Source organism: Mercenaria mercenaria, chromosome 3 (genome assembly GCF_021730395.1).
Source record: "Mercenaria mercenaria strain notata chromosome 3, MADL_Memer_1, whole genome shotgun sequence".
NCBI lineage: Eukaryota > Metazoa > Mollusca > Bivalvia > Venerida > Veneridae > Mercenaria > Mercenaria mercenaria.
This window is the reverse complement of record NC_069363.1, coordinates 57,387,118-57,459,206: the sequence shown is the minus strand read 5'-3', so window position 1 is coordinate 57,459,206 and position 72,089 is coordinate 57,387,118. Positions and strand designations below refer to the sequence as shown.

The 72,089-nt window shown below is 34.5% G+C and overlaps 2 protein-coding genes across 3 annotated transcripts; both read left to right on the top strand.

The window, feature by feature from the left end:
* Positions 1–20,878: 20,878 nt before the first annotated feature.
* Positions 20,879–22,768, top strand: LOC128555906 (uncharacterized). The gene has a single exon (XM_053539720.1). It carries the CDS (start codon positions 20,879–20,881, stop codon positions 22,766–22,768), a length of 1,890 nt encoding a protein of 629 aa, XP_053395695.1.
* A 13,046-nt stretch (positions 22,769–35,814) lies between these two features.
* LOC123524653 (uncharacterized) lies at positions 35,815–56,726 on the top strand. 2 transcript variants are annotated; one of them, XM_045302996.2, is made up of 3 exons: positions 35,815–36,140; positions 52,453–53,086; positions 55,178–56,726. In XM_045302996.2, exons 2-3 carry the CDS (start codon positions 52,961–52,963, stop codon positions 56,060–56,062), a joined length of 1,011 nt encoding a protein of 336 aa, XP_045158931.1. In that variant the 5' UTR covers positions 35,815–36,140; positions 52,453–52,960; the 3' UTR covers positions 56,063–56,726. The 2 variants fall into 2 exon arrangements, with proteins under 2 accessions (XP_045158931.1, XP_045158930.1); XM_045302995.2 differs by lacking the exon at positions 35,815–36,140 and adding an exon at positions 39,704–40,178.
* Positions 56,727–72,089: the final 15,363 nt, after the last annotated feature.

Genomic DNA, 72,089 nt, shown 5'->3' with positions numbered 1-72,089 from the left:
GTTCAGACATGAAAGTAGATATATATCTTGAAACAGGCCGATTTTAACTAAGTGCATATTCTTTATTTTCTCGGCTCTTTTCCCGACTTTGGACCGTCGAGTAACACACCGTATAAAATGAAAAGTAAACTGACTTCATCTAAACTAGAGATTTTTCACTTATTATAAACAAACATTGAAACGGAGCCGACAGATTCTGGCCATGATTAAATTCTTTTCATAACCTGTCCAAAATTTGTCAACTCATGTTGGGTGCTGGAGGGCAAGATTAAATAGCTTCTGTATCAACCACATTGACAGCCTTGTTTGAGTGTCATCTCTGATCATATTTCACGGGTAATTTCACCCGTGACCTTGTAAACACGATGGTAAGGACCATATTTTGATGGTTTATATTTTGTATAAAGAGTTGCATCAGAAAGCATCTAATGTTCGAAAAATAAACTCTTAATTTGACATAATGTTTCATGCATATTATTACATTATTACATTAAAAAGACATTGCAGATAATTGCAGTAAAATTTGCTTAATTATGTAACAGAAAAAAATTGATATCATTTTATTTCTATACTTTTTTTTCCTTTTTCATAATCACTAAAATAATTATGTATAAAATGTGTCCCACTAAATATTGTGTAAACTAGTACTTGTTTTCTATATTTACATTTTGTAGTTACTTTATGATTAAAATTAATGGTTTATGTCTATTCCCACTTCCTATCGCATTAACGCTCAAAATTAAGGCAAGAATCATGTTTTGCTTAGGATTACATCATGCATCACGACTATAAATTATCGATTAAATCAATATTTCATGCCTACAAACATTGTTTACGAGATATGTAAAATAGTCATTTTCTTGCATACGCCCTTCTCATTTAGATCATTACGATTGCAACGGTTTTTTTTTTCGGTGGATTAAGGGCGGAGAGCGGGCTTCAATGTCAAACCCCCACGGACAAAATAATGATGAAGCAGTAAATCATTCACCTAAACTAGGCTTGCACAAAGCAGTGGTTTTCTTTACAAAGATAGGCAAGGAATGTCAAAATTTCAGACACAAGGCTATCATGTTACAACACTTCTAGTGTGAACCAATGAATCTCTGTCAGAATTAAACAACTTCTCAATAAAGCGAGTATCTATGAATTTTGATATCGAAAAAAATATCAGTGTCCAAAAATAGTTTTGATTTTCATACGTCTTTTGAAAAAAAAAAAGACACTGCCCCTCTGTGTAAACAAACATTTTTAGTCGCTAGGTGGTACTGACTGATGAGTCGTTCTGGCCAACCCGAGGTAAACTTTAAGTTTGTAACGCAACTAGCATCTTTCCTGTAAAATATATCTGTTTGAAAATGTGTATTCAGTTTCCCCTCTTATGGATAAATCGTGAATCATTTTGTACACTTTGATGAAAAAAGACTCTAACGGCTATCTTTTTTCTTTTTCCATAAAGGGTTTACTGTAAATCTATACTAATGGAAATATAAATTGCATTTATCAATATTATTGCCCGAGGCCTCCAAGTAGTTGAGCAAATATGCCCTATACTGCCTACGATAGAAAAGATAAATATCTAAAAATTCTATTTTGTGTGAACTAAATAAAGCAATGACAAATGAGACTTGTTTCTATACTGCATTTTATCACATCCGTGAACTAAACCATAATATGAATAATTTATCAAAATTGAAATAAACCACAAATATGACAAATCATGTCAAAATTACACTTATAAATTCACAACCTTTATTAAATACATATGACCGCGAGCCGTTCGTGGCGTGACTGTCATCTGAAAAAAAAATAAAGCCGTAACCCGTAGGTGGAACCACATTTTAATTAATTCTAGCGAATCTTTTAAAAGACACATGACCCAAACTAACGTGATGTGTCTATGAGACAATTGACTATTTCTAAACATAAAATAAAGAATAATCGCCAAACTTTTTTTTCGCAATTTTTCTTTTGTATCATTTCATAAAAACAGCACTACTGTCTATTTAAGAGATTTTCTAGAGGAAAACGACTACACTCTCTGCGATTGTAATCGGTTATTTAACATCGTTCTGTACAATACGACGATACATTTGGACAGAAACATAGTGGACGAGCTAATAGGCGGTTCCAGTATGTTTTTTTTCAGATTGGTACGAGTAGAAATATATCCCGTATTGCATAGGTCAGGATAAAATACTCCCTTATTTTTCTCAGTGAAAAGTAAAGCAGTAGAACTAAAATCGTTTACAGAAGCATCGCGTCAAGCGTTTATTGATACAGAATTTCATACGGATACTTTTTATTGGTCAAAGGCTTTTATCGTGTAGTTTGGGGATGGGGACTCGGACGAAAAATATTTCACTGTACGGAATGTATTGTATCTTTTACAAAAATGTAATAGACGGTTACGTGGTAGAAATGCGAATTGTTGTTTGGAAGAGAAGAATAGGTATGGAGTAAAATAGATATAAATAACAGTAAAAAAACTTTTTTTCCGAAAGATAATGGAAGACTCATTATATCGTTGTTTTTCTTCTTCTTCCTCTGTATAGTCCGTAAATCAGCTCGTGCCAAAGCGTCCAGAAGTAAATAGTATTTTGCATTATGATTTTTATTTTAGACAAGCTGACAATACATAAGAATTGTCTATTCAGATTTTATTCCAGTTCCGTGCTCGTAAATTGGCAAAAAGTAAGGTTTATTCAGAACACAAATTATACATTTTACGGCACTTAATACAACAAGTGTCAAAATAAATTTTATGTAAATTGGTTAGAAATTTTGAATGCCAAGTCATAAAATCGACATAAGATAAAAATTTCATAAAACATACATTTTTATGCATTTGATTGCATCTGATAACAGTAGAAATCTCCATTTCATGTTTGTATCTAGATCAGATATATCATTAATATTACATCCCCTTAACAGGTAGAAATTCTTATTTGAATAGTAGCGGAATGTCCTACTTTTTCAGCCATTTATACGGCAGATATTTTCAAAATTTTCCATTATTTATTCTTGTAAAGGTATGTAGCATGTAGATATCTATCTCTCATATAGGCATAATAGGGCGGTTAAGGTCTTTGACTTCGAATCACCTGTACTAAGCCTATGCGGGTTCGAGTTTCACTTGCGGCGTTGAATTCTTCATGTAAGGAAGCCATCAAGCTGGCTTATGGAAGTTCCATGGTTCTACCAAGGTGCCCGCCCGTGACGAAATGATGCACGTACGGGCACATGCGGTCTTTCTCCTCCGTCAGAAACAGGAAATTAACCATAATGGCCTATAATTGTGCCGGTGACGTTAAACCCAACAAAAGAAACCCCATAATATGTGATATATGAACGGTATTGAGAGAACTGAAAAGGATGGCAGCTAAAATGCTGAAGATTTACACTATAAAACATCTATCCAATACAACCTGCTGAGACATGATATAGACTTTTCGTAATCAGATATGGTCAAATGTACTTTTAAAGCTAAGCCAAATGTGTTCAAGTAGAAAGTATCTTCATCATGACACTTGTGCAAATTAAACAAACATAAATATGCCTACTGAGTTAAGTGGCCGATTAGATGCTGCGCGAGAGATCATGTCTGACCTGATTAAGGATTCCCACACACGTCCGTATACAAATTAGAATTTAAAGATATTTGAAAAATTTGGAAAACATTTTGAAGGCATGCAAAAATGTTGCTGTTATAACACTAAGAGGATTATGTGCTACCTACGCCAACATGATGTTTCAGGCAAAAGTATCTATTCAGACCGCAGGCAATAACCTTTGCTCTGGACCTCTGCCTCATTAAATTTAGAAAATAGATCCACACAGCAATTTGTTTAAAAGGTGGAACGCAAAAACTTAAACGCAAACGTAACTATGCATCGCAACTAAATGTTATTTGTTCTATTTGACAGGTATAAAGATGTTTGGTTGAAAGTAAATGTAAAACTCGTATGTCAATAAGAACGGGGAACCCGCGCGTATAACGACAAGAACGGTGCGGACATACTGAAACTGTTACACTGTAGACAAATGGAACGGCCTTAAAGCTCAACATCTTCAGTTTACACGGGCATGCTGCTTATCAACCTCATTCGAACCCTAATTACTTACAAGGTTAGCTTTGCCTAAAAGATAGCCAGTGGCCCCGTTTATCATGCAAATGTTCAACATTAACTGAGACTGAAATACCTGCGAAGTAAATATTCTGGTATACCATCGACCGATTACGCGAAAAGGAAAATAACTTTCATTTAGGAAGAGTCCAATTAGGTTTATATATTGTCTCACCTGGTTCTCAGCTTGCCAATGCACAGAAAGGAAGGTAAAAATGCCTCAGTGGGCTTCAGAATGTTCGTTTTTTTAATGTTTTTAGAGAAAAATCCTACCGTGATAATCTGCTTCTACGCAAAACTTGTTGACATACACTACAAACTATCCAAATGCCGACGATTAAGCATAGATTTGTCATACAAGTACCTTTGATCGAAGGACAATGCATACCAGAAAGGCATAAGTGTTACGTCGAGTTTGCTTAATAATGTCGTTTGTTTGTTTTATGAAAAATAGTTACGTTAGAAATACCTGCGCGAGTAAGCTACCGTTATTTACGTAATACTCAAGTGCAAAACAAACACTTTCCTAGAATACAGAAAGGATTTCCTATCTAATCGCTTGTTTCTGAACTCAATCTCGATGTTGGCGATGAACAAACAAACAATAATTATTTTGACGCTGATATTGATTATATACGCTATTAAACGTATAGATTCATAAACAAAAAACCTGTGCAAAAATAAACATTGAAAGATTTTAACTTAGATAACCTTTCTACCGTTTCCGTTTCGTCATTTTGTTTTCTGTTTTCCACATCTCACGTAAATCAGTGGATAAATGATGCATATTGATGAAGCTATTTTAGGCAATTTACATCTTAAATAGGCAATTAAACAAAACAATGAGGTAATAATTGTTCCAGCAGCATTCACGATAAACCTAGAAAGCTACATTTCATGCCCTATCAAAATAGATCTCCAGGGACAGAGCTATCACATTCACAATTTCCGTAACCGAGTTTTTCAGGAATTTCCTATTCATATCAGAAGAGACAAATAGGAGTCCAATAAGGCTGAAAAGTTTCATGAGGTAATGTTAGGAACATGTTTATATTCGTAGTTTAACCGATTTAACGTTCAAACCATAGGTGTATTTTGTATCCACTTTTGCAATAACCATTTATAATAAGCAGTTTTGAACATATTTTATACTTGTAGGTTACTCAGTTTGTTATATGAGTAACATCATTCATCAAAATTGCATAATGAAGCTGGAATTTAATTCTAGTCTTATTTCTGTTACGTTTTATTTTACATTTTTTCAGCGCAGGAATACCATTTAACATGTCGAGTGCTGTCTTTTATTTAAATCGTGCCTGGCGGATATCTTTAGAATAGCATTTCTAGTGTATGTTACAATAAAATAAACCTTAAGACATATTGTCAGTACCGCTAGCACCAATCCATACACAAATTTTTAATCAGATACAATTTCAATGGTGGCTTGCAAGCATGCATATTTGACTATAATCTATCGTATCTAGGACAGATGGTGTCAACCCTCACTGTCAATCAATCTCAAATACAGGTTTTCTAATCAGGACCACATCGCTATGCTAATTACAGTCAGGGTATACCCTATCAGTAACACTATCTGAGCTACCGCTTAAAGTCGTTCTTTAACAATATGCTATCATAAATAATACCCTTTTTAAAAAGTATCAACGTTTTGGTGAAGCTTTATGGAGATGTAAAAAGACCACCTCAGCTTAATTTCTATCCTATCTGAACGATCTTTGGAAATAAATTCTAATGTTATACACTTCTTTATAGCGAGGACGCAATTAGAACAAAATATACACTACATTACAGGAATACAATTAATAGTGGGTCTCATTTTGCAGTATGAAAATCATCAACGGTTGCTCAATGGTTGGTAAGTGCACAAGCTGGAAAAGTAAAGAAAATAAAGACAAAAATGAAATACCACACGCAACATTGTGTGCAGACAGAAAAAAAATGAATGGACCCAATCAGACAAATGAACTCAAATATTTATATTTGTTCTTTTTTTTATTTTCGGGCAATAAAAGGTAAGTTATGATGGATTGGGGGACTTTTTATCACGAAGAACTTATTGCGTGACTTCACTTTGCATGCCAATACTCATTTGAACAAAAGTACCTCATAATGCATTCGTCTTAATATCGTGTAATATGTTTCTTTTTATCAAATCGTCACTGAAAACATACGCCTCGCCGCGGATCGAACTTGCGACCCCGCGATGCGTAGATCTGCACTCTCCCTATTGAGCTTAACGGCGGATTTTTTCTAAATTAAAGTTAATCCTAAATATTCAATGCAATGTTGTGTTTAGGAAGTCTTTGCAACGTTACAAACTTTCCTATGCTTTAATGTTGGTATAATTTATGCATGAGCATGTGTAAAACGCCATAAACCTGTAAAAGAGATTATGCAATTTTTATGTACGTATTGGAAAATCCTTAAACATCACACAATTTCGACTTCACATATGCATTTTAGTAGTGCAGACCTGAATACATTTTAATGTGATATTAAAGATACTAGTGTATTTCAGAAGGGCCTCCGTGGCCGAGTGGTTAAGGTCGCTAACTTGACTTCGAATCACTTGCACCTCACCGATGTGTATTCGGAACCTCACTTGGTGGTAGAATTTTTCATGTGAGGAAGCCATCCAGCGGGCTTACGGAAAATCGGTCGTTCTACCAAGGTGCCCCTGCCCATGTTTGAAATGATGTCTGGAGGGGCTCCTGAGATCCTACTTCACCATCAAAAGCCATATGACGCACACTGCTTCGGTGTCACTTTAAATCTAACAATAACAAAGAAGAGTAAAGTGATAAAAAGCATAGAGCAAAACCGAAACAGACACAACTTGACTTTGTCATCCACAAACATACAAAAAGCTGTCATTATTTCCGTAAGAAGGTATAGCAGACGACGCAGGAAAATTCATGTGCGTCATCATTATTACTAACGACAATCTAATAGTCCGCGTCGATTCCTTTATTATCTATAATGTGTTTGAAAATACATTTGGAATATTTAGATGCTTTATGTTTTGGATGATCTTCAAGACTCATTTTGAAACCTATGTCCGATTTATCTCGCTTTTGGACCATAAGTTCTGGCATTATCTACAGTTATGGTATTTTCTGAGCGGATCAACAGTTATGCCATTTATAAGCTGATGTAGATCAGTAATTATGGCATTTTCTGAAAGCTTGAGTGGTTCAACGGCTGTAGTATTGTTTACAAGCTGGTGCTATTGGAGCGGTACCTGGCGTCTTCATTCGGCCTTCAGGTTTGAAGCCGCAATATGACTAGCCTTGTTCCCGGCGTGTACTGATATCATATTACTGTGTAGCAGTTAGGGGGCAGGTAATCCAGACTGCTATATTACTTCCTTTGTGTCGGTGTGACTAAAACAAAGACACAATCAAAAGTCTAAAGTCCATGGTATACTTCTTGAATACGTTACCTTTCTTTAAAGTGCAAGTTATGAAATGAGTATACCGTTTAGCTGTCACTATTTTTTACATCTACATAAGCTTATTTAACTATCATACCAATCCGAGAATGCAAGTTAGAGTGTGAACAAAAAATGTTCCCCACTGACAAATGGTAATCGTACATTCGATGATCAAAGTTCATAAAAGTTGATCTCATTCCGTGTCTAACATACGCTAGATTAACTTCTCATAAGATATACATAAATTAAAAACAGCACTCAAAACTATTTAAGATCTTTTCATTGGAACTCAACCTTTGCAAAAAGATTGTCATATATATAGATAATTTGAATTTCTTCAAAGATATCGTTGGGGCGCATAACAAAGGTGATGGGAAATAGATAAACCATATCACTAATTGAATTTGATGTAGCGATAACATTGGCCTGGTTTGAGTTTATTCTGGACAGATAATTTCACTTATTTTGCGGTTTCTTTGGTCCACAGGTGTTAAAAGTAAATAGATATGATATTTATATTCATATACCTGGTTTAAACTTCCTTTTAAGTCACATAAAGTATGTTTATATAATGCCAATACAATCAATCATCTGATATAATTTGCATTTTAAACATTCGTAACTCGTGTATATTTTGGAGTACAGATACACAAGTAAAAGAAAAAAATACAACAAATGCAAAGACCTTGAGCACACTGCATTTATACATAAGGAAGACAAAAAGCGCGAAAATGACTTAAAACTAAAATGTTGTCACAACCCTCTTACCCTTCGCCTCGCACTGATGTAGGTCAGTATTGCGAACATTATCTATTGCCCGTCTGGATTTTTATAAAGGATTCATGAGCCACCAAGATGGGTATGATAAGAGGAACAAATTGCTTACTTGCAAAATATTTGAGCCGCACCATGGGAAAACCAACATAGTGCGTTTGCGACCAGCATGGATCAAGACCAGCCTTCGCATCCGCGCAGTCTGGTCAGGATCCATGCTGTTCGCTTTCAAAGCCTATTGCAATTAGAGAAACCGTTAGCGAACAGCATGGATCCTGACCAGACTGCGCGGATGCGCAGGCTGGTCTGGATCCATGCTGGTCGCAAATGCACTATGCTGGTTTTCTCATGGTGCGGCTCATTTTAGCTCTCAGTTCGGAGAGGTTTTGCAATAAAGTTGATAGGAATTTAACAGTCTATAAACGTTTCACGGGAGCAGTTGAAAGGGAGTATCATTCAGGGGATAATAATGTTTGTACTTTATGTCTTTTGGCGAGGATACAACAAGGGGCTTTAGTAGCAAATTGATTAGAGGTTGAACAAAAGATTGACATAAAGATAAGGTCTTCGATCTGCTGTTAAAGGACTTGTCAAGCAGTTTTTGCATACTTAGGGAGAAGATTTGTAGGATTGAAAATCTCTTTGTACTTTTTAAGGTTTTATTTACATTTTACAGGTCCCATCAAACACAATCTATGTAATGAATTCATTGACTAGGTGCAATTTTATTGACGTGTAAATTTTTACTGGGTTGTTGATTTCACATTAATTTGTAACCAGTTGGGCCTTTACCACATACTGTAGTAACGGGTGGTCCACTGTCTTCCCCGATTTATTGTCCTCTTTACTATAACATTACGACAAAAATGTATTTCCAGGTACATGTGTACTGATCGTGACTTTGTAATTATTAAACAGTTTTCAAAGAAATCTTTTACAGCTTTTTTTGCAGGATGTCAAATTTGGGATAATTAGTACTGGGTGCTCTTTTTCGTTTCATGCATATACATAAATTAATGTATTTTTTTTTTCTTAAGGAGCACAAACATTAACAGTATGCATAATAATCGTTGCCCTTATAACAGTTTAAAGTCATCTAGGTTAACTTAATGAATACCTTGTGTCAAAAGGATGTAAATAGATGAAACTATTTTACAAGTGAATTAAATGTAAGGAATTCACCTTAAACGTGCCGATAAATTTAAACTATGTTATTTAATGAGAGGAACAAAAGTTTAGGTAAGACGTTTTAATAGATAAAAATAATTCTATACAGTGCCGTCACTTTATCAACTTGAACTAAATGACCTGTAAATAACTAAAAAAATCCTCCAATGAAAACTTGATAATTTCATGTGTAAACTAAATAGAACTGTGATTTTTAAAGTGATGAGATGGACACATGTTTCGAACTTTCTAAGAAGTGATATTCCTTTAACTGTTTGTTTTATCCCTATTACAATGACGTCATGTTTTTGTCATCGTTGACGTCAAAGCATTTACAACAACAATTTTCCAGCAGGTAGTTGATACATTGCTTATTGATTGTTTGCATAAAGGACATTATGTTAATTATAATGTTTGTTTTGTTACCAACTGAAATACTGTTAATTTCATATGAAGTTATTTTAGCTCTGCAACGGCGTCGAACATTCTGACAGGCGTAAATATTATTGGGCTTGATACAACTTCAGTCCATAAATAATAATTATTTAAATCAGATGTGAGCCTGAAATAGAAACAGATCTATCAAACCATATGTTTACAGGTGTGGTTTAATATCATTTGTTTGTTAAAACATTAAACGAATTAATTCCAACCATAAGTCACCACGATTATCAAATATTGACTTGTTGTTAATTGATTTTGTTCGTTTCTTTGAATAAAAAATAGACTGTGTCGGTTTCTTCTGGAAAGGGCGTTTCTCTTATGTCGGTTTGCAAAGGGACCGAGTAATAAATTATAACCAGGGTCAAACTTTTTGTACCTGAATTTTATTTATTATTTATTATCTTTAGTAATTCGCATTTAAGCAATATTTTATTACTTTATTCAGCGTTCATAGATATTCATTTAAGGAACAAAAATAGTCATAACATAGAGTTATATCCGTATTAGAAACGTATGTTTTATTATTTTTATGAAATTCCCTTCGATATTAAAGTATTTAAAAAGTGAAGTTTTTTCTTCTGACTTCAATATAATTTTTAATTTACCACAGTTGGATATTAGAACTAGCTGACCAATATCTGATTAACCACATTTAAAGCAACCAAAAACTAGGAATAGGCAACGTTGAAATTTATATTATATCTTTTTTAAAATAAAAGATATGTTAATCACCCCGTGCCTGCACAATAATACAGTTTATCTTAAACGACTTAACTTTTATTTGAATAATATTTTACGAAGTAATTGTTTACAATTTAAAGCTACGAATTATTCACAGTTTGTTAAGTTAAATGCATTTTCCCTCAAAATTATTTTGTTCAGATTGATAAACCGCCTTTGCAATAACTTATTTCGCCTAGCTGCACACGCGTGACACGAAATTTGCTACCTGAATTGAAAAATGGATGAAACTTCATTACACTTTGCTTTTGATCTAACAAAAAGCCCTAATTTACTGCGACTGTTTGTCACTAAACATCTGCAACTTTCCCCTTACATGGATGCGTTAGAGCATGTGTTGGTGGGGACCACTTTTAAAGATATGATAAATATTTATTTTGGTATTTTGCTTACGATTTATGTCAGTTATTATCCAACAATAATTCTTAAAATAACAAATGTTAAACATAGAAGCTAATTACCATATTTTCGTATATTTTGCTCAAAGAAGAGGCATGTTGTTAGTGAGTCAAAATAAATGTGTACACGTTTGCAAATAACTATGAAAAATATATAATTGGAAAGAGAACATGAAACAGAAATTTGCATTCATATAAGATTTACCAGTATTTAAATTTCGAATTTTAACTTAACATAATATGATATGATGTAACACAACGTAACGTAAAAAAGAATTTATTACAGATATTACAAAATACACGGAAAACGTAATATCTATTTTAAGACGTGTGTGCTATTTTTAGATGTGTACCGTCACGTTGTCACATAGACTTATTATCTAATTTTAGACTTCTGTGCCACCATGACTCTGTTGTAGAGGAATTAGACATAACACAGCATAACATTACAAGATAAAAATATTTTTGCGTCATACTTATACATAGTTTAAATTTCTTTTGATAAATGACAAGTTTTCAACACAATTTTAAAAAGATTGATGTTACTCCTACATAAACCATAAATCATATACAATGATTATGTTGATTTGAAGTTTATATATTTTAATGCAATGAACTTCATCATACTGAATTATGTTCAAATACTACTGTAGGGTTTGACAAATAACAAAATATAGTAATATATAAAGAAGAGTCGGATCATGATGGAAAGAGTTTCAGATGTATAAGGAAAAGTATATATATACGGTGCTAGCTTTTGAAACCTACTAACGGCTATAAGGCATTGGCAAAAAAGTCTATAAAACTCGCCTGAAACAGCACATGATATATCAGAACAATTGTAACAGTTAAAAAAAAGACTTGTGATTGTGCTAGAGCATGCTTTTAAAAGACTCGCGCTCATATGGGTAATATTTCATGATTATATTATACGGCAAACACACACATGTATGAGCAATCGACAAGCACACCGAAAATAAGACGAGTAGTAGTAATGATCTATGTCAACCATTTATTAATTGATGTATGCAGCTCTATAATTTTATAATCATAATTTTATCCCACTATATATATTCACATCATTCGATTCAGTTCACTAGCAGTCAACGAAATGTAACAATTTTACTTGCAAGTTGGGATATACTGGTGTCCCGTTGATCACTTCATTTAATCCATAATCCATCCCGTCGGTCTTGCTATTTTTGGAATGCGAACAATTTCAAAACGAAATTTCAAATATCTACATTTTCCAGTTATTACCTGCTCAATTTATCGCCTCAAATTTATCAGTGTTACCTGTGAAAATTACGTTTTTATTTTATTACGATGGTAAAGATATTTATTTGCAATATGAAAACGATAGGCGTCTTGTCATATAAGGCCATTATATGAGTTAACGAGGATATTATATGTGTTTGTCTACCATTTAATATGTTTTACCTCCCTTTTTCATAAACTAACAGATGATATTTTGAAAATGTCACCTGAGTATGTTACATCTAGAATAGTAATTCAAAATAAATAGTTAGAAATATTGGGGGAAAAAATCCAACAGAAAATGGCATCAGGGTAATTCCGCCCGAGTTATGTGGTAGGTGTATGTTATTTCGCCGCTAGTTAATGGGTAATGAGGTTTATTCATTTTTGCGCAGCTTTGGGTGCTTGTACTGCACCCATTCCCAACTAAATTAGTATGGTATGGTCAGGTATGGTCACGTACATGTTCAACATCCATGCGAAATTAACAGAATTGCAAATTTATATATGTTATCCTAGAAACAACAACAACAGCTGGTCAGGGTTATTACTGCTCGTAGGTAAACTAAAAAAAGAGTCAACTTCAACTGAACATTACTTAATGTGCACTCCTTACCGAAATAAATCTATCTATCTAATATTACCTGAAAGTATAATTTGCGATTGAGTTGTCTTTGTAAAATTTCATCTGATTATTTAGTTAGCATATGTGACCAGGTCACTTGTCACATTAACTAAACCAGGTAGGTTCGCAATGTATAAAATGCCATCAGCTTCACCAGCTTCGTTTTCGAACACTTGCATCGCTGGTTTGAATCGCGATAATTTCTTACTGAAGCTTAAACGAGCTCTGTTAACATAACACAATAATCAATGTAAAATAGTAGCTTGCGGACTAATTTAGATATATAAATAACTCTTTAAGTAAGCGATATAGAGTGACTGCTTATAACACTCACACTTATTGTCTACAGCTAGTATTTTTCTGTAATTGCTTAACTGCAAGTTTAAGCTAAGTGTAAGTGGAAAACTACAAGCTCAATTCCTTTATTTCGGAACAGTCTTTATCGTCAATTTCCTTTATTACTGATATGTTAAACACCATTCTTAATTAAGTACTGTGTGGCGGCCATAAAATGTCTCCCCGTACTTAGACTAGGTGTAGTAGTATTTTATGGTCCCTAGTGATGACGGTTATAACTCTATACGAAGATCCTACGCAACCAAGCAAGATAGCAGCACAGTCGGTTTGACTGAGTTTTAAAGAAATGTGCAACACCAATCAAGCCCACTGCAATTACTTGTGTTACATTCTATGCTTCCAAAGGCAATTAAACATCCTATTAAAAACAGGTATTTTTATCACAAATCCGATACTAGTGCACGTGCTTCTACCTGCCCTAGAAAGCCTTTGGAATGATATATAATTTTTCTATCGATTCTTTTGACAATTAATATACAAGTATGGACATTTCAGCAAAAAGGTTAGGTAACCAGGGTCAATATTTATGCTTTTCTGGTGCATATCATGTCATATTGCACACATTGAATGTCATGCCTACAAATGTTATATCGCATGGAGTATAAATATATAAATTCTCAAAGGTCAATTTGACCAGCTGTTTTAGTAAATGTGGGACATCAAAATTTTATGCACATATTTTAAAACATATGTGCAAACTGTTCAACATCATTTATCGATTTTTATAGGTCAGTTTCACCGGCTAGTAGTTTAAACATAATTTTATTTCAAACAATGGTTACAACATCTACATATTGACATTACGCAATACAGAAGATGAATGTATGAGCAAGGATTAGATCCGAAAGCTGGAGCTTATAAAGGTCTTCTCCTACAATGAAGTACTGCAATAAATACGTTATGGCAGTGCTTATAATCTTGTCTGAAATAACACATTTCAATATGGAAAGAGCAGAAGTAGTAGAGCCTTAAGTAATGAGCTAAAATTAGAACAAAAGTTTTAAAGAACTTCGAAGAGATAAGCATATATATTAAGTTATTGGGCAATTTAAATGACCGGGCATAACAGTAACTGTGCAGTATTAATCATAATTTTATGCAAAGATTGCAGTGCATAGTTTAATTCAAAGATGTGCAATGTCATGCTGTGAGTCAAGTCTGGTCAATCTAATTGTATTTATTCATAGTACATAAAAAGAAGCGTTTACGTTAATATTCAGGGCAACTTAAAGGTTTTTTTCACTTCGTCGTTGCATTTTTCTTACCTATTCATCATTAAAATGGGATGTGTTTGACTTTGGAATAACGTCATCAACTTACTTTTTTCACTTGCATAAATTTGAGGTCACATAACTTTTCAAAATGTAAACATTTGTAAAATCAAATGATTTCTTTAGCAATTATTCATTTCTGTTTGACGACATGACACAGCAAGTTTGAGAATCAAACTATTTCGACGGTATTTATTTGTTTGAAAGCTAAACTTAATACTGAAACTTATATATTTATTTAGCCCCTGGTTATCATAACTCTACTTTCTAGCTTCATTCAATATCGGTGTTTATTTTCAATTGTAAATGTTTTGGATTCAAACATAATTTAATTTTTGAAATTGAAGTATCACATACACACATAAACCCCCGAGGTAAACTTACCTATGATGTTGCAAATTTTGTCTATTTATCAGGCCAAAACAACATCTCGCAACCCGTTTGTTGCCTGGAGAAAAATATTCAAAATATTAATTGATAAGACAGTAACACAAATTGCTCAAGACTTTTATAGAACAAATGCAATCAAGGTTCAATGATTGGTGCAGATGGAATGGAAAGCTTGTCAAAAAAAAAATAAGACGAGTCATGCACTTACTTTCGGCCAAATTCTGTTAGCAGGCCCGATTTTATCCTTATATGCGGTCAGAATAACATTACTTGTGTTAAAAGGTATGTATATTTAAGTCACCTTGACTGCAATGTAACAGCTTAGCGTGTCCCTCAAAATGTATGTCGTGTCTTTTCCTTGATAAATTTAAAAGTAATATGACAAAATATGTAAAATATATACAAAATTGAATAATTCTTTGGTTGGTTCTTATATCTCATACGGAGCTGCAATCTGGGGAACTATGTCGATTTCCTGTTTTAAAGCAGTACAAAACAAAATGCATGGCAAAGTAAAATTTACCGCAAACGCCGCATATGCTGGTGAAATGGGTCAGCATCCAAATATAATAGAGCTGTGAAAGAATGTTTGCAACTGTTGGAGTACATAGTCTCATAATAGGTTAAACAAAAAGATTTGTCAATGTGCTTAAAACAAAGGAGATGATAAATGCAAGAACTGGTCTTATTTCATTAAAAAAAACCCTCCAAAGCTTAAATCTGGAAAGATTCATTTCTACAATGTAGGTTAAATATATATAGGTCTGTATGAATGTTTTTGAATATTCGCCATTATTAACAAAGTACGCAATTACTCTTTTTATTATATGCTAACTTTGCATATCTTTTACATTGTTCATTAGCAAACTCGTGTAATTCTTTCGTGCAATGGCCATTTTAACAATTGATGTATTTTAAAATGTTTTATATGAATGAATAAATTGTAAATGGACTTAATATAGTAAATACCTTGAAAACAAATGTATTACGTCAGTCAAAGAGGTTCCATGATTTCATATCTTACTCCACACGAGCACTGCAAAGAGTAATATTATTATAGTTTCTGAATTTTGACTGTTCAAACAAAACAAAAATATCTCAATATTCCATAGATGACTTGCATTTTGCCAACAGCATGACAAACGTCTTAAAGTCTTATTCCAGTGTGACTTTGAAATTTATAATCAATATATTTGTACCTATTTTACCAATAACCACACTTTGGTTTGCCTAATCGATTGAAATTCTTGTTGAAAATTTGAAAAATGTGGCTTTCTTTTGATGTTGCGGATTCATAAGTTTTTGTTAAGAACAAGTCGGACTGTGGGATGACATTCTTGCTTTTTCACTCGACATTTTTTGATAGCTGTTAATCCAATGCAGGTTATTAAACGCGCATGCATCAAGAAACAAGACATGGTAACGTTTCAAAACCTGTATAATTTATATCCGAGATAAATGCAGTGTTTTATCAAAATCGTGCACATCATATTCCTAGAGGTATTCCGGCTCACCTTTTTAAAAAACACATAATCCCTGTTTGTTAACAAACTGACAGAGGGTGAAGAAAATGTTACTTTGTCATTTTCGTTTACTGGGCCGTTTCTTTGATAGAATTCTAGAAGGGAGTATAGATTTCCTATTGTAAGTTACATGATACTGTAATTTAAACCAAGCTAAATACATACCTTTTGTCATTCTTTGGAAATTAAAGATAATTTGCACGTGTGCATACATAATACACAGCATTTACTGCTGTGATGTCTAGCAATAATGATCAGCCGAACGTGTGTGTAAAAATTACATTAACGTTTACAAAATGATTAGTTATTTTGTTCTGTGGCACCACAGAGCGGTACTAACGCATTTTGCTACTGGTACTATAACTTTAAACGGTATAACAGATAATCTGATGGTTATATAACAAACAGAAGTGTTAGAACATTCACAGTATGTGATATTTATGTGACGGTTCACTGGCCGTTATGTTTCCATACGAAACAATTTGCGCCAAAATACAGCGGCCAAGAAGTAAAACTCTAAGCTTATCCGATCTGACCTAGATTGAACGGACCAGCAGTTCCTCTTAGCATACACGTTCAGACAAAGGAGAGCCTATGACTCCAACAGCAAAAAGTAAACATTGCATGCCCAAGCGTACCAAAACACATGTTATTGTGTTAAAAAGAAATACTCTTATAAGATATCATTAAAATAGTCTTAGTTGCTCATTAAAAATACAAAAGATTCTTTCATTCCATGTTCCTTGACAACTCGTATGTAGTATAATGTGCCTCTTTAACGCATTTTGATACATTTTGGTACCGAATAATAAAAATCGTTAGTATCTCTTTGTGGTGTAATGGATGGAATTACTTACGATTAGTTTTAGTACTTTCTAGTAGCATTATCCTACAGAAGTATTAAGAAACTTTAAAATAATACGTTCTTGCCATGGATAGCTTTGCAGTTAAATCTTGTTCAGACTTCTTCAGTTAAAAAAACAAACTATTTTTTTAAAGTCTATATCATTTTCGTTCCATTTTATTCCAAACACAATTCCTATGTGCTGTACCAGAATTTAAGACACTATATCAGCCTATTGCAAAACTCTGGTCTCTTGGTAAAGTAAAGAATTGACCACAAGATGACGAAAATTGATGAAATTTCAAACTTGAGTAAAGTTTCCTGCAATTCTACGGTATATGGTGAGAGTTTACATTTTTCAAATACATAAAGTGTATAATTAACAAGGAAGGAATACAACGGTTCGTACGTCAATCATTTCGGTGACTTTCGGTTCATAGTTGGATAATATCGAACTATAGAGGAAAAAGTCAGTAAAAGAAATCTATAATCATAAAATGAGCCACGCCATGAGAAAACCAACATAATGGGTTTGCGACCAGCATGGATCCAGACCAGCCTGCGCATCCGCGCAGTCTCGTCAGGATCCATGCTGTTCGCTAACAGTTTCTCCAATTCCAGTAGGCTTTAAAAGCGAACAGCATGGATCCTGACCAGACTGCGCGGATGCGCAGGCTGGTCTGGATCCATGCTGGTCGCAAAGCCACTATGTTGGTTTTCCCATGGCGCGGCTCAAATATGTTCTTTTCAGTTACAACATGTATCAATTTCCTCATACTGCGTAATCATTAACAATCGTGGAGGACAAATTTTAATGGATGCCTCACTCCACGAAATTTAATCGCAAGAAACAAATCAACTCCTATTTGATTCATCTTTAAATTTTGAAATCCACAAATTCATGTTGTAACTAAATTACCATTTTTGTTGAAACCACAAAATTTTATGCCCACGGAATTAAAAGATTCTGCAGAATTGCATATATTTGATTTTGCAAGAGGTTTGAATGAATAGGATTTCAATTCTCATCATTTAAATAAAGTCATCGCTATTAAAAGCTATTTCTAGACACTGGCTTTTAATAATTTGATTTTCAAAGGCTGTGCGGTCAAATTCTTAAATGTCATAATCGTGTCAGTCATTTGTTAATAACTGAGCGGAAATGATCATTAGATTGATTTAACGATGCTGATTGAAATGCTAACCTGTTTAAAAGACTGTAGGATGTAACAAGTAGATATTAACTAATGTTTTGTTCTCATTTTCTGTTATTGGACTGGTTCTGTTCTCTGTCATCTTAGGATGACAAAAGACTACTAAATTATTTTTACATGTTTAATTAAAGTGGTTTTGATTCGGTTTGCAAATATTGTATTCTGTTGTTCTCAGAACATTTGGGTAAAGCAATGAAAAATAACGTTCAACGTCTATAGCCATTGTTCTTTGATAAAGACTGTCTGGATGGGTCTGACGTCCTCACTCAATATATTCTCAGTGGAAATAGTCTTACATGTCTTTCAAAATTCCAGTAGACCATTGGTCGATTATGATCGCTTTGTTGTGGTTGTCATTGTTGGGGAAAGGGCAACTGATCCTGTTACTAATTATAATGCCTGTGACTCAGACATTTCTTACATCATACGTAAAACAAATATGTTAATGATCAAATCGATATTTGCATCTGTAGACGCTGTTCAAATGTCTGCCTCCAAAATGTCTATGTAATGCACGATCTGTTTCATCAAAGATTATTTAAAACCTTGGGGCCATTTGATCATATCTGATTTGTGAATATTTCATCACGTAACACTATACGGGAGGTGTTCATGAACTAACGAAAATGTAGGTGTTTAACCATTTGCGATTGTATGTGTTTTCATTGTAAAGTATGTATACTAGTACATCTTCAAATTCTAAGAGGTTTCTACACTTTATGTGTTACATGTACATATAGTCTGCATTGCCAGAGAAATATTATGTTTACCTCCAACTTGACCTATGAATACACTAGTCTTAAGTCACAGTGCCGATGCTTGCCTGCAAAATACCGGCCTTACTGGAGAGTGGTCAACGTCATTATTTTGGTACTGAATAGTAAATTGTAGGAGTGATTTAGGATAATGGTGCCGTTGTAAATGAAGCATCATATTTGGCTTTTCCTGTTTGACATTTGTACTTGTTTTGTGTATGTGCGTGTTCAAACGCATACACCTGGTTGTCATGATTCCTGCAATAGGCAGCAATATTTGTTATGTGCTTACCATTTTCTTCTCGTGACCGTTCTTTGTACACGAGTTCCATAAAGTGTGTAAGGTTAACGGGGAAAAGGTCGTTTTCCATGACTAATATATCAACTATTACTTTTTCCGATTTATCTGTGTGGTTAATATTGCTTCATGTATGCTATTTAATTGAAATTCGTTACATTTATTTCCAGGTAAACACCTGAGGGCACGCTAAGGTTGTGGCAACTTAACCAAGAAAACTCATTTTGCAGCAGGTAAGCGCAATTTTACAGTGTATATTAAAACCAACGGTTCCTTTTGATTATTTCATTAGAAACATTTAGCGAATCGTTATATCGCGGCCGCTAGTAATTATGCCTATCCTGGATGCAATACCAAACTATATGACAAAATATTAAGCTTAACATTTATCTGAAGAGCAGGAAACCCACGCTGTCATATATATATTACTAATATTTAAACAATGTTTCTTGAAAATGCTCTAAAATGTATGGTGTAAGTACGCAGTTAAATGTTGTATTGAATCTATCACTGAAATCTTCTATACAACACCGAGTCATATCCTGATATGAAAGCTGACGGCAGTAACTATATATTCTTGCGTCTCTGATACAAAGACAGAATACACGCAAGTGGCAAACGGAAACGCTTTTTTTGTCGATTTAATGTTTTATACTATTTAAGGTACAGACTATGGCTTTGAAGTAAGACAATCCTTCGTTTAATCTTCATGAATAAATCATTCAATTCATGATAAATATTTGCTAACTCCTGCAGGCATTTGCAACTACTAGTAACGAGGAGATTATGAAAATTGAATAAAATGCAAAACAAAATGATTTGTAAAGCAGATGTTGAACAGTACGTAAGTCTTTATTTCACCTTATACATTTTTGTAAAAAGAATTATGTTCATATATTTTTTATTATTTATTTTGAAAAAAAAAAAAAAAAAGTCAACCGGAAGTGAAATGCATGGGGTTCACTTTCTTCGATAGGTCCCTTTTTTCACAAATTAACCATTTCCATCAGGTTCTTTACCATCAATTTCATGAAAAATAGGGACATAGAGACATCTTATACAGAGTGAGGGTAATTTTTGACCTTTCCCAAACTGTTTTCGGCTTTTTCCTTGCTCCACTGTCGCTTTGTCATCTATTTTCGCGACTTACGAAATTTACCTCTTTTTGCCTTTGTTGCAGTAGACATGTGTAGAATCACTCTGTGTATGGTGGGGATTCTATCCTTATCTCTATATATTATGAGTGCTGAGCTGTCATACCAGATTGGAGGAGGTGCCTTCAGAAAGTTGGGTTCTATTAAGCTAAACAACATATGTTGCTCTGGGGTTAGCCCATATTTACTGGCAAAATTTGCTCAGAAATTTAGTACATATACAAGAACAGATAATGGTATTCCTGCTTTAGATCTTGCTTTTGCTTTGTCCTCTGGACTGCTTCACTTGAAAAAATTCAGAAAGAGGCTCCTCAATCAAAATAGACTCACACTCATGTATATCTGCCTCATATTAATAATGATGGCTTTTGACACTGAAACCAACCCAGGACCAAACAGCACAGTTACAAATAGATCAGATCTTTGCGGTATTTGTACTAAAGTAGTAGGTTGGCATCCAGACCGTGGTATTTATTGTGAGGAATGTAGTACATGGTATCATGCACAGTGCCAGGGCATGAGCTCACATATGTATGATTTTTACAGTGATCACTCAGATGAATTTTGGGAGTGTCATAAATGTGGGATACCAAATTTTGCATCATCACTTTTTGAAAACTCGTCAATTGCCGACTCAAATAATTCCATCTCAGATGTCAGCTCAGATCTGTCATGTTTAAAATCACCAACAGCCACAATCCAACATCCCCTTCATAGTAGTACTCCAACTGGAAAATCATCACACCCAGTAACAAACATTCAGACAAACAGAGCTCCTAAACAAATTCGAAGGAAACAAAATATCCAACATCTCAAAATCATTACTGCAAACTGCCAGTCTGTAAAAAGTAAAAAATTGGGTTTTCTTGCAATGTTAACAACTGTCAAGCCTGATATTGTGCTTGGTACCGAATCATGGCTGAAGCCACACATAAAAAATTCTGAAGTCTTTCCACCCGATTATAAAGTCTACAGAAAAGATCGTAAACGTCGTACGGGAGGTGGGGTTTTCATTCTTGTTTCAAATAAGCTTACCAGTAATTCTCTACCGGAACTTCAGTCAGACTCGGAGATCATCTGGGCTCAGATCAAACAGAAAAGTAAACAAGATCTTTATGTTTGTAGTGCCTACAGACCAGAGAGGGACCTTAGTTGCATAGATGAAATAAATCGTACCACCTTACTTATTGACAGTAGTGACAACACCATCATAGTTGGGGGAGATTTTAATCTTGGAAATGTTAATTGGCAATCTCTTACAGTTGATACTGGTGCTACCCATGCAGACGAAAGTAACAAACTCCTTGACTTAGCAGACTCCTTTGGTTTTCAGCAATTGATTCATGAGCCAACTAGAACTACAGACACTACTCAAAATACCTTAGACCTTTTATTTATAAATAATCCAACCTTAGTTGATAATATCAAAGTCATTCCTGGCTTTAGTGACCACTGTATCCCTTTCATTGATATAACAGCTACCCCCCGAATAAATTACAAAGAAAAAAGAAAGATACTTTTATTTGATAAAGCTGATTGGGCTGGTTTTAAATCAGAGTTAGTAAATTTTGGAATAGAATTAAATAAAATGTCCGATAAACTAAATGTTCAGGAGTTTTGGGATAACTTCACGTCTAAACTAGAGAGTTTGACAGATAATTATGTACCATCTAAAAATGTAAATGGGAAACACCACTTGGCTTGGATAAACACTGAAATAAAAAAGTTGCTTAAAAAAAGGGATAGACTGTATGCCAAGTTCAAAAAGTCAAAAGGAAAGTACCTTGATAAACTTAAGAAAGTGAAAGCACTTATACAAAAGAAAACAAGAAAAGCCTACTGGAATTACATTAACAACATTGTATGTGATCCTACTGAACAAAACATGGAACTACCAAAAAATTTTGGAGTTTCATTAAAAGCCTTAAGAAAGACTCCTGTGGTGTTGCACCCCTTAGAGAAGATGGCATACTGAAGTCCAGTTCTCGTGATAAGGCAAATATATTAAACCATCAGTTTTCCTCTGTTTTTACCAAACCAGATGATTTTGTACTCCCAGACCTTGGAAACAGTCCTTACCCTGACATGAAAAATATTTCAGTTTCTGAAAATGGCGTCTCTAAACTACTTAAAGGACTAAATCCCCATAAAGCAGCTGGCCCAGATGCCATAAAACCTAGAATTCTTAAAGAGTGTGCTGATGAAATAGCACCAATTTTCACTCTCATTTTCAATAAGTCATTACAGTCCGGACTCGTACCATCTGATTGGAATCAGGCAAATGTCACCCCTGTCTTTAAAAAGGGGGAGAAGTTTAAACCTAGCAACTATAGGCCAGTGTCACTGACATGCATTGCATGCAAAATACTTGAACACATTGTAGTTAGTAACACCCTTGATCATCTGGATGCAAATGATATTATAGTTGACAATCAGCATGGCTTTCGAGCACGTAGATCATGTGAGACCCAACTTGTGGGCTTTGTTCATGATCTTGTCAAGTCTGTAAAGGAAGGCCAGGTTGATGTCGCTATAATGGATTTTAGTAAAGCTTTTGATGTAGTAGACCATAGAAGACTCCTCCACAAGCTTAAATTTTATGGTATCAGAGGCAATGCTCATCACTGGATAAAAGCCTTTCTCAGTAATAGAACGCAGAAAGTAGTTGTTGATGGTGCTATGTCGTCTGTAGCCACAGTTGATTCTGGTGTCCCCCAGGGTTCCGTTTTAGGGCCTCTTCTATTTCTTCTCTACATAAACGACCTCCCTGCCAGTGTTCGTTCGGATGTGAGACTGTTTGCTGATGACTGTATCATCTATAGAGTAATACGCTCAGCTGTGGACTCACATACCCTTCAAGCAGATCTGGACAGACTGGCAGGGTGGGAGAGGAAGTGGAGGATGGCCTTCAACGTAGACAAATGCCACATCATGCACATTACCCCACCTAGATCTAAACCAGTCATGACTGACTACTTTCTTCACAGCCAACCCTTGTCTGAGGTCAAACAAGCTACCTATCTCGGTGTGGAACTTTCATCTAATCTCTCTTGGTCTCCACACATTAGCAAAATAACAAATAAGGCCAGTCAAAATCTTGGGTTCTTAAAACGAAATCTACATTCTGCCAAACCTGAAACTAAAGCAGCAGCCTACAAATCAATAGTCAGACCTTCCTTGGAATACTGTGCTTCTGTTTGGGACCCTTATCAATTAAATGACAAGCAGAAATTAGAAAATGTACAAAAGAGGGCCGCTAGGTTTGTTACCAACAACTATTCAAAGTCGCCGGGTACTGTAACACAATTACTACAGCAATTACAATGGGAGTCCTTAGAGCGCAGAAGACAGAACATCCGTCTTAGCCTCTTCCATAAAATACATTATGGGCTTGTTGACATAATACCTTTACAATATATGGATCCACTATTAAGAACATCCAGACATCACCATCAACTAGCATATCATATACCACACTCATCAGTTGACTACATAAAGTACTCATTTTTCCCTAGGACAATAGTTGAATGGAACTCACTGCCGGTGCACTTAGTCAGTGCTGACTCAAACGCTGTGTTTAAGTCGGGACTGACTGTGTTACCACACATCCCCTAGACAGTACATATATGCTTTTATCTTTTAACAGTACTAACTCTCTTGTTTCTTCACCATGTACATAGTAGATTATGCAATGTATAGGCTTTAAGGGCTTGAGTAGGTTTTTGCACTATTTTTTATCACATTGTCAATGTCCTCCTGGGTGGATTGAGTAGCTTGGGAGGCTTGATAATCTTTCACTTTACTAACCCCCACGCATGGCCATTATAGTCCAACAGGACTGCTTGCCATTATCAAAGATGATGATGATGATGATGATGATTATTTTGGAAAATATTTCTCTAGGGACATACATGTACCTCACTAAAAATGAAATGGATACACATTTATTGGTAATATACAATTTACGATAAAATTCTAAATATAGACAATTACAATATATTTTGTTTTCTTAAATTGATCTTAAACTATATCGGAATAAAACTATTAAAAGTTGTTAACTTTTCCAATTGTAAATAAATAGGACATCTCGCTTGAACCCATGATACATTTTAACGCCATTGCGATCATAAAAAAGACTACTTTATTGGACTTCAAAGAGAACCTTTGGAAATTCAAAAAGACAAATTCTTAAATGTCTTATGCTTGTCTACTTGGGCGATTTGCAATTAATTTTCAATTATATTCAATTATACAATATTTTTATGAGCTTCATGTTCATAGCATATGTTTATATGTCAAAAAGATAATAAAAAGTAGGGTACGGTATAGTTTTATGACACGCACAATGATATATTCTTAAGTGTGAAAGTCCAACTAAGGTGAATGTCTTCTGACCCTCGACACGAGTGTGTTTATTTTATCAGATAACCATAGTTGACTACTCTTCAGTTGATAGTTGATATGTTTGCTAGTTTATTGTAAGTTGTCACACATCGTTTTATAATTACTATCAAAATGTTTACTGTTTGAAATTGACCTTAAAACAGATGAGTCTAAACACTGCCTGTATATGCGACGTAAAAGTGAGAACATTACAATAACAATTCTGTTTAAATAATTGCAGTTTTAGTGTAACCAGCGTTTTGCTAAATATTTTAATCGCCGCACTGAACAAAAATAAAACCGACAAAGTTTTACTTTAAACTACAAACAACCATGATTCAATTTGCATGAGCGGTCAACGAGGTGTCTATTTAAACTTGTAAAGTGTAGAATAAGCTATCAGGAAACTGAACATTAATTTAAAAAAAGAAAGGCAAGTTATGCTTCGGCTCAACTGAAAATGTGACTTTTACTATTTATTTATTTATTTGGGTTTTACGGCGCACCAACACAGTATAGGTTATATGGCGCCAAACAGGACTACAAATTTTGGTTCCACATCTCATTTACATCGAAATAAAACATGAGGTATGGAATCAAAATTTGCATACCTGCTGGAATCACAGAGTTACTGCAAAACCAAGTGTTAGGACCCTAGTAGTCGCCTCTGACGATCATACAAGGGTAAGGCAGTGGTTCCAATACCCTTACGAATAGGGATGTTTGGCAGTTGTTTCATATAAAAGATGGCCCAAGAACTGAAAAATGTGGAAATAAGAAACACTTCTATTCGTTTAGCAGAATTCAAAACACGGTTTCCTTCTATGAAAACATTTATGTGACATTCCATCTGATATACTAGTAAGTGATAGACATGTTTAGAACAACTCGCCTCTTATTATTGCAAATAAATCCATTTTTCTGTTAAAAATTTAATTCAAAAGTATATACAAACTACAATAATGTATTTTTGACAATTCATTTTTGTTTAATTAATAGTAAATATAAAGACCAGGCATGGAAACTGAGTTTGTGTGCCGACAATTAAAATAGTTATTGGTGCTGGGAAGGCAATTGTTTCGTGATCAATTACCATTCTCTTTAGCTACTATAATCAGGTTAATAAATTCAGTCAAAGGTTCATACCTACCACACAATCTAGAAATGCGTACACAATGCATCATTTACAATGTAATCTTGTTCTCTTGTATTATTTTCATGTTATTACATATTACATGTTCTTAACGTTGGTCGATATATACTGTATGCCTACTTCTTTGGTGAAATGCTTAGGTGTAAGGGCAATTGTAAAGAGCTCACTTTAATCTGCCATCTAAATGGAATACTGACAATACTAAATGGTCATTGCGTGATTCTCTTTCATACATGTTTCTGATTTCCTTTCCAATATTTACCGCTGTTTAACTATATGGTCATTTCGCTACTGAAAGGATTGCTGAAACAATTTATCACGCGTAACTGCAGAGAGAACGTTCTCAGTAAAGAGAGTTTCTATTGAGGTGATAGATGCTATAGCCGGTGGTATCCTATAATTTGTGCAAGAATAGCACAGCATGCTAGAAGTCATTTACATTAATACGTGATTAATCCAATAGATGGCCGCTCTTAATGCAAATGAAAGTGCAATATAGTGCCTAAAATACTAGCAAATACAGCCCAGAATCATACCAATGATGAATTGTACTGAATGATGAAACTCTTTGTCTGCTCTGGCATACTGTTTCGCAGTTTATCAGCTAATGAAACATGAAGGTGTTCAATACATAATTATGTGTACTTTTATATCGCTCTTAGTTTTACCCTGCTAAATTTCCATAATGAACTTGTTCTTTTTTCACTTTGGACTTTACCATTAACTGTTAAAATAGGTTCTTACCAAAAAGATACTGGCTGAATGGCGAACAGTACAGATCATGATCTACACTGGTCGCAAAGGCAGAGCATGATAAGGGTTAAAGTGAGTGCGGCAAAGAGTATATGAGTCAAAAAGGCTCATAGCTACCTTTTGGCTGTCCTTTTTAAGGTTTTTGGAAAGAGATATATCAATTGTTAGATCACTTTTATATGCATTACTATTCCGACATAAGCCGGCTTTGCTCAAAGAGAGACATTAAGCATACATTTTGAGAGGGAAAAACACTTGTTCAAAACTATAACAAATATAAATTATATCCAAATGACAAAGAAGCAATTCTAAATATAGATGAATGTTCTCGAAATAGTGTTTCCGTGACGAAGATGTTGCTGTTCAACAAGATAGACATATTTTTGACCCGTAATACATCAGCATTTATCTTTTTTAATCTTAAAAGATCGTTCTTTATCCCTAATGATTACCAGCCGTTTGATCAAGTTTTTTCGAAATATATATGTTAACGCAAAACGACATCTGAGAAGTTTATCCCGTAGCTCTAGACGTGGATGATCAATCAGCAACTTATTGGGCAACTTTGGTCTCGTACTCTATCACATCATTTTAATGATTGATGAAAATTCTCTTCTTTTCAAAGGCACTTTTCTTAACTCCATAAATGATTCACAATCACAAAAATCAGTATTTTCAAACATGCAAAATCTTTTCTGTGTGTTGCATTTGACTACTTGCCGTAATCTTTATCATATTGGTACAAATAACAAATATAATACGCTAAATTTTGTGGCACAAGACATTGGTATTACAAAAACAATTAAGATGCTCTACTTGTCACATTAAAATTTGAATAAGACATATCGACACCGTGTTTGTGGTTTCTACTTGACCTTCTTCCTGATTTATGCCTCGTTTTGAAAAGCGGTGGCGTCCAAACAATGCATAAAGTCGGCTGTTTCAAAACCTAGGTCAAAAATCTTACTTGATTTACAATCATATTGTGTGTGTTACTGTCATCAGTCGCCTTCCGACTACATATGAAATCTAATCCCATATTATCACTACATCAGTAAATATATATCATTTATTATACAGACTTTGATCATGTTTCTGTTTTGACGTTTGGCACAGTATAAATCTAAGCCGGATTCACCTGACACTGAAACGTCGTTGTCATCCTTTTAACAATAATCCGTCAGCAATTATTCAAATGAAAAAGAAAAGATGCAAAAAAAAGACAACTATTTAGATGTGAAATTGCAACTAGTAAACGCCATACGCTTTTTGTCGGTCAGGTCAGTTGTATAACAGTTGCAACCGGGATAAAAGTGCATGCACCGTCTGAATGCGGTTAAGGATGTCGATCATATAATTATTTTCTGCTTTTGAAGACAATAGGTCTTCGTTTTTTTCCAAACGGCGTAAAAAGTCAAAAATAAATAAGCAGATTTTCAAGTTTCCAAATTACAAAGATTATACTGTAAATCTCTATGACAGACAATAATAACATAAAAGAAGTGCATGTGGGTTGCTAAAACTGCAGCATTTCCGTAATTCAATAGATCAAGAATAAAAGGAAAAAAAAAACATAAATTCTATTATGCTTGTTTCTGTTAAAACACTCTTATGATAGAATGGCGCCACGTTAACGTGCGGTGACGACAAAGTTTTTGTTGCGACCAAGAAAGAGCGCTTTTATATTTTATCTAGTGTTTTAGATTAAGGGCATATTAGAATCGAAATAATTTATAGCAAAACCATGTTTAACACTATTTATGCACTCGGGCGGTAATACGTCGCACAAAATTATTACGCCCGACGTATAACCGCCCATCGTGCATAAATAAGTGTTAAAGCACACTTTTGCTATAAATTATTTCTAAATAACAACATAAAGGCTAATCAATTAAGAAATAATGTATTTAAAAATCGTGTTTAAACGTTATTGATACACGAAAATGAGGTTATACGTCCGCGGAATAATTTCACCAATTTTGAGTGTATTAAATTAAGTAAAACACGATTTTGCTATACATTATTTCGATTCAAATATACTCATTATCTAAAAAGAGATGATAAAATATAGTAGCGCTCTTGCTTGGTCGCAACTAAAACATTGACGTCATCGCCCGTTAACGTGACGTCATTTTAGCGTAAGCGTGTTTTAACAGAAACATGTATATAAGAATTTGCTTTTGGCTTCGTTTTAGTAAGTCAACGACATACATGCTAAAAACTGAAGCTGTTAATCATATTTCTATGGTTAAATCAACTCAAAAATCTTATAAACGGACAAAAGGATTCCTAGATTATTTCAACGGTCTGCCACATTCTCTTCCAGTAGATTGTGTTGATAGATTTAGGTTATTTTGAAGAGTATGAAAATACCACTGCAATCAGGTTTTGCAAGATTCTTACCGTGTGTTTTGTGTTTCCTCCAAATTGATTTAAAATGCCTAAGACGTTTGTGAGACATTCTGTACTTTGTTCTGGTGCGTCTCTCACATTTTTAAACCGTTTATACAGTATTACATGTCATTACACGCATTTCAGATTGCTTCTCCAGTCCTTGCAGTTGAATAAAACATGCATTGTTATATCATTTTAATTACTGTTACGATGATTAGTTTTTTGCAATTTATCTTGACGTTGCCCCTTTATCATACATACCATAACAAGCCCACAGTTCGCGACGCTGTCAAACTTACATGCAAATAAGATAATGATGCCTTTAATTTTAAGAGAATTACATAAGTCTTTACCAAATAAACCAATTCAAAAGTTTAATGTTAACATGAATGGTGGTACTTAATGTCTTGATTGTTTTAATGAAGCAGTTGAGATAGTTACGCTCGGGGGTCGTATTCATCAACGTTTAAAACTTTGAAATGCTTAAATTACTTTTTGTCCTATATATAGAAATCGTGTATGGATTTAGATGAAACCTAGCACGAATACGGCGGCATATGTTCAATCAAAAAGCAATGCAAAGACTCAGCAATATCTCGCCTTTTCGACTTTTGCTCATATGAGGTTTATAACTATATTGATAAATGGGCTTTGTTTAAATCATTACTATCATAATACAAGTTTGTCATGTAAGTCACCTACGCATGGTGTAACTGGCAATCGACTCTTATTTCCGTTAATATATTACAGTAACAAAACCTGTAAGGAGACACATTGGAAACGGAAACTTACAACGCAATCTATTAAAACAATAGTATATTTATTTTATTGGGTCTGATAATGAAAGAAAATGGAATGTGCAAGACCTTCCTAGCCCCTTAGCACCAGCTGAAATGGACTTGTTTTACGTATGGGTACACTAGATGAATTTCATGATCCAAATGTGCTAGAGACTTTTACAGCCGCCAAGCTGCACCCACTTTCAGACTTGCTACTGCGATATCGTCACTCAATTCTAAATTAAGAGTCCTTTGGCAGCATAGAAGCAATCATGCAGTCCTACAGAAAACTCTGACTTAATCTGTTCATGAGAGGAGATGAAGTATGCAAAGTCTGTCTTAGGTACCAACCTCTCAACAAAAGATTTCAAAGTCTGTGCGAACGAAGCTGCTGTAGTCAAAGATATGTCTTGTTTTTTTACTCCAAAAGGATAAAAACGTTAAAAAGAAACGAGTAACAATGTATATGTTCTATTTAGTATTTTGAATCTTGATACAGTTTATAGCATTAAATACTTAAAAGAAATTTCTTTAAATTCTAAATAACAAACAGTGGTTTCCCCATGCAGGTACATATCATAATATTATAAATAACAGATCGACAAAAATTGATATATTCGCAATAGTTGCCTGTGTTTGATTTGTACTTCAGGTTTTACAATTATCTGTCACACTCAATTTTATCTGTAGATACAATTAACATGCTTCTAAATAGTTTCACGTACACAATCATGACAGTGCATTGAAGTGACTGAACGATCCAAGATGCAGTTAAACAAGTTTTATAACGCGAACAGGTGTCGTTTATCGCCGTTTATTTAATTTTTGTTTTCTTTAATGTTGTTTTCCAACATTTTGTTATCAGTAGGTCAGTTAGACCATCATGTTTCTGGATCTTGCGCCATTGGTAACTCATCCTGTGCAAAATTAATAACTTCTGTTTTGCTTTGTTGCCTAAGACTGCATATATCCTATGAAATTATATAGGTTATTTACTATCTGTATTTTTTGTGGGGAATATAAATATTGAACCCATAAAAAATAGTTTGCAAGCATTTGTGATGTTAAATTTAGTCTTTGTTGCCTAAGCTTTGTATATTTCTGTGTTGATTATTTAAGTACACTGTTGTAGAATTTTGTTTCTTTTGTGACGTTGCTATTCCTGTTTGATATTATTGTTTTCAGATTATTTTGTATGGGATGAATGTCTTATGAGCCTTGGTGCCTTTCAAATGCAACTGTTATAGATCTGTCTTCTGTACTTTTTACATTTGTCGTAGTTTATGTCAAAAAGAAATACAACACCAATGGCTTTCAACGCATTTCACATTCTTTGCCTTACGTTTATTTCCTGAAGGTATACATTGTGAGACAGAAGCGGAGTCAAACATACCAAGCTGAATGATTTTACATTTTAAAATAATACACAGTCAGGGTCTTCAGCATATTTGTAAGGGAAAGCTTTAAGTGCTTTTTCATGAGAGAATTCTACATCACGGACATTTAACGTTTTCCATAAGGGAATGATGCACCGGAGGCATTTAGCGCTTTTCATAAGGAAATGCTATATTACGGTCGTTTAAAGCTTTTCCTACGGGAAAACTACAACACGGGCATTAAGGCTTTTCGTAAGGGAATCTATACAAACTGTATTTAAAGCTTTATTAAGGGAAAACTGCGCCAAGGACATTTAACGCTTTTTAAGTTACTGCTACAACAAGGACATAAGGGAATTCTACACCAACTGTATTTAAAGCTTTTATTAAGGGAATACTGCGCCAAGGGCATTTAACGCTTTTTAAGTTACTGCTACAGCAAAGACATAAGAGCATGCTAAAGCGCCTTTACAACAAGAATTTGGACTATTCAATCAAGTACACCAAAACAATCATTTCAGCCTGTTTATTGTTTGTGGCTCTAGAGTAGTACACCGGTACTGCAATGAATATTTCCTTAAATATCCTGATCATCTATCAGGTCGTTCAGGACCTACCTGAACGGCAGTTTTTCATTTATTTGTTTATAAAATATATGATTAAAGAAGCATGTTTTCCTCTATATAGTATACACAAATGATACATAAGCGTATGAGAATGCTTATATAAACGTAAAAAGGTATTTCTAGGATGAAATTTACGTAGGCAATTAATCATAAGAGTCTTTATTCTCAGTGTAATAACATAAACACATTTTCAGACATGTTGAATTGCTTTTATACTTTCCTTTTCACGTGTCACTTGGTATTTCAATAGCAAAAAATAATAAAAAAAAAGACTTTTACTTGAGTAAGATAAATCTGTACCGTGTCAATGCATTTAAAGTGGCCCTCTTTCCTGATTTGTGAGGTTGTGCCACGTTTTTGAAAAGTGGTGGCATCTTTAACCAATGCGTAAATTCGGTTGCTACAACTGTTTAGGTCTAACATCTTTCTTGGTTTTCAATCGTTGCGTGTATATTATCGATAGTCTAATCTCATCGTTACATCGTTATATGAGCCGTGCCATGAGAAAACCAACATAGTGGGTGTGCGACCAGCATGGATCCAGACCAGCCTGCGCATCCGCGCAGTCTGGTCAGGCTCCATGCTGTTCGCTTTTAAAGCCTATTGAAATTGGAGAAACTGTTAGCGAACAGCATGGATCCTGACCAGACTGCGCGGATGCGCAGGCTGGTCTGGATCCATGCTGGTCGCAAAGCCACTATGTTGGTTTTCTCATGGCACGGCTCATATGTCAGTATATATCATATTATTTATTAATGATAACAGCTTTGATGACATGTATTTGTTAATGTTTGTTAAAGTCTGCGCACGAATCTGCTCAAACTAAAATGACGAATACAGGGTTTGAAACATTATGTAATTCACAAAATGTACACAATTTAGTGTGAAGCTGCAAAATTTTAAATGTCAAGATTTCATCAGTCCTAATATACGGAAGAGCATTAGTGCCAGGTGTATGCTATTTATTAACTCGAAATTTTGAGTTAGTGTTTCGAAATTTCGAGTTATTAAGTCAAATTTTCGAGTTATTTTCTCGTAATTTCGCCTTAGTAACTTGAAATGTCGAGATACGTAACTCGAAATTTCGACTTAGTAACTCAAAATTTCGACTTAGTAACTCGAAATTTCGACTTATTTACTCGAAATTTTGAGATACGTAATTCGAAATTTCGGAAAAGTAACTCGAAATTTCAAGTTAATAAATAACATACACCTGGCACCAAAGCTCTTCCGTAGATACTGAAAAGATCAATTAAAAATTGACTTAACCAGGAAATTAAAAATTGTAATTGTTTATTTCTAGGTTTTAATCTTACGTCATCTGTTAAATAAATATTTGATTCATTACTCGTTTCTTAAAACGTAACACGCAGCATGTTAAATGCGGTCAAGGATGTTGAAGTAGATTTGGGTTTCCAGACTAACGGTTGACTTAACGTTATCAAGCGTTTACGTGTAAACTGAATAATTAATAGACACGTTTCGAGTTCGATATTTCGTCATTAAAATGCATCATTTTCAGGGGCATACTGACGTATTTAAACCTAAAAATAAAAATAAAATGGTTGTAACAAGTGAAATTACAGTGTAACAGATCAATAAAAAACGCACTTTATTTGTATAATGTGTCATATAACCAAGACGTCAAGGAAACCCATTACAGAAATGCTGTGTACTGAGAAACCATTTTACGAATCTTTTATTTGAAGCCCTACAGAGTACCTAGCTATATATATATATATATATATAGACATTGGCTATTGACATCAATTTTTACACTAACGAGTCCACAAAAAAAAAACAAATTCTAAAGAAGAACTGAATCCTTTACATCATTTTATAGAGGCTGACGGCAATTTTGACGTTTTAAAAGCAAACCTCGATATCTTATTTCTGTTTGAGGAATAAGAAAATGTTTGAAGCATTTTGTTGTTGCTGTTGTTGTTGTTGTTGTTATTGTATATTGTGTAAATACTTTTGTTCATTCTGTTGTTATTTAAATTATGTTTTGTGCAGTGCAATGAGATTAATTAAAGATGCGCTGTTATTAGATATCAATTACTTTAATGATGATTATTTTTGCAATTATTTTGGTGATGCTCCTTAATCAGAGATATGATTAGAGACACTTTCATTACGACAATAATGTATCATATTTTACGGGAAATACGAGACTGACTACCAAATGAATCAACACATGAAAATGAGTGATAAAATGTAAACGTCATAATTGTTTTAATAGGAGCAGTTGGGCTATTTTAAGCACAGTCACAACCTTTCTGTTTAAACAACGTGGGTTTTTTTGAACCCGCCTTGTGGTTTTTTGCCCACATCATTTTAGTAGGTATAAAGGGGGAAAGATTGATCAGAATGTACCAACTGGATCATTATTAGGTATACATACTTTAATCAGTTTAGTGACTTCCGAAAACAAAGCAAACTTCTAACCGTCGTTTTGCCCCGGACATTCAGTGAGTAAATTAATACTTTTGTGTCTTCTTTACTTTTTATAACTTTATAAAGGATGCGTAATATCAATATCAGGATACACTTAAAGATATATTATGCTTAAAATTAGAGCAATTGCTTTACTGTCTATGAAAAAAAACATAAATTAAACATATTTGTGTCTGCAAACACGGCGCGGTGTTAATTTTAACTAGGATCCCTCTTATCGATATCAGGATACGCTTAAAGATATATAATGCTAAAAATAGGAAAACATGCAAAAATATCTACGAAAACATAAAATGAACATTATTATGTCCGCATACACGGTACTGTGTTTGGTTTTAAAATACTTAAAACTAATAAATATATAAGTTACCATATTTGAACTACGTGATTTCACTAAAAGAGTGGATATTTTTTTAAATACATGATTGTTCGTTGATATTTTCATGTATGTTTCGGGACAGCTTGTGTATGAAAAGAATCAAAACCACTGTCTTACCCTCGAATGATCGAAAGAGCAGACTTATAGGGTCAATACACTTGGTTTTGCTATATAAAGGTTCGATCCCAAAAATCATATTTTACTGAATTGTGTTAGTGTGCCGTAAAACCTAAATTAAATCAATAAAATCTATTACTTGATATGATAATATGATATTTAATTGTGACTGCAGCTCTTCTAGCATTAGCCAAGATAAATTTATTTTAATTTAGATATCTAACGATAAAATATCCAAGTCAAAGTGAGCATAGTACATCTTTAAATTCTTAAGGAATAGTAATATAGGGAAAATTTATGACTTGCAAAAAATGGATAACCGAGCCTAAGTGCTCACTATCCTGTTATTGACTTTTTTTCAAATTATTTATGTAAAAGGAAGTATATCAAACGTTATTGGAGTTGTTTGCTTACATACATTACCACAAACCTACGCGTAACCCACTTAAGAAATATTATTATTACTGATAAAACAATGCGGATGAAACTCATTACAGTCAAGACTTTTTTTTTCTTCAATTTATCCGGTTACTATTTATACATTTTCGAAGTGAACAAAAACAATAAACAAAATATATTTTAACCATTTGCCAAAATGATATGTAGTTGAAATACTTTTCTGTGCATTCTTTTTGTTATAACTGTGCATTCTTTTTGTTATAAACTGATACTTATTATTTCTACATTCAATTTGATAGAATTTGAAAGAGAAAGAAGGTGGAAATATCATTTTGCAGTCAGTTTTTTCTTTTCTCAGAAAGGATGTATTCAGTCGATGAGTCTTCAGGAAGAACCAATTCAAAACATGACGTTGTTCCATGATATTTGATTGGCAGGAACATAACTGATAGATAAAACAGAAACTATATAAGTCTTCCTAATATATTCATATACAACACTTGCGTTTGATGTGTATTTTATGAAGTCAAGGTAAGCGTAAAACTTAATATTCAGTTTAATTTTTATACTCAAGTCTTATTCTTCCCACATTTCTTCTTAACCCAGTTAAATAACGACTGTCTTTGATAAATGTAACCATAGTTCCTGCTCTGTTGCGTAAATACCAGTACTGACTTGCTCCCCCACCCCGCGCCCCGCCCCGTCAGGAATTAGTGACGGAGTGCATATGACTGAAATAACCACGAACAACATTCTCCTTGCCTTGGTATCGAACGTATAATCTTAAGTTCTACTTACAAAACGGACGGACAAAATTATGTCAAACTTCTAACTGAATCAAACCACTTTTTACCTAATTATACTCTCCTTGTAAATCATACATGCACTTGTTCATTATCTATATAAATCAAATATTCAACAAACAAATTACCAAGGTTCAAAGTTCATTCATTTTAAAACTCACAGCAGTTGATTGATGAAATAATGATACTTCATAAATTTGGGAATGTAATACACTTCCTTCTTGAGTGTGGAAACGGTACGTCGTTGCCGATGAAGGTTGTTTTTTATGATATACGTATCGAACGAAATATCAATCTGACATCTACAGTAATTTTGGTAACATATCTAGTGCACTTCAGCAAATACAACATTCTGAGCATTTAACATTTCATTCAACTTTTCAGGAATGTCGTTAGTATAAGAATTTGTATTTGAGTATTATAATTTTAATACTTGATAAAATCTAGATGGAATAGAAGGCAAACCTAGAAAAATAGAAACAGACCTGGTTTGATTGTGTTCGTGAGAGGTGATGAATACTACGACCAGGCACCGGGTTGGGTTGAATTCTGTAATAGTACTAATACAGATGTTGAATTGACCCCATGATCCCAAAAGACAAGAAAATATAACAACACCGAAACTGTAGTATAATAAGAAAATAAAAACACTCCAGAGCATTTTATGGTGTTCAAGGAAGAACGACATTGTGCGAGTTTGTAGTATCTCGAACTCGCTTATGATTATCTCAAAATTCCGGTTATCTCCAGGACATTTTTAAGTCCCGCCTCGAAAACACGTACACAAAATGTCATTTTAAGTCGAATTTCGGTTATCTCGAAGAAAAACGTTCCATCCCTTGGAATTCGACATACCGAGTTTTCACTGTATTTCATACTACAGGTACAGCTTCGTTTCATATATTGATGAGGTGAGCGTACAATGTTTTAAGATATGTGACAATGGGCAGTTCCTATGGAAATACGACCAGAATGTTGTTGTTTGCTTAATTTAAAGCATTTTTAAGTAGCAGTTCTGTTCAACCAACCTTCATCGGGTTCATCAAAGTGCATTAATAACAGTTATGAAAATATTTAGTAATAAATTTAAGTGTGAAATATTTGGGAAAACTAGTTGGTGTATAATCAGTACATGAAATGTCGCCCGTTATGCATTATTAATTAGACTCATAAACTGCGTGACAATATGCTGAATTTCTGTTTTAGAATGTGTTAAATGTCTACAGAAATTACAAAACTCTTAAATCTTCTCTATTTAGCAATAATGCTTACTTGCGGGAGTTAAATACGGACGTGGACTTATCATCTATACATTTGTAAATCTTCGAAAGTTTTCCATAACGACTTGATAGAAAATATGAGATATTTTTAGGTATTGCCCTATACCTTTAATTCATGTTTATTATTCACAGAGACAAAGTTTTCGCTGCGTGCTGTTTGTGTTGATAGCTGAAATAACTGTTGAAAATGGCGTTAAACCTGTATCCGTTGCGGCTACTTTTTGTTTTCATTGTTTTGGCATTCGTATCACGTAAATAATGACATGAACGTTTCAAGATATGGAATTCGAAATGTACGCATGCTCGCTGAAATAGATAATGATCTTTAAATATTCATGTGTTAACGTACACTCATGTGACCTTCATATAGCTTAGAACGAATTGAGAATTTTCGCTTAACGTTTTGATGAAACAGATGATACTTATAAAAGTATGCAAAGTTTTCTTTCTACAAAAATAGCTGACAGATTGAAATAATTTAAATCCCTCTTGATGAATACACACACTGCGTTTTGGAAAAACAACTTAACAGATAAAGAGATATCCGAAATTGAATAGAGTAGTTCGAATATGAAATTATTTTAACCATTTCCCCATGTAGTGAAACGTGTTCAAGATGAATAAAACGATTCGGGCTGCTGTTCATAGCCAACGTGGTATAATTCTTAGCAAATCAGTTGGCAGATTTCTTCATTTAATATATAGCGAAAGGTTATTTTAAACCTTACATTTGTACCAAAACATCACTTCTCCTTTGATTCTCTACAAAAGGGACATTGGCCTATGTGTTTGAAACATGAATATGACTGTTTTTGTGAATTTTCTATTTTGTGTTTTGCATTGATATGTTAATACCATTTCCGCTGTATATATAGATAAGGTAAACACGTGTGGCCTTGAACCTGCATTTCCAGAAGATGCATAGTTCAGTGGAATCTCTTCAGTCTCTTGAAAGCACTTTTATTGAATTGACATACAATATATGCATATCAATTAGCGAAAAAATGACAGGAAGTCAGTTGATATTGTTTTGCGTCATGCTTATGCAACTGTAAAAGTATTGCATTACGTATAGACTGGTTCGTTTATTTGTTCAGAAATATGTGTCGTAGTTATTTTTCTTAGCGAATTTTCGTGTCGGTGATCCAATTTTAGCTTGGATTGCTTTATGTATTAAGCGAAAGTGTCTGCATCAGATGACCTAACCCTTTCCTTGCTAAATTTCTATAATGAACTTGTCCATCTTTCAACTTGGTCAGTACCATTAACTGTTAAAAGGGGTCCATACCAAAAAGATACTGACTGAATGGCGAACAGTGCAGATCATGATCAGACTGCACGGACGTGCATGCTTATCATGATCTGCACTGGTTGCAAAGGCAGAAGCAATCGGGCTAAGGGCTAAGACAGTAGTTCAAATACTTTATGTTTTAACGGAGAGGGATGTTATCATGTTTTTACTGTCAAGTTAATTTCTAAAATAATTAAGTAACAGGCGACAGTATTTTACGATAATGTGTTATGTTTTAAAAAATACCACAAAATCATTGTTTTCGAAGCAGTCCCTTGCCTTTTTTTCCATAATGAGGAAATAATAGACCAACATACAATATGGTATTAACATACAGTTTTATATATTTACATGAAAACAACACACAAAGCAGTCTGACTGCAGTACATCAAGTGAATTTTAATTCATTTGACACATAATGACAACGAAATTCCTTAAATATCGAAAGGGAGAGCATAAGATGTTATGTTGTGTACCGGCAAAATGGGGTTCGAATTCGTGCAGAATCTCAGCAGATTTGGGCGTGTTTAATATGTAGATTTAAATGACATTCGATGGTATAAAATTACATACAGAAGTTTAAAGTTCCCTGCCAAAATATTATATTCAGCGAGTTAACATCTTCCTTTTTATAAACTGTAATTTTATAAAAGGCTATAGCTTCAATTTTGAAATATTTCAAATAGCATTTGGATTTAAGATTTAAATTGTAAAACGCATTTGGTGCTCGAATGAGCGTAAAGATAGTTAGAGGTAGATTTATAAAGCGTATCATCGGCCAAGGTAAAATACCAACTTTGCGTTATTTGAGAGACCATACTTGTTTAATTTGGATGTAAAGTACGAGAGTTTAGATAACCATTTTCATTACAGTTTTGAACGGCTTAATATATGGATTTATGGATCTTGAGAGCTCATTGGGTGATGCATGAGAAACGGATTAAAGTTTTTTGTTTACTAATTTGGAAATAAACATCATTCTAAAATTGGAATTTGGATTATATAGAACTTGAACCAATTCATCACTAATATTTAGAAAACTCATTCCGCACAAATTAATTCGAGTGCTTAAAAGAGTTTTGGAGTTAGAAAAAAAGGCATTTGTGTATTTTACAGGATTTCCTGTGTAGAGTGTCAGTTTTATTCCCAATTTGGATTTATAAATACGGCCGCTTCGGATTTCTTTCATTTTATGGTAAGAGCCATTACTTTTCTTAATTTCATAGAATCAGCAGAAATATATTATTCAGGAAACAGATATCCTAGTTTAATTTCCTATTAATATAAAGTGTCATACCTGATTTTCCTACGCATTGCTCTTTTTTTTTAATCTAAACAAAAATACGAATGATATAATGTGCGGATCATATGTTATTGTTCTGGAAAAAATACAGTTATTCAAAGAAAGGTGAATGAACACAGATAATGATGTCTTACTTTTGCTAAGACTAATGATTTAAAGGAGTTCAAATTTTGAATAAACGGCTCATTTTGTCGCTTTGTATATTACTGCAAACTTCTGACTCGAGGGTTCTGTGCGGGTCTGATAGCGTTGAGTGTTCATAATACTGTGCAGTTGTTTGTTGCGAATTTTTCATGTGATTCTTACCTCAGAAGAAATGCTGCAATATGAGCATAAATTTACCTGTTGGCTTCTGAAATACTTAATTAAAACAGCATTAAATATCAGTTTATTGCTGTTTAAATCAAGTTGCAAATAAATCGTAGAGCTAAAACCAAATATTTTAATGAAACTGTATGATAATAAATGTAATATTAATATTTCTCCAAGTTGCACAACCCATTTTCTGCAAAGAATCGTGCTTTATGCGTTATACCGTCAAAGGCTTAGGGAACACTGAAACGTGTACATCTGCGAACTATTTTGCGCCAGCACCGTAGTGTGTTTTCTTATGATACTGGTATCTTAAGACACTTTTGTTGTTTCTGTTGCTTTTGCGCAATGGTTACTGATGATCAGCCCTCGATCAGTATCTGCTTTAGTGTATACTAATTTGTTTAGCTCGATTGTGATGAAAGCTTCAAGCTTATTGGAACCACTCCTGGAAAAAACCAGTACTGGTGTCATATGCGAAGTTATGGTCGTGACCCGAGTGGGGCTCGAACCCACGACCCCTGGATTGAGCGGCCGACACCTTATCCATTAGACCACCGCTCCCTCTTCTGTTTTTGAACTGCAGAACGAATCGCCATCGATTGGATACTTTTACATGTGCATTTGAATACAAATATTTGACTTTATCCTGTTTTTTAATGCCTGCTGGTACAAGGGATTAAATTTTGCACAAGTTTGTAGAGAAAATGTAAGTCTAGAGACGCCCAAACTCTAACCCTTTATAACATGCTCATAGTTTTTGGATCCATACCGTGGACTTCAGTCATTGAACACAAGATACCTACTTGAATAAATGCTGTTCATCCGCCCTTTCAGACACAATGAAGCATAAATGCTACCCAAGTATAGGCCGCTATCTGGAATAACGTTCTATAAGGAATATTTATGATGTGAATGATGTATAGTTTTCATTCATAAAATATTTGTGTTTTTATTGTAACTGGAATCTTTGCTTTTGTAACTGGAATAACTTTCTACAAGTAATATTAATAATGTAAATGATGTATAGTTTTCATTCATAAAATCTTTGTTGTTTCATGGTTTATAATTAAGCTTGAAACTAATCAGAATTCCTTTCACGTGTAACTGGTATCTGAGATACTTCTACTTCTGGTATTATTATCTTAAAACTCGAAAGTCACAAACTACCTTTAGGCTTTGTTCTGAAAACAGGATATGTGAATACCATTTTCTTTTCTTTTCTTTTTCATCATCAGTTGAAAAAACAGAAATGTGAAGGATTGCTTTCCACAGAGAGAGGTGTTCTCCAACAAAAATATACATCTTAAACAGACACATTATCGTTATGCATCTACGATTTCAGAAAATTTAAATTACTGACAAAACAACCATTAATCGGCACATAAAAACTCCAAAATCGCAAAGTCATTTCTTGCCTAATTGATTTTTGAAGCGTCGGTAAAGACATCTTCTATCTATCGCATCCAATAGATCAAAATAATGAATTGACCATTATTTCTCCTAAATATAGATCTTCTTTCAAAACGAGGCTGCGCCTCTTCCCAGCTTCGCAAAAATGACGAAGCTAAATTATAGGCATAGGTTAATGGAGGGTTTCCCGTCTACTGAATGGGGCTTCTTCAATTTACGAGCTATCCAGCAATTTATTAGTTGTATCTTTATTTTGAATATGCTTAATAACAGTTGTCATTTTAGATATATTTACCAGGACAAGATGGCACGTTATCTACAGCATTAGTAAATGTGAAAATATGCCCACCCTCTCACCCTTACAACGGGTCGCCAGTTCGACGACCCCGGCCCTCCACATTATACATCGGCACGACCTATTTTCGGGAAAGATGCTTGAAGGGCCCCAATTGACTGAGGAATATATTATAATAAACAGGCACTTAGATCGATTGTTTAACCCTTACCGTACTGGACACAATTGATTCTGCCTTTGCGACCAGTTAAGATCATGATCTTCACTGTTGCCATTCCGTCAGTATCTTTTTGATATGCACCCCTTTTAATAGTTAATGGTACTGTCCAAATTGAAAGATGGATAAGTTCATTATAGAAATTTAGCAGTGTAAGGGTTAAGCACGTTCTGTTCCTTCTGATCTGTCCTGTTGGTCGCAGCATTGCTTTCTACTGCAATACGCAAAGTATAATAAGTGTCCACCCTATCGCTGTATGGTTGTATATTAATAAGAGAATATTTGCAAAAAATTACGGCAAACACAATGAAGGTTCCCATAGTAAAGAAACAAAAGGTAAACCGAAACACAAATAGATTTTGATAAGTAATTGTCACATTGGATTTGTAATATTGTCCCATATAAAATATAGGCTATCTTTAACTGATAATGAATATTAATTTATATTGCAAAAATGAAAAGAATGTATCTAAGGCCAAAACATATGCGATTGAGGTCAGATGAAATATGTTTTCACAACTTTAACGAATTCTTGTCGCGTCTCCGTTTTTATCTTTCGGAAACAAAAAAGAGGATTTTTATAAATTATACTACCGATAGAAATCAATGTAAATCTAAAAACCTTTAATAGTAGTAATTGGTTTGTTTATATCAAAGTACTTTAGCTACCTTTTAATACTGTATGTATAAAGTACATTTCGATAAAAAAAAAATAGCATGTACGCGGGGAAAGTTGGATCCTAAGCAATTCTAATGTTCTTTCAACATCTTTAATACCTAACTAACTTTTGTTTTGACATTAAAATTTAGCATTTGGTTGTTTACCTCTTTATGAACGAATTTTCTTAATACTTTTCTAAATAACAATAAAATATCTCTTTAACAGGCCAGTCATCCGGGTAGTTGAAAAGATGTACTGGTAAAACATTGAATTTATATTAGTGTATATATGATTATATCATTTACTTACTACTTATGATTGTATTATGTACTACCTACATTATAATTACAGTATGTACTTACATTTAGTTTGTAGGACTTTTGTGAATTGGTCTTGTTTAAGGTGTGTTTGTGTTTTCGAAGAGGGGGTGGGGGAGGCTGGGTATTTAGATGCAAAAATTTCAACTATGAATTGGTGCAGCACATTTCAGACAAAGGCTTCATGGGACTTTAAGATGAGCTTTTATTTGATCTTGAACATAATATATTCTGTCTAAATGTGGCGAAGATGTTTGGTCGACAGAGCTATAAAAAAATCTGATATAAATCAGTTTTAAATAATTAGTGTTGACATTGTAAACATGGCGACCTTTATTAGATGTGGGGCGGAGGCGTGGAATGAATATGTGCAAAAAACAAGTATCATATAAAACATTAAAACTGCACCAAATAATCAGTATCATTATGATAGGTATGAGTTAAGGGGAGTTAGACAAGATGATTTTCTAATCCCCAGGTACTTCACTTTAAAGTAAACCTGTGTACAAACGGATTACAAACATAATCTTATTTGTATATTCGTCCTCAGGAAAAAAGTAATGTAATCAAATAGGGATCAATTGTACATAAATATGTCCATTTAAAACCTCTGCATACCCCGTGTTTGTCATTTATAAAAAGATTAGATGTAACATATAAGTCTTCTTGATGTCCGTATGTTATATACGATTGCTTATCTTATATTTTTAAGTAATTTCTTTACTTGATATACGATTTGAAAATGCTTAAGCTAAACAGTGTTGAAGCCATATTGACATTCGAAACATACACGTCATACCAAAGTTGTCACCAATTGCTTTTAATGAGTAGGCAAAATTCAAGCTTTTCAGTTTTCAGTGTAAATAAAATCGACAAATGTATCATATTTTGATTTTACAAAGGCGCCTGAAAGTTTGGGGTTCTTTACCTTACAGTCATTCGTCTTTCGCAAAAGTCAACAGTTTTATCACGCTTAAATTGCATACAATATCTTTTGTCAATACACATATTTACGCGCAGGAACAAAAAATGCGAGTCGTATACAAACACCTTTTGCCTTTACGGTTTTTCATGAAATTTATAATACGTCAGCCATGCAAAACATTGACTGTTTTGGTATAGTTTAAAGACATATATATTGGTAACAGCCTAAAACTCGAAAATTTGGTAAGGAAATCGGTATAGCCTGTACATCTGTTCTGTTCTTAAACATATGATTATGGTCTGGATATTATACTGAAATAGTTTATCTACTATAGCGGAAATTTATTCATGAGATATACCGATAATCTAAAATATATGCAAAATAGGTCATCATTTCATAATTTATTTTATTAATAATGAACATAATTGAAGAGGGTACGAGATGTTATTTTATCGCTGCAACAAGTAATGTTCCTTGTTCTTAAATTGCACATGATGGAAAATATGTCATCTGGTATCAGTTATCTAAAATGTACGAATTCTTAACTTATTTTTTTTACGGTAATATGTTATACATTAAGCATAATTATACAGTTATGTGACAGAGTAATGTCAAATCGGTTGGACAACTATTTAAGCCAATTCTGCTCAATGTCAACTTCAATTTCTAGTAAGAGTATACTACATTCTTAATATCGCGTTTTAAGGTACACGTAAATGCTAAACAAGTGTTGTATAAACTGACAATAAAAGTAGAAATTACGGCTTTATGGTAATGCAGAATTTACAAAATGTTTTAATTTTTGGCTAATTTTCGTTACTTTTCCTGTCGCTTTGTTTAGGTTTTGATATTTAGATATCAAGCGTTCATTTTGGAGACTACGGTCTTTTAATACTCTTTTTGGCAATATTACTGGTTAGATAATCAGGGAGTGAAAATCTCCAATCAAAGCCGTCTCTGACGCACATTGTTCTTTTTTTTTATAAATGATACCCAAATACATTTGTACTGAAAAATTAGACGAAAAAATACAAATTAACTACACCTCAAATATTACCCGTTTTAGTGTATGCATTTTTGATTTAAAACTTAGTGAGGCAAGAGGGAAGGGAGAGGGGGTTACATTGTTTAACGCCGATATTAAACTGACTAACAGGTGTATCTTGTCCAAGTTCCACAGTCGGCAGCTTTGGGTTACATTCTTCTTATGATGTAATAACTTTCTTATACAATACCTAGTTATACAGTGGTCATAAACGGATATTTATATGGCCATGTACAAGCTACACACCATGAGTGTCCCTTTCTGGGTAAATATTTCACGGCCGACCTGACGAAACGTTTATAACCAAAATTGCAAAAGAAAAAGAAAGAAAAGAGGTCTAATGGATAGTTTGCCTGCCACCCAACCGAGAGGTTGCGAATTCGAGCAACGCTAGTGTCACAATGGCAAGGAAGTTGACTCGGGATGGCCCAGTGGTCTAGTGGTAACACGCTTGACTGTCAATCCAGAGGTCCGGGTATCGAATTCCGGTCCAGACACTGGGAATTTCTGACATGCCTCTGGGTGTCTCCCACCTAACTAAGACGCCAGTACTTGTTCTTCCCAGGAAAGAGGGATTCGCGTGTATCTATGCTCAGTACCCGGCAAAATAAAGAATCAGACTGTCAGTTCACAAATACATAGGCTAAGTTAGCCAGACATCCCTGTATCTAAACTTTCTTGAACGTGACTATCGTGCTATATAAATTTGGTATAATAATGATAATGATCAGAAGAATAAGATTCAGTTTTATTTATAATCGAGCTAAAATAAAGTACGAGTACCTTAGCGCAATTGAGATAAAACTTATATTGCAAAGCTTTTTCTGTCAGAACATTCGCTCATTTCATATCACAACCCTTTAAACATCTTTATCAAAATATAATAAAACACAGATATTTATTGTATAATATTTTAAATATCAAACTTACAAACAAGCAAACACCAGCTGTAAATGGTGTCAAATCAGTTTAGGTTTGGCTGTTTTGTGGGGTAAAATATTGAAAGCATAACTAAATTTCAATAAAAAGATTCCCAGATTTCGTTTATTTACTTACATTAAAAGTGTCATTGATGTCTCTAAAAAGCATGAAAAATGGCTTTTCTCCCTATCTGATTTTGATAGCGATATTTTAATGCCTAATAACTACTGAATCGTGGCGTTTTAAAGAGCACATGACTTATGGGTATAAATAATCATTAATTATGTTTCTTTTCAGTATTATTGATAGTGAAGGCTAGGGCTGGTCAAAAATCACCCAGATATTCGTCTCATTTCTGTGTCAATTTATAAATTAGTGAAGCCGTAACGACAGTCGGCAATTTCCGTGCGTTAACGTATCCTCCGTATGCGGAATCCTTCGGCCATAACGGAAAAGTACTTACCATAACAACCGGAGAATGCCGAAATGGCGTACGCATACGGAAATAGCCGATCGTAACTAAGGGTCCGATGCCTTAAATAAAAGTATTCCAAAATGCTTTGTTGGAGCAGGTCAACTTTTAAGGAATGTTGCTATTAAAGTTTCCATTATGGAATTAATGGTGCCTATTCTTCAGACATGTACAAGCGTCAAATCATATCGCTATTCACTTTTCATCTGTATGAGCGAAAGAATATTATCTCGGCGTTATCGCATATTTGAAAATCTTTGTTATGTTAAAAGCTACACAACTTTCTCTATCTATATTCATATTGCGTGTGTGTATTTTTTACAAACATATCCTATAACATTCGTCGTAAATTCGCTAAAGAAAATAAGTTTTGTAACTTATTTTAACACATTAGGTAATGTTGTAAGAGCTGTTGGTTGCCGTTACAGTTATGACAAAATGTTTCACTTTCTCCAGTTACTGAATACTGATAACGATAGTTGTACCAACTATTTCAAAATGACATTTCTTGTATTGTAAATTTATGATTTCGACATTTTCTAGCACATCATCAAAGTTATGTAGAGTCTTTCATCCTCTATGCCATTTTGTATGATAAATGAACGCACACTGTCCTCAAACTGGTCTAAAACAGGGGACGTAATATACATAATGTCCTTGTGCCGAAAATTCTGGTCAACGAAAAAGCTGTAATTATGTAATGGCCCTTATTTTTCATAAATCTGTTGCTGTTTTCGTCCGTAATTAACATGGAATTTGAACAAATTGTAAAGCATTCTTGATCTATGATCTTAAGATAGCAGAAAAGTTCAGGCACGTAATAAATTAAGTATAAACTTTACGTAAACGAATGCAAAAAGGATATCGCTCTGTCACGCAGGAGGTCATATAAACTACCGTAAATGAAAATTATTTTGCGACATTGTCAGTTTCGTTCCGCTCATAATGAATTGAGGTATGCTTCTATTGGAACAAAACCCGCTTCTATTCAAGTTATAAAAGAACCGTCTGTTGTCAACGTATAAACATCGAATTCAAGCTCTTCAAAGTCACAAAATTTCCGCGTTCTGTGTTATTTCTGGTTTACAGTATACAGAAAAATGCACTTTTTTTCGGTTGCGTATTTGACATCTCGCGAGATTGATGATAAAGGTGCAAAAAACGTTTTAAGGTCGTAATAATATTTCATGCGAGAAAATTTCAAAACCCCCAAGTATTCATTATTTTGTGTTTAATTATTTTCCTTTTGCTATGTGTTTGGGTACATTTGTGAGTACGTTGGATTGATTTATTCTATGGAACGCGTTGTCGCTATCTAATAAAAAGCCCAAGGAATTTATCAAGTGTGCATGTTTTTTGAATATTTGCTTTATAGTATAAACGAGTATACGCAAATTTCCTTACATTGTAAATAGGAAGACGGCGTCCTTTTTAATAATACCATATGCAAAAATGTCTTGTGTAAATAAAACAGTTATTTTAATAAGTCGAATAGGACATAAAGCTTACCATGGGAAATGATAAATACTTCGGAATCTACGCAAATAAAAGCGAAATATTTCAACAGGTCAGAGTGGTTTAGTATCACGTGTCATTAAAACGTAATACAAGGCGTTTTATCTCTTAATTTCAACGTAGTTCGGTCCTTATGAACATCATAGATACACACTTTTGAAAAATAATCATGTTCAGAAAGGCAGTGCTTAAAATAGCTCTGTATTAAGCGTACAAATTCTGGACTGTAATTACGACTGTAAAGTAAATATGCTTTTACAGTGTCATTTTTCAAACTATTGAGTTTCTATACTGTATGTACACATTGGGAAGTGCCTTGAGACTACGCCCTATTTTTCTTGTACGACTACAAACAGCAAAACCAACGAAAAAACAGCTGGGTGCGCGTAATTTCCAATTATAAATCTTATGTTTTGTGGTTTTAGACGAAATATTTTACTCTCGTTGTTTTGGAAGCATCCAAAACAGAAGTGGCATTTCTGTTAAGCTGGTCTATATAATGACTCAGGGAAATGACAGGCAAAAGTACCGTGAGAATCAATTTTTAACATCGGTGTTCCAAAATAGACTAACCACTTAAATGAGAAAAAAATGGTAAAATCATTTTGTAATTTCTTCCACCTGATTACGAAATTCTTCCGGAAAGGGGTCGGTATAACGTGGTTATGTAAATATCTCATAAGCTATGGTTTTGGAGTATTGACACTTCAAACAAAACTCACTAATTTAATAACTATCAAAACTAAATTTGTAAACCTTTGAGAGGGTAAAAATTACAATACATCGTAAAATGTTTTTAAAAGTGGGTGTTAATCTAATGGCTAAGTAACGAAACTGGTCCGCTGGAATGCATTTTGCGGACTGTAATGAGGAGTGAAATAACTTCACCGATTTCTCGTAGCTCTGGAGTATCGAGAGAGATATATAGTTGTTAACGACAGTATTTTGACAGATGTTTAATAGATACAGGCCAAAAATTAACATTATTACTAGGTTTTTTTTTGTGTGTTTGAGTTTGTGAAAGTTTGGTTCAGTGGCTGTCTAGCCGGAGGTAGAAAGTTCGATCCCCGAGTCAGAGGTATGTCCTCCGTGACTGACAAAGACCGAACGACTAAGATCTCCATCTCGGAATCATTTGACTCGTGAGGAGAAGTTGTAAACGGATTCTACGAGCACTGGAAACGTAACTGGCCATTGTGTATTACTGAAATAACTAAACTCAGTAAAACAAACACGGAATTTGCTCTTCACCCCATTTTAGTGACTCACTGACTTACAGTGGGACGGGTTTAGTTTATGGTTACACAAACTATAGGACGCTTCGTATGAGAAGAATGCAGTATTCATACAAAAGGAATGCGTTATCTAGCGATTGATTTCTACATAAGCTTCCGCTCTGAATAAATTAAACACATTTCCATTAAACAAAGTAATTAAAAGGCAAATAAAACGCCCTCAACTACTTTTGACAGTGATAAGACCGACCTGCTGCTCTCTGTTTGTTTTACGCTAGCACAAAAATAGAATGTTCACACATTTTTGTTGTAAATCATGACCTGAGGGAGTATAGGGTGGATTTGTGTGCGCAGAAAAAATGGAACAGTTTTCCTGATAGTACACCTACGTACTCTTCAATGGGCTTATTAATTATGCATTGTACTTCACTCAATGAAGTGTTGTAGCAACATATGTTAGGTCGCTATCTACAGATGCACATGGAGCATCATTAACTATAAAATGGTTGGAGTTTAATTCACAGTAAATTAATTGATGTGAAATGGCAGACAAGAGCATATATCACTGTCTTTGAAATACGGAGAAAAACATCTACCTAATTTATAGTTCTGGAGTTGCATTAATATTTACAACTGGAGTCGCCTGTAGCCTGGCTTCCGACTAGATAATCGTTTGTGTTTTTTTTTGAAATCATTTTTCTTATATATACTTGTCATATGGGTAAACATTGTACAAAACTAGTTTGTATTACAATCGTGCACGTGTTTGTATGGGGGTATTGTAAAAGAAACCATTCACGATACACTTGGCTTAGGTCAACTACCTTGAAAATATGCCTAATCAGCATATTTCATCTAGAAGATATTGCTGTAGGAATTGCTTTCTTTTTTTTTCATTTGAGGTATAACCTATTTCAGTTTTATACTTTGAAACTTTTTATACACAAAGCACGAAAAGCGCCTTCGGTGTAAGTAGTTCAATAATTACTCATTTATCTATCTATCTTTTGAGAGAAAAAATATCTTTTCTACTAACTTATTTACTTATGTTGCGGAGAACTGTGAACCCGCTTTCTTCGAAGTGAACTTAATCGTTGGCTCAGGACTCTGTGAACTCAGCAGGGTTCAAACCCATGATCCCTTCTTTGTACGGTTGACACCACTTCCCCTGAAATGCAATAACTGGAAATTATTTTGATTGCCTAAAAAGCCCGAAAACTATACAGAACAAAACGTATGAAGATCTCGATTATAGATTCGGTATACAAGAGGTTTAATTGTATCCATTACCCTGCTAAATTTCTACAATGGACTTGTCCGTCTTTCAATTTGGACAGTACCATTAACTGTTAAAAGGGGTGCATACCAGAAAGATACTGACTGAATGGCGAACAGTGCAAATCACGATCAGACTGCACTGATGTGCAGGCTGATCATGATCTGCACTGGCCGCAAAGGCAGAATCAATTGTGTCAAGCATGATAAGGGTTATGTATTTTGATTTTCTATGTCAAAAATTTATCACATTCAATTAACATTTTTCTCCAAGCTACATAATCCTTTCGGAATTTTAGACTTGTTATCACATTCATACACACAGATGGGTATCTTCATAACCAGTTTTAGGGGTAAATAAATAGACAAGTACTTAAACAGTCTTTGTAACTACATATCTCTCATAACACATAATTCATAACGACATCATGAGAGGTTTTTGCGCCTTGAAAGAACTCGCTGTGTTTGCTGCAAAACATCCAAAGTTTTGAATTACTAAGTAACGTAAATAGATTAAAAGTATCTTGTTCAGTTTTTCATTTTTTCCTCATATAAAATTTAATTGAAACGCCAAGTAATAAAATGCATATCTAAAAAGTAATCTAACATTATAAGGTACTTTGAAAACATTGATTTCAGCTTTATTAAACGTTGTTAGATGCGGAATATCTATAACACTTTGCTTTTTTATTCTTAGTTGTACTCAAAAGGCATATGTTGTTTGAAATGCGTTTTTGTCTTTGATGATGGCTTCATTTGTTATTTGTTTATATGATAATAAGAGTGACGACGATGATGATGATGATGATGATGATGTTGTTGTTGTAATTGTTGTTGTTGTCGTCGTCGTTGTTATTGTTGTTATTGTTGTTGTTGTTGTTGTTGATGATGATGATGATGATGATGATGATGATGATACCAAAATGATTATGTAAGATTTAGTGTAAGAAATCTACCAAATGTCAAATGCTATAGGCATTCAATTATATCATTGATCAATTGATTTTATCAATATTCCAATGCCTCCCATTCATAATGACTTCGTAATGACTCAGGTCTTCAAGGGCATTGTTGCGCTGCTCGTAAATATGACAGAGTCTGTGTGAAATATTTATTATGGATCACCTATGAGTCAGGTGTTGCAACTATGATGTTTTTCACCTTTTTTATTTAGAATTCCTATCCCAAGTTGTGCTGACTAACCCAGCAACGGTGAAGTCAGAGCTGCATAGATATTATAGGTCCAATAAATCTCTTGCAATTCCATTCAAAATTGAAAAGTTCCTTGTTGTGCGAAATTGATAAAGCGTAAACTTTTATCATAGTTTATTTTCCGAGTATTGTGCAGCTCGCAGTGAACAGTTTTTTCTCAGAAGTGATTAATAGTGAATGGCTTGTAGGTGTTAAATAAGCCAAGCGTTTTTTGCTATAATATCGACAGCAGTTACATGTTTTTGTTATAATTTGAATAATGAATGAAACTGCCACTGTTTATACAAGTATCTCTGCTGCTAAGTGGAAATAGATCGCTCGACTTTAATTGTTTTCTCCTGTCTATTTCAGAATAGGCGTATCTTAGTCTTCGTGATTAATTGATCAACTTGCATTTTGGCGTGGGAGTTTTGGACTCAGCCAATCAGATTGGAGTTACTGGAACTGATATTATTTGGAAACGAATACCGAGTGTTTCGGCACAGCATCACAGATTCTGTGACAATTGGCAGATACTATATCTGTGATTAAGAACGTGTAAAGACAAACAAGAATGGTGAAATTTTAAATTAGTATTGATTTGTCGTATGGTATAAAGGTACTGAAAATCCTGACAATATTTATTTCCGATGCAAGCGAAGAAGAACTAAAACTGCTGGACAGAAAACACATATATGTAGAAAGTTTTCAGTATATTTGTGAAATAAGGACTTTAAGAAATCTACAGTCTTATCGATAAGTGGATTTAACTTGAAGTGAATTTTTGTTAGGAAATTTGAACATTAAGAGCTATAGCGCAAAGACGGATTCCAACTGTCAAAAATGCACCGGAGCCACCCCCGGCAAGATAAGGTCAGCAATGAAGTCCAGAGGGTGCGCTCAGCTGCTAGTCACGCGACTCGAACCTGAGTTCACGTGCTATCTACGGGGCTGCATTTATCCTCGCGATACTCATGCCATGCTACCTTCTGGTCCGCTACTAAAGGTACGTATTTTTTCAGCACTCACTGATTTTGAGAATGTGATTTCTTGTTTGCATTTTATGAGAGAAATAAAAAATTAACTTAAAATCATTTACCTATAACATTTTACATATTAATTTCATTTAAATGTACAAATAATCTTGCGACGTATTCTCTGACAAACTTGATAGTCGATCCTCATACTTGTTTTATCTGACTTTAAGTAGACAGTGCTTATTTCCGTGATTTTTTATTGATAATTGTCTGTATTATATAACTAAACTTTTTAAAGCTAACAAGACACTTAAAATTGCAGACAGCGCAACACTTGTTATCTATTTTTAATGTATTTGTTTAATTTTAAATATTTTTCTTTCATGTTTTTTTTTGGGGGGGGGGCATGATTCTGGCTTAATTCAAAAGCAATGAATGACATTAATAAAACTGCTGTGTTTTGTTTCTCTTCGCCTACTTTAAATGAATTTAATAAGACGTCTTGATGACTGTTTATCCACAATTGTCAAATTTTACAGTACGCCTGTAATGGTGTATAATTTATCAAAGTTTAAATTTTAAAGTTTAAACACTTTAATTGCGATATCTTGAAACCTTTATAATTATAAAACGCTAAGAAGTACGCGCATTAATGTTTTTGACCACTGGCCTTTACTTACCTTGGAATTTTAAACATTGTTAGGTTAAAACGGGGGCTGCCTTTTTAGTTTTTAAATAAAATGGTTTTGTTAGAATTAAAACAAAACGATTAATTCGCAAAGAATGTAATAAAACTTGTCAAGGCGTTCCGAAAACGAAGAATTTTTCTGACAGTTTTAAGGCCATAAAGTGGTTAGATTGTCGTAAAAGTTGAATGAGCAGTTGTGTTTGTTTGAAACTTTCTATCCGGCGAATCAATGAGCCAGGCGTCTGTGCAAAGAATGCAATCAGCTTTTATTTCTTCACTGTTAATTGTATTTCCAAAAATAGATTAAACAACATAAAAAGTATTGAATTTCGTTAAAATGTGCAGCTCACGAGCTGTTAACGATATTTGCTCAATAGAATAAACCCTTTAATTTGATCCTTAAAATGAATAATGCACGGTTTGTATACATCATAAAATGGTCAAAGTTGAATGATGTCTGTAGCGGTATTTTACGGCATAACATTCCAGTGATTTTTATGTTGTTGTTTTTTTTTTTGGCACACAAAAATGTTTTGATTGTTTCCCTTTTGTACCGGCTTTTTCGGAATCAACAAAATCAAGAAGAAATGTAGATATAAAAACGTGGATATACTTGGAAAATGTCTTTATCCAGATAGCATTTTTGCTTGAATTTAACTGTTGACTTAACCTTTGTCGGATTAAAACTAATTACTCATCTAAATTAAGATATAGACTGATAAAATTTTTGAGGAAACAAATTTGTAGTCTCAATAGTCTAGTCGTAATATGCGTTTTAGGATTCGATTAAAATGTGGTTTAGAACCTTTTTTACATACTTTTTGACGTTTTCTGGGGCTGTATGTTCGAATCCCATATCAGATAATATACGTCGCGTGGTAAAACAGTTATCAAAACTTGGTTTTGAATCCAAAGTCTTTTGAATAAACGTCCTATGCTAAAACCAACTGATATAACCAGCCGATTATACATATGTGTCAAAACAATGCTGTATAAGCTGACAAAGCATGTTTGCTAACTGAAAAGAAACAAAGCACTTTTTTTCAAAAGTGTACCAAATTTCAGTCAAATGCGTTTTATCATGACATAGTTAGCTGCAACATAGATACTTATTAATAAATAAGGAAATTTTCATTTCATGATACAAGTCTATGTGGTAATGTTGGTTTAATGCTTTATACTTATTGACTTGCGTTCGATGCCTGCGTGTGGACCTCAGAGACACCTGTATTGGTGTTTCCTAGGAACCGCACTCCGGAGCGAACAGAATAGATTTCAACTTTTTCCTAACTTAGTTAAACTCACATGGTTTTAACAAATCTATGGCACCCTAAACACACACCAACACACTCTTACGAAATTCTGCAGTCTTTTATTATGATACTTCCGCAACATTTCGGACTTGCTAAATATAAAATGTTTTTCTTTACAGGTACGAGGATTCCGAAAATTGATACTATCTGTACTGTATATTGTTCTACTGTCGTCTCCGACAATTGCTCATCCGCTGGAACCTATCAAAGACAAGCAAATGGACGGTCCAGAAACTACTGTTAGTGAAGATGGAAATAAAATTACTTTTCATACGACAGGTTGTCGCCCCTTGACTACAGAAGAGTTGCGCACCCTTATGGGTGGCGCTTTTGATGAAACTAAAATGGCGTATGATGATGAAAGTATGAAACGGAGTTTGTCTGTGATAAATGAAAATGATGCCGATAATATCAATGATGATGTCGGTAGTTATTTAAAAGATGAAACAGATATTGAGGATATTAGTGATACTGAAGACAGTGACGGTACCATAAGTGTTCAAAGTAGGAAATATATGAGGCGAAAAAGGGACGTTGACGATAATACAAACACCCCATCTGATAACGGATTCCTTTACCAGAACATGTTGTATGACTCTATTTCGAAAAGGAAATCTCGGCAAAAGAGAAGTTCTAGTTTTGGCAAGTTCCATCCGGCTTGGGAATGTAAAAAGGAGAAAAGGTGGCTTCATATGAAAGAAGGCTATTTTCCAACACGAATTTTTGATGGATATTGCGTACAAAAATCATGTTTCTTCGGAATGTACACTTGTAATGAAGTAAATTATAAAATCAAAGTTTTAAAACGGGACCCAAATGACGCTTGCCGACCTCGACCCATGACTGGCAACGCAACAGTATATGAAGAAACCTGGACATTTATACGCCAGGTCGTAACTGTGGCGTGTGAATGCGGAACGCCATCTTCAAGATCGAAAAGCAGTAAGAAGAAATCGAGAAAGCGAAAGAAAAACCGAAATAGATCGAGGGGAAGAGATGAATAAAACGGGTTTTTATTATAAAATGTACAGTTATTCCAAAAACAATAACATTCCCATTTTCACGTGTTCAGAGTAAAACTAAACGACGAATCATACTTCCTGTGTGATATGTTATTACGAGAATAGATGTTAGTATTAACATTTACGGGATGAAAAATTTATGAATCCTCCATTCCCGCGCGAGTTATTTAACTGAAAGTCTCGTGCGACGAGAAATGTTCCGAGATTTCTGTTAAAAAAACGACATTCTCATCCAGAGTGTAGAAATCCAGGGATTATCTCCCTTTTCTGACACAATTATCTCCATGTCTGGTTGATAATCGTGTAAACAGTGTGACATATTTGAAGCACATGTGATATAAATTATAATGAGGCATTCCTTATGCATTCCACAGTACTTGTTGGAATATGTAGCGCCATACTTATACAGAATGTAACTAGTTAATTCGCGAGAACAGAACACTAAAACTATTTTTAAATTTGGCCAGTAGATATGAGCACAAATTACATGTGGAGATTAAAAAACGGGACGGAAACCGTCGACATAATGGTTCTAGTATTTGTGTAAACCTTGTTACGTTAAATGCATATTTAAATTATTGTTGTATTACTATTTCTATACTGAAAGTTATAAAAATACAAAAAAATAAATTTGAATCATAAAATATGACTTCTTCTGTATTTTCTAAATTTACCTTTACAAACGTCTGGCCCCGACTCGTGCAAACTCCTACACGGAGCAAAAACGTCTGCTCTAGGACGAGATTCTAGATATTTTTCTTCAAGTTATAAACTCTCAATTAGGGGCCTTCGTGGCCGAGTTGTTATGGTAGCTGACTTAAAATCACTTGCCCCTGACCGCTGTGGTTTCGAAACCTCTCTTGAAACCCGCCCGAGATGAAATAAGGTCCGGAGCGGTACTTTGGTTTTGAAAAACTGGAAAATCGCTTTATGACGGCCAGACGTTAAACACAACAAAATATTACTTCCGGGTTTCATTTCCATATCGGAAATACTTTCACTACCAACCTCTGTATGAATGAAGATATTTAAAAGGATTACCTCAATTTTAGGTCTTCAGTAAGTGTACAGTGAATTTAAATCCAGTCTGTATTCGTGAAGGTTCCAACTCCCAATAGTTTTTCTTTGTTCTATCAAAGAAGCTTCAATAGGCCTATTGTAAAGAAAAATAAAACACTATATTTTAGAATATAAGCCTGTCGGTTGGGGTTTTATTTATGGAGTGCTTTGTGTTGTTCCCTTTGTTTTTTTCCACAAATCGTCAGCGTTTAAGATACATAGCCAAAAAAATGAATAATATTTTTAAAATATTCTACATGCGCCAAAAAGCGTGTAATGTTATTTTTTAGCCTTCTAAACTGATTTGGGATTTCAAAATCGGATGAATATAATAACTATATTAGAATAATCAAAGGATGTGTGAATAATATCACAAGCCTTTTCTACGTCTTTTATTTGCATTGCGGAATAAAATAGCAGAACATATATCTTTTCTGTTTTGCAAAAATGATCGGAAAAAAAAAACCCCTAACATGTCTATTCTCGAGTTATTTTCCTGTATTTATTGTTACTTAGCTTGTTGTGGGGATACAGTGTAAACACGCCATATTCTTTTATACGGCCGTGTTAATAAATGTAAGATGGAAAAATAAAAAAAATAAGTTCATTAAAACAATATTTCTGTACTGAAAGCTTAATAAGAACGTTGAAAGGCTGTAAACTATGGATACCTAAAATGTCCGTTGGGGTTTATGTGAACGTCTTCAATTTAGCACAGATTGGACGCAACGCTGTATTACACGCGTTACATGTATGTCTTGAACGACAGTAGGACAATTATGCATTGACTAGAGGTCAATTATCAATGTCATACAAGTGAACTATTAATAACGTATAGGTCAAAATTCACAGTAAATAACTTTGATTATAGCCCACATCACGACAATCGACCTTCTTAAGGAAAACTAAACGAATACCCACATCTTACATAAGCTCATAGTAACACTATAAAGCATGGCGCGTCCGTAATTCAATCAAAATTTAGAAATTCAAATCTGTGTACATACCTTGATCCTCTGCAGATGCAACTGCTCCTATTAAACTGCGAGCGGCGGATTTCTCTCATTTCGCCATTTGCGTTTCGCCTCTGGTCTTGTGATTCAGCCAAGCGAAAACATGACGAAGGCAGAAAGCGAAAAGACGAAATGGCAAATATCAACCACCATAGTCGGCGCTTCTTCGATTTTTATTTCAAAACAATATTGTTTAGAATAAAACAATTATAATATGCAGCTGATTTTACTGATGATATTACCTCAGTGTCTCCTTATTTAACAAGTTGAATAAATAAACAAAATTCGAGGCTCTGTCGAGCTTTTGGTTATTTTTGTCCAACGAATTTAATAAATTCAGTGCATAGAAAGACATAAATGTAATATTTATTTATTACATATCAGCTTTTTTTGTTGAAATATTCTTTACCCGTTTTATGGACAAAGTCAATTTGGCCAACGTTAAGGTTATCACAAGTTAATGAAATCGGCACTACATAAACGTCTGCTATACATTAAACTCCTTCAATGTCAAAATGTTTTTACGCTATTCTAGCGCAACCAGATCTGTTTCCCTAGCAAATGAAAACAGACTGAAAGTAATACGTTATTATGTAACAAAACCACAGTGTGTACGTCATAGTTTCAAACGTCTTAATGATGCCCTGAAAAATGAAAAAAAAGACGTAAGACAGGCAAACATTTTGTGGATGCCGTCAAGAATGTTGATAGTGCGTTTAATCTCATACAATGAATTAATTCTTGAATAAAATGATTGTTCGTCGTTCAAGTAATATGTTTTCATCTTCTTCTCCCGAATTAAAAATACCTACGTCTTGTTTGGTTATAAAACATTGTTTCAATCCTTGCAGTTACTTTATTGCCACCTGATGATACTGTAAACATAAAAAATTAACAGGTAAGGTTGGACTCCCTGGAAGCATTGAGCACCGCAAACACAGCCATAGCCGCACATCGCAATGAAGACTAACATATCGCACGACAATCGGCAGTTTACGTGAAATTACGTAATCTCCCGATGTTGCTTCGGCATTCTTCGGCTGCTAATGCAGCTCGAGCGAGCAACAAGACGGAGAATGCCGAAGTCCGTTACAAAGAATACGTAATCATCATACGGAAATACGGGTCCATTACATAAATTATACGAAAAAATAAATAAAAAGGGGGGTTTAGGTAGAAAAAAAGAAAAAACAAATGGTGAGAGGAGAGTGGAGAAGGGAAAAGGGTAAGTGAAAAAAAGGGGAAATGAAAGAGGGGAGGGACATAAAAATGGGATATACATACAAAGGATCGGGGCTGAAGAGAAGAAACACCACAAACATTCTAGACGATATACATAGCATATTAAACGAAACAGACAAAAAACAAATTGAGAATTTGTTGAAAATAAGCAACATATTTTAGAAACCACATAATTACGTTCATGTGTTATTGTTCGCTGTTTTGTAGCTGTCGCACAGAGGAGTGTATCGCTTAAAAATTGTAAACTACACTTTCAGTTCTTTATATGAAATGGATTCTAGCTCACGTGTTTGAAACAAAATCCAATGTTAATTCGTTTGTAAAATATCAAAACAAGTCGCTATTTTTAAGAGTGGATTTGCACATGTATTACAAAAATATACATACCGACACAACCAGTCATTGCATTATGCCATAGTGAATGTAATATCTAAATGGCTAACATTTGCATACATTTTTAACATTCACGTCTGCTTCAATGATTTCCAGACATTTCACCTGTCGTTGATAGAATCAATATTTATATGTAGAGTGTATTCTAAAAATTAAAAAAAAAACAAACATTCCCCTGTGACGCTACATCGTGCTTTTTTCTGCCGTTTTACACAACAAATGACAAGGCACATGTGTTTTACAAACAGCTTCTCTCACACTAAATTCAACAAAAGTGGGTTTTTATGCGGAAACAAAAACTTTGAGATATCAAAAACTTTTATAAAATGTAACTATAAACAGAGGGCACTATACAGAAATATGCCTTTACATTGATATATCTTTAAAAAAGTGCCTTTGTACATATGCTAGAAAAAATAATCTTGAGATTGCAATACTTTCAATGCTTTAAATTGCAACGGCCTTCTTTTTAAAAAATATTTCTTGCTTCCCTATACGCACACAGAAAATATACAATGTATTTAATAATCTAAAGGCCATATACTTTGAGAACAATTCAAGGGCAATCGTTTTATTGCTTAAATGATAGCGTTTCGACTGTGTGCATAAAATTGTTTTTTAAGAAATTTACATCTTTATTAATTTTGTACATTTTTCTTTTCCCACATTTTCTGTTACTCTGATCGATGCAATATACACCTGGAGGTACCTATTACAACACCCTACGTCAGAGATTTTAAATATTTTCTTTTTTATAATATAGATAGATATTTACTCTGTTCGTTGGGGGAATAATAATGACTTTATAAACAGCGAACCGCGCATCAATCTCTAAATTTTTGTCATTCCAGCGAAACCGTATAAAATTTTAATTTTAAAATTTATATTACTTGCGCAAACGACAAGATATTGTGTATCGCGATTTCTATGTGAAATTAGGCGTCTCACGGTAAGTTGAATACTATATGCATATTAAAATAGGTAATTTAAAAAGACATAAACTTCATCGGTATCTGGAGAGACATATTTATGGTTGCTGAATTTGAAATACCGCGGACTGGATACTTTTCGCGTTACTTTCGTTTTGTGGTTTGTTATATTTATAGGTTATAGGCATGAAGGGGGCAATTAGCCGGATATGCCTCCGTGGTCCACTCGAATGTAGTCCATATCAATATATAGTGTAATTTTCCCGCCTAGTAAAGGCCATTTTCATGCCAGATATAAGCTTTATTTGTGCTTGATTGTAAAAAGGAATGTCCGCAGATGATTTTAAGCTACGTTATATGCTTCAGAAGATGATTGGAAGCTGCCTTGTAAAATGAAAGTGAAAGTAGGTATTTCCTGATGTCTACCTACGCAATATTAACGTTTTCATCACGTGTCTCAGTCACGTGACCATGGTTTCACTGCATTATGGTCAACCCCATATTTTTTGGGTATATTTTGATTGCCTAAAGACAGACCTTCAAGACAAGGGTAGTCTCGCAGGAAGTGAAAGGCTAGAAATCTTGATAAAAATATGTTATAAGTTGTTAATTTTATATAGAAAATAGCAGCGGATGCATTTAATACCTTCATACCTATAAGCTTTGTATCGGGAAATATGCACGAGTTCTTCAGCGGAAATATTGCGCGACTTTAGGAGCGCAATATTCTTCCGCTGAAGAACGAGTGCATACTTCCCGATGCAAAGATAATAACCTTTTTATTACATACACATCTACACGTATGAATATAATGTAAATATTATGAATTTGTCCAAAAGTCTGAATAGGATTGACAATACTGAACTTAATAAAAAAAAATAATGCAACAACACACACTAAATTACGTGACGCACCCGATATGAAATTCAGGCGTCAGTGTATGGAAAAATATTGACGTTTCCGGTACCAACGTAACTTAACGGGGAATAGACACGAGTATGTAATAAGCAGTATTAATTCGAGTTGTGTTTCAAAATTCGTGAACTGTTGCAGTCTGCAGCAATTGTACATTGTTCTATTGTTCTATTCATATTTGCTCCTACAATAAGCAATCGTAATTAGTACACGTGACAGAACACTATATTTCCACATTGGATACATCATATGCACCGCTGCGTGTTCGAAACCTCGCTTCGGGTGAAGAATTCTTTCATATGAGCAATCAATCCAGATGGCTTTCAGGTCTGTGGTTCTACCACATGCCTAAATAACGGCAACGGGGCAATTGGAGTTCTTCCTCTATCACCTAGCTAGAAATGTCGCCATTTGATAATGTGAATAAAACTGCTTGCACATCAAAATAAATAAAATACACTATATTTGACGATTCAACTTATCTGGTTCGAGGTAAGCAATAAGGCACGAAGGTAGTTATCCGCCGGATATGCCTTCACTCACTGTAGTCCATATCAATATATAGTGCCATTTTCCCGCCTGGTAAAGGCCATTTTCATGCCAGATATAAGCTTTAATGATGTCTAATTGTACAGAGGAACGTCTGTGGATGATTTTAATCTGTTTGGTAAAATGAAAGTGAAAGTAGGTATTTCCTGCGCAAAAGTAGCGTTTTTCTCACGTGTCTCAGTCACGTGATCATTGTTTCTTTGCATTATGGCCAACCCCATACGTTTTGGTATTTTTGATTGCCTAAAGACAGACATGCAAGACAAGGATAGTGTCACAATAAGTTAAAGGCTAGACATGCTGATTAAAACCTGTTATAATTTGTTATGTTTAATACCTTTTAACCTATAATGAAAAATTCGCACTTCGTGAAAATTGCTTCAATATATGTAAAAATGGTATTTTCTGATCAGATTTGAGCAATAAATCTATCTTAAGACAAACGTTTTATTTACAAATTGTGGGCAAAATTGAGATTTTTTCGAAAAACAGGCAAAATCCTGATTTTTAAGGTGATTCCCAACACCTTGGTTTCGCATCAGGATTATCATTTTAGATGAGAATGACAGAAATTGATGACTTCTTGAGTACTTTTAGCTATTTCTTGCAAACGAAGGATAGAAATATATAATACTTCATTTAATGGACAGTTGGCAAATTTCTATGCATTTGGCACGTTTTTGCAGGTATGGTCGGCCTATCTTAAAGGGGCATAATTCCGACAGTGTCATTCTATCAAACTGAAAGTTGGCAAAATTGTTAACAATTGACATATGTACAATAATTGATTGCGACATAATGCTTTTGGAAACTTTGACATTTTTCATAGGTACGAAGGTAGTAATTCGACGGATATGCTTCCGTGGTCGACTCGAATGTAGTCCATATCAATATATAGTGCCATTTTCCCGCCTGGTATAGGCCATTTTCATGCCAGATATAAGCTTTATTAATGCATGTCTGCGGATGATTTTAAGCTACGTTATATGGTTCAAATTTGTGTTGAAGCTGTTTTGTAAAATGAAAGTGAAAGTAGATATTTCCTGATGTCTTCCTGCACAGCATTTTTATCACGTGTCGAAGTTATTTGGTAAAATGAAAGTGAAAGTAGGGTTTTTTCTGATGTCTTCCTACGCAGCGTTTTCCTCACGTGTCTCAGTCACGTGATCATTGTTTCATTGCATTATGGCCAACCCCATATGTTGTTGGTATTTTTGATTGCCTAAAGGCATACCTTCGAAACAAGGGTAGTCTGGCAAGAAGTGAAAGGCTAAAAATACTGATTAACACATGTTATAATTTGTTATTTTTACATAGAATATAGTAGCGAAGGCATTTTATACCTTCTAACCGTAAACGCTGATGACCGATAAAAGTCAACGAACGTTTGACGCGCTGTTCTATTCTTCGTAAAACGTGTTCATAAGTGGTAGAATCGTCCAAAAAAAAGCATAGAATCAATATTAATTGACTCGTCCAATGTGAATATATTTGTTAAATTAGTACTCGAACAAATGTAGCGCCGTCTACTACAGAATAATGTTAAAAATCATTAATATTTAACAATACGAAGACAAATATTGACACGTGATTTTTAGTTTGCGGCACCTAGTGTCCACAAATATAACCAAAAGTAGAATATGTCATTTAATCTCCAGTATAACAAAACTAAGGAATTCTTGTCACTGACAGTGCATTCTGATACATTCTGTTTACATGTATATTTAATATACACAATCATGGTGACATTATAATCACAGAATGTGCATTAAACACCGAGTGCATATCAGGCATCAAAATGTTGGCACTTACATGATTTATGACATTCTTACCGCAGCTGACCTTGACCGTGTAATAAAACCGTCAGCTTTGGAATGTCGGCTGTACCGGTGAACACGTTATTACCTTCCAGAAAAGTTTGACTCATGGAATTATGACGATTGTTCATTCCATTAAACTGGCTTTAAACTGGGTGTGCATTTTGAATGTCAAGTCGCTGTGGTCCGATCGTAACATTGTCTTATTGCGAAACCAGAGGTCGTGAGGACAAGTCCCTACTCCGCAAGCTAAAGTATCTAACGTTCGGATAAAAGGATGCTTTATACCTGGCAGGGAATTGGTGCGACTTCTGTATCTACCGAGATAGCTATACATTGACTTTTAGTATCGCCCCCCGCCCCCCCCCCCCCCCCCCCACCCCCCACCGGGATACATTTGTTCTATTCGTGTGCAACATTAGTTATGTATTCTCGGTGGTAGTTTTCATTTTGGTGCGCAAGTGTACAGTCTATTTTTAGCTAATTAATTTCTACCAAAACAAATATTGAAGTAAAAAATGACAGTAACGGGAACTATCTTGTTAATTATTACGAACTTAAAGGACTGATATATCAAGAAAAGTTTTAGAATTATCAAGGAAAAAATATTTCATTGCGAAAACTGCTTATTTAACTATCGCGTGGCAGAAGTGTCCAACCACATATCCTCTAACTAAAACTACTAACAATTTTCTGGTGGGTTTCTGGTGGCAACTATAAAAGGTAAGTTTAAATACGAACGTATGTCAAGTTGAATTGAAATCGGAGTATCAACAAAAAAGAAGAGCAGCTGATAACACGGAGTGTCGCTGATAATACGGAGTACCACCGATAGCACGGAGGTAGGCTTAAAACACAGAAGTGCTACATTAATATTGCGACAAATACAAGTAGAAATTACGAGGACATCTTCACAGACAGACAGACAAATACAAGGAACAGTATGAAATAAAAAAAAAACAATGCAAAAAATACCATTGGTTGCCACCGTTTTGCAGGTAAAAATCGTAAAGAAACAGTAAGTTAATTTTTACATTTACATCTGCTAAAAGGAAAATGCAACTAAATTCAATTTACAGTACGATAAACAATTACTTTTAATTTAGCAGTCTTATCAAATAGCAGTAATTTCTAAAAATAGAAAAGCCAAATATGCTAATGTAGTCGATTAATTAGTATAATTATTGATGGTTTTTCATCACATTGATTCGTAATATTTCGATTTAGTTCAGTTTAGACTGTGACGTTTATATGATAATGATAGTTCAATTAACATAAAATGATATAAACTGATGTGGCCAGCAGTATAGGCAATTATCACAAAAACAAAATAGTATGGTAGTGTTTTAAAGGTGACTTCTTAAAAAGAACAGTATAGATTATTGACTGATTGTTCTAGTTTATTTTTATGGGATTCAAGAACGGAAATGCACAATAATGGCAATGGTCAAGATCATTTTATCAAGACAATTAGTAATGAAAGTGTAAAAAGTACAATTGCCACATCATTATAAAACTATTTTTCATATATGAAGTGGTCTAACTCGTTTCGTTTGACAGACCTATATGTTCAATGCAGATGAGACGAAAGACTAAATTGGCGGTCGTAAAAATTATGGTAAACCAAATAAGGACATTTTCAACTTCCAAAAAAAAAAAAAAAAAGGATCGACTTCGATTTTGGGGGTAAAAATTTTTAATTTGCGCGTATATATGTTGAGATTGGGCGGCATTTTCTTAAGTGAAGACCAATGCAGAGCAAGAATATCCCAAATTTTCCCCATAAAATGTAAAAAGCAAACAACTGAAAAACATTTTATGTATAACAGCGCACGTGAAACATATTCAACGGCAAGATTAGTAATAATGCAAGCCCTTTTTCATCTGTAGTCGCATTTAGAAGGAAAAAAAGCATCACTTTCGTAAACTGTATAATGACGCTTCAGTTCAAATTAATGATTATATTTTCAAGTTTTATTATTTGCAGTTTTATATCGTATTGTCTCTTGACAGATATAAAACCTCGGACATCATCATCGCCATGTTTTTGCTTTTTACTTGAAACGTTCGTGTAGGAAGGATATTCCCTTATTTAGAAGTAATTATTTCCATGTAATAAGCAATAAACTGAGAATTTCCTTTAAATCAGCTACAAGTATGATTATATTACCAATGTTACCTTGAAGTTTGTTTATTTGTAAACAGAAAACATGTTTTTGCTCACATCTGAAAATTAGATCAGATTCGTAGAACTGGTATTAACATGATGATATTTGTGCTCGAAACTGCCAGGACATACCTAGTAATAGTCCGCTTCCCCGACCGTTCTTCAACAGTTCCTTATCACTCTACCTTACAGATTTCTTAGATGTCTCATCTGCCACAAGTGTCTCATCTGCCGCAAGTATCAACAACAATTTTCCAGCCACAAAGAAAGTTGAAGGTGGATGTCGAAAGGTAAACGCCAGAAGATTGTAAGTGCATTCTTTATACATATGAGCCCTGCCATGAGAAAACCAACATAGTAGCTTTGCGACCAGCATGGATCCAGACCAGCCTGCGCATCCGCGCAGTCTGGTCAGGATCCATGCTGTTCGCTTTTAAAGCCTACTGTAATTAGAGAAACTGTTAGCGAACAGCATGGATCCTGACCAGACTGCGCGGATGCGCAGGCAGGTCTGGATCCATGCTGGTCGCAAAGCCACTATGTTGATTTTCTCATGGCACGGCTCATATTTATTTGCGACCTTCTTACTCTGAAACCCCGATCTATATGTTATCAAATCGTTAAGAAGGGCATTTATTTGTGTTTTTTGATGGATGGAAATACGAAAAGCAAACGCAGCCTAAAATTGGATATCCCTAAAAGTTCCGTAACCACTTCCAACTAGACAATTATCTAAATGATAGATATAAAGACTTGCGTGGATTTAAGACAGAATTTCAGTCAAAATGTCAATGAAACCTGCAAAAATAAAACTGTTGACAATACTGTGATCGTACACATCTCTATCTGATATGAAATTTGCAGGAAGATAAATTGCTTTACGTTTGCCCCAATAATAATTATTATGTTATTTTAATTTCATCCAAATAACTACGGCCATTCAATGTAAAAAGATATAATGTAGGTCAAGTATGCAGAAATGTGTAAAAAAATGAAAACATACACTAGATTTTATAATTCAATGAAACTTGAACCTGTATTTTATTACAACATTTTGACATGCAATCATGCTCAAATTACATAATCAAATAACAATTTAACATGTATTCAAGTTTCCCAAGATAGGTTTTTATTTCCACAAAAGCTTTTATTTCAAATTTCAATGTTAAGGTACAATTTATATATTTAATGTGCAATAACTGGCGTTTAGTTATAGATGACAGCACAACAAACACTTACAGAATGTTGACTCGTCCCGAAAACAACACCCCCCCCCCCCCCCCCCAAAAAAAAAAAAAAAAAAAAAATAATAAACGTTATCAGAAGCATTTTACACACCTGAAAAAAAACTCTCAGAAATTGAGTCAATTTTCCATCAAAATATTATAAACATCCTTTTGTTTAGATAATGCTTATGCTTATTTGAATTATGTATAGGAAGTTGGCTAGGCAATCGACATGAGCCGTTCATATAGGAAAAACCAATGTCGACCTGGAATGTTCAGCCAGCTAGACATTCAGCTCGACATTCGCTTTTATATAGTGAAAACCAAGGTCGAGCTGGAATGTTTAGCCAGCTAGACATTCAGCTTGACATTCGCCATTTCAGCTCGACCTTCGCGATTTATATAAAGAAGGCGAATGTCGAGTTGGAATGTTTAGCCAGCTAGACATTCTGCTAAACATTCGTTTTTATGTAGGGAAATCGAATGTCGAGCTGGAATGTTAAGTCAGCTAGACATTCAGCTCGACATTCGCCAGTTACTGGGTAATCGAATGTCGAGCTAGAATGTTAAGTCAGCTAAACATTCAGCTAGTCATTCGTTTTTATATAGGGAAATCGAATGTCGAGCTAGAATGTTTAGCCAGCTAGACATTCGTTTCTATATAAGGAAATCGAATGTCGAGCTGGAAGTATAGTCAGCTAGACATTCAGCTCGACATTCGCCAGTTACAAGGAAATCGAATGTCGAGCTAGAATGTTTAGCCAGCTTAACATTCAGCTAGTCATTCGTTTTTATACAGGGAAATCGAATGTCGAGCTAGAATGTTTAGCAAGCTAGACATTCAGCTAGACATTCGTTTTTAGATAGGGAAATCGAATGTCGAGCTGGAATGTTTAGCCAGCTAGACATTCAGCTCGACATTCGCCAGTTATATAGGGAAATCGAATGTCGAGCTAGAATGTTTAGCCAGCTAAACATTCAGATAGACATTCGTTTTTATATAGGGAAATCGAATGTTGAGCTGGATTGTTTAGTCAGCTAGACATTCAGCTCGACATTCGCCATTTATATAGGGAAATCAAATGTCGAGCTAGAATGTTTAGCCAGCTAGACATTAAGCTAGACATTCGTTTTTATAAAGGAAAATCGAGTGTCGAGCTGGAATGTTTAGCCAGCTGGACAGTCAGCTCGACATCATTCATTTATATAAGGAAGTCGAATGTTCAAATGGAATGTTAGCTAGCTCGACATTCAGCTCGACATTCGTCATTTATATAGGAAAAACAATGTTTTGCAAACTTTGAGGTCAAAATTCTTTGTTGCTATAGCAACCACGTATCTCGCCTATCTTTTGGTCACGTGGTCAAGAATGAAATCGGACACGATCCACCGAAGGGTTTTTGCCTCTGACCCCTATTCCCGGTTGTTACCTATACCCCACCGATTGTCCTATATTAAAAAACGACTAATGTAGAGCTGACATTGTCTTAGTGTGTGCTAACACTCACATTCCAGCTCACATCATTCCTATAAACGATTCGACGATGTCTATGCTAAACATTCCACTCAACTTCGATTATATAAATGGCGAATGTCGAGCCGAATGTCTGGCTGACTAAACAATCCTGGTGGACATTGGGTTTTGCTATATAAAAATGAATGACGAGCTGAATGTTTAGCTAGCTTAACGTTCCAGCTCGACATTCGATTTACTTATATAAATGGCGAATGACAAGCTGAATGTCTAGCTGGCTAAACATTTCCGGGTCGACATTGGGTTTCGCTAAATAAAAACGAATGAATAAAAACGTATGTCTAGCTGGCTAAACATTCCAACTCGACATTCGATTTCCCTATATGGAAACGAATGTCGAGCTAAATGTCTAGCTGGCTAAACATTACAGCTCGACATTCGATTTACCTATATAAATTGCGAATGCCGAGCTGAATGTCTAGCTGGCTAAATATTCCATGTCGACATTGGTTTTCGCTATTCGAAAACGCATGTGTAGCTGAATGTCAAGCTCGCTAAATATCCGAGTTCGATATTCGATTTACCTATATAAATAGTGAATGTCAAGCTGTATGTCTGGCTGGCTAAACATTCCAGCTCGACATTCGATTTCGCTATATAGAAAAGAATGTCGAGCTGAATGTCTAGCTGGCTAAACATTCCTTTTCGACATTGGTTTTTGCTATATAAAAACGAATGTCTAGCTGAATGTCTAGCTGGCTGAATATTCCAGGTCGACATTGGTTTTTCCTATATAAACGGCGAATGTCGATTGTCGATTGTCTAGCCAACTTCCCATACATATATGAGTTTTGTGGTATCCCTAAGCCTTGATATTAAATGACCTGGTAATACACACAGAGATTCAAACGCTTGTGTTTTTATCCCATTTGTTTGTCCCCCTTCGATGTGGGTTCGATCTCCACTTGGGTGTAATCTCCACTCAGGCAAAAAGCTATTCAGCTGACGTACCAAAGTGCCCATACTTCGAAAGGGCATTTGGGATCCTTCTACTATTAAAATCTGGAATGCCGCTTTATGGACTAAACACTACTAGAAAGCAAGTAAAAGTGTTTTATTTTTCTTTGTACGGACCACTTAAAAAAGTTTCCGAGAAGAAAGCTTGTATAGCCATTACAAGAAAGGGTAACCGAAACTTTTGTGCAACACGCTGAAAACCAGGGGCACAAATACGATCGTCTTGTAACTTGAGGCGCTGCTTGACCTAACCTTTCCCTAACATATCTTAATCGTCAAATGAATCTAGTGAGATGTGATTTATGTCAATATTCACACCCTCCCTTTTTTATTATATATCAGGTATAGAAATATTAACAGTTTTAAATATAGAGAGAATATTTGAGCCGTGCCATGGGACAACCAACATAGTGCCTTTGCGACCAGCATGGATCCAGACCAGCCTGCGCATCCGCGCAGTCTGGTCAGGATCCATGCTATTCACTAACGGTTTCTCTAATTGCAGTAGGCTTTAAAAGCGAACAGCATGGATCCTGACCAGACTGCGCAGATGCGCAGGCTGGTCTGGATCCATGCTGGTCGCAAACCCACTATGTTGGTTTTCTCATGGCACGGCTCATTTGTTTGTTTCAGTGTAAGACTGAGATATCTTTTACGAGTAAACACCAGATGCAATATTTTCACGAGCGATACAGTAAGATACGGTATTCATGAGTGAAAGATATTTTGATTTTACATGAAAACAAACAAATTTTCTTTTTATTTCATTTACCCATACTATATTTTCTTACTGTGAAAATACCAGATATATATCACTCTTAATATTTCGGTAATTCATTAAAACATGCAATTAGTAGCCATGTGTTTTAGTAATACTATTATTTCAGTTTTGCCTTGTCATCCTCCTATCAAACTAGATTCATGGTATGGAGCATCCTTTTCAATTGTGGACTTTAATATGAGATAAGCACGACAGTCATGGTGTTTTTACATTTTTCCCCCGAGATGTAATCAGTTTAAAGACTATTTTTTATACCTCCTAAATAATATCTTTTCCTTTAAATTTTTTTTATAATTTAGCTGGTATTTCAAGCTATAAATTACGCTATACTGCCTTTTGCAAAGTCACTGTAGGAACTCAGATAACATAAGGTCGTATACTATCATCTCTTTATGCGTTTATCTACACATTATAATGCGACATTATTGTACGGTTCATTATATCCTGACATATTTTAGACCCATCTTTGTCCCGAGGAAGAAGGGTGGAGTCAATTTACTTAAATTATTAACAGAAAAAAATCGGGTTATCCATTTTGTATGATATTTCAAAAATTAATTAAATTTTTATTGAATCGGAAGGAAAAGCGTTTTCATTGTCGTAAATATTGAACCCGTTGTAAGGTAAACTAATTCATGTTCCTTGTTAAAATATCTTAATAATAACATTATAAGGAAAGGGTGAACGCCCTGTTGAAAGCTAAGTAATAAATATCTAAAACATCTCAAGTACTTCGTACTCGCCTGAACATCTACATGTATAAGAAAAAATTGTAATAGTGTAAACGAATCTAACAGCCCTGCTTGTCAGACATCTCCAAAATTTCTAAGTTCTGAAAAAGGTTCCTTTTAGCATTTGTATCCCCAACCTTATAAAACGGGTAAGGACTTGTTGAGCAATGGTTTGTTAAGTTCAGGATTTTACTGCAGCGGTGCCTGCACAATGACAGAGGGAGTCATACGCAACCTTTACAGATTTAGCACCAGATGTTGCGCAATCCTTTTTGCGCCTTGACACAAACAGTGTTCATGTTTGTCCCATGTATAAAACAAGTTTGTCTGGAAAAATCTTCTAACCATATAAAGCACATGTAATGATGTGGTTAGAAACAAAATTGACATTCTCGTTAATTCGTTCATAGATTTAAGCAAATCTTGTTAAAATGTTTTGGTATATGCAACTCTAGCGATAACATTAGTAGATGGAGCTTCTTCTATTTCTTTTGTAAATACAATTATCATTTGACATGGGTAGTGGCTTTAAGTGAAGTTTTAATTTAGTGAATTCAGTCAATGGAAGAATATCACGCTTGGTTTCTGACTTCCAAACAGAAAGAAAACAAACACTAAGAAGATCCATTAAAAGCCACGAACGCCTCATGCAAAATTATAGCAATCTAGTTTTGTTCAGGAGAGATGAAGAAAAGC

Coding starts and splice junctions, on each gene's coding strand:
- LOC128555906 (XM_053539720.1), top strand. CDS start 20,879: ATGAGTGCTGAGCTGTCATACCAGATTGGAGGAGGTGCCTTCAGAAAG.
- LOC123524653 (XM_045302996.2), top strand. CDS start 52,961: ATGAAGTCCAGAGGGTGCGCTCAGCTGCTAGTCACGCGACTCGAACCT. Junction 53,087..55,177: donor CTTCTGGTCCGCTACTAAAG/GTACGTATTTTT, acceptor TTTTCTTTACAG/GTACGAGGATTCCGAAAATT.